The sequence below is a fragment of the Chionomys nivalis genome, chromosome 7, assembly GCF_950005125.1.
Source record: "Chionomys nivalis chromosome 7, mChiNiv1.1, whole genome shotgun sequence".
Taxonomy (NCBI): domain Eukaryota; kingdom Metazoa; phylum Chordata; class Mammalia; order Rodentia; family Cricetidae; genus Chionomys; species Chionomys nivalis.
In genome coordinates this window covers 84715575-84787663 of record NC_080092.1, presented here as the reverse complement: position 1 = coordinate 84787663, position 72089 = coordinate 84715575, and the positions used below count along the sequence as shown (strand labels likewise).

Sequence of the window (72089 nt, the reverse complement as noted above, 5' to 3'; positions counted from 1 at the left end):
CGACTCCAAGGGTTGGGGACTAGGGTGTGTTCCCCTCTCTCCAATCGTCCAGGTCTTAAAATGACAGAACTTCACCCCAAGACATTCGGAGCCAGAGCTTGCGGGGCCTGGTAAGATGCCCTAAGCTACAAGGTGGGTGTCCATCTGGGCAATGTTGCCTGTGTAGGGCAGCCTGAAGGTGGGACCCCGGCCTCCCTGTCAGACTTAAGGACACCATCCTTCCTTGTACTGACTGTTCTGTCCCGCACCTCACCTACTCTTCTCCCAGATGACCTCCAGCATGGACGAAACCAGAGAACCTTTGCCACCTACCTAACCTGTGGTTAGTAGTTGGTAGTAAAAGTGAGTGTGCAAAGTTTGATAAATACATCTCTCTGTCTTGGAGATTGATTTCAGAAGGGAGGCAGGAGGCTGGGAAGGGCAGGTGTGAAGAACCCACAGCTTAAATAAGTAGCCCAGTGCTGTCCAAGTAAAAGGGCAGTGCAGGAGGGAGATCTTGCCTAGCATCCTACCACGCACGAGGCCCTGCGCAGTGTCTGAAGAAAGGGCCCTTGTTTATAGACGCTCTCCCCGCCCCCAGTGGTTTGGAAAAGGGCTGCGCTTTCAGTGGCCTGCAGGTCACCTGCCCTTCATTACAGAGAGTAAACTAAGGATCCATCCCAGGCATCTCAGGAGTCACTACCTTACCTGCTAACTGGCCAGAGTGACAATGGGTCTCTGACAGTTAGGCCTCCACCATGTAACTCTTTGTGGGCCTCCCTACACTTCCAGAGCCTTGAACATCCATTTGTCTGCCCAAAGCGCGGTGGGTACCAGGGCACCTTCGAGCACAAGTGGGGCTTTTCTCATCATGCCTGGATGTAGAGGTGTGGCACAGAGTGGGACCAACCCAGTGGAAATCGCCACTTCATTCTTTGCAGGTCTGGGAAACCCAGGAAGCACACACTCCTTGACTCCCTGGCCAGATGTGTTGTTGGTAATGTGCATGTGTGTGAGATACATCAGGGAGAGAAGAGATGGCTGCCATCTGATTCCTTCTCTGCCGTCATCATGTGCACCTCCAGAGGCCACCTGGACACCCCCCCTCCCCCGGGGGACCATGAGACTACAGTGACCTTAGCAGTGTTCCAAAAGACCCGGCTCCTTGACTTTCTGGAACCTGAAAGCTAAGAGGTACAGCCCCTCACCAGCTGCCACCACCCCAGCACCTTCAGCAAAAAGCACCAAGGGCTTGGACGAGATCCCTTTGGAGACATGAAAGTAGAAGACAGACTTCTGGAGAAGGGGAGTAGGAACTCCGGTGGGGAGAGATGACCTGGCAGAGGAGGAGGCAGATGTCATCGAAGTGTGTTATCCAAGGGGCTGGAGAGATGGCCCGGTGACCAAAGACCATGCGCTGCTTTTACCCAGAGCAAAGCTCAGCGCCCAGCACTCGTGCCAGGTAGCTCACAACCAGCTTTACCTCCAGCCCCAGGGGGATGCGATGCCCTCCTGCGGCCCCTGTGGACACCTGCATCCACATGCACAAACCGTGCACAGCTGGTGCACATTGTCAGCAATATAATAAGGCAGAAAGTCATAACGAAGCCCATTCTTTCATACAATTGATTTACTGTAATAAACAAGGACACACTAACGTTAAATGCTAAAGAAATTAAAATAGTCTTTTTGGTTTGAAATGTTAATAATGGCTTCTAGTTACTTGTCTGAGGGAATGTGCCATGACAGGAAACACGTATTTGGTACCTGCTCCCCAGCTGCTGCCACAGAGCTCCTAAATCACCCGGACATTTTCACTGTGGTCAGGGCACCATTTGTTTGGATGAGGTCACTTTTGGTGGGCTTCTGGATGAAGGTTAGTCATCAGCAAGAACAAGCCACAACTGCGTGGCTGAGATCGTCAGCTTTAGTCATGTGTCCTGGTGTGAGGTAAGGAGGTGAACACAAACAGGCTAGGTATGGGGACACACGCTGGAACCCCTCCACTCTCAGAATGCTGAGGATGCAGGTTTACAAATTCTGGGCCAGCCTGGGCTAAAAGTCATACCATGTCTCAAAAGTCAATCAGGCTTGTATGATGAAGGGTTCCATAAAAATGCCCAAACATGGGAATCACAACGGTTCTGGGTTGATGAACACAGGGAAGGAATGTTCTGCCCCCAGCACCATGCTCCTGGAGCCTTCCCAGCTCACCTCACCTATGCACCTCTTCTCCTGGCTGTTCACTGCTCCCCCAGAATTCTTATTTTTTTTTTAAAATATTTGTTATGTATACAATATTCTATCTGTGTGTATGTCTGCAGGTCAGAAGAGGGCACCAGACCTCATTACAGATGGTTGTGAGCCACCATGTGGTTGCCGGGAATTGAACTCTGGACCTTTGGAAGAGCAGGCAATGCTCTTAACCACTGAGCCATCTCTCCAGCCCTCCCCCAGAATTCTTTGTCAGCAGTAGGAAGGGACTGTTTTACTGGGCTCCGAGTCATCCTAGCAAGGGATCACCTGAGGTGGCCGTCAGGCTGGTAGGATGCACTAGTGACAACCTGGACTGTGACTGCCATCTGAACAGGGACTGCGGGCGAGCCGAGCCCTTATCTGAGCAGTCTGGCACTAGCTAACTCCAGTAGAGCTAAGTCCAGCTGAGTCTAGGACCCACAGCTGGCGTCTCCAGAGAGCTAGGAAGTCGCTTGGTGCCCTCCAGCTGGCGTCAGAAGTCCTGAGAGTCAGTGAGGTGGCAGAAAAAAGGGTGCTTTTCCTGCACCCAGGCAGTTTAAAAATAGGCCCATAAATTCCTTGACTCTTTCAAGAGTCGGTGTCTAGTGTCCTCTTCCCTCAAATGTGAAAACTTCGGAACTGAGGGCAGTGACTCCGGCTCCTGCTTACAAGCAGTCGATGCTCCTAACCTCATGTGTAAAGGAGGGGTAACGCTCGCCATATCCTTTTGGGGGGTAGAAAATTACAACCGTTACTGAAAACCTGATTTGTAAAAAAAAAATGAGCAACATAGAGTCTAAGTGGCTTTTTGGAAAGCTGTCCATTGGATACGACATGTCAGCAACATCCTGAACTCTCAGCAGCTCTGAGAAGACCTGCACAAGAGCTGGGTGATGGTGGCACACGCCTTCAATCCCAGCCCTCGAGAAGCAGAGGCAGGTGAGTTCCAGGCCAGCCTGATCTACAGAGCGAGTTACGGGACAGACTCTAAAGCTACAGAGAATTCCTGTCTAGGAAACAAAACAAAACAAAACTAAGTCAGCTCATGAAACTACCTATCATGGAGCCAGAGAGGGGCCCACAAGGACTGCCCCTCCCTGAGGATTTACAGGCAGTTAACAGTTAGGGAGAAGGATACTTGAGTCCCTTGCCCTTACCCAGTGGCTTTAGAGGCAGTTAACAGTTCCAAGGGGGTGGGGCTTATGATGCCCCTCCCACTCCCTGTGGTTCTCTGTTGACAGTTAGCAGAAGCTGGTGTGAAGTAGTAGTACAGAAAGAGGTGTTGTTCTTCCTCTCAGCAGAAGATGGCCTGCAACATCCCTTACCCTTGGATGGGGGCTGGAATTGTTGATTGGCGTTTAACTGGTCACATGCTGACTCAGTAGTGATGCTGGGTGCTGTCTAGGGCGAGACCATAAAAAGATCCTCTTCTTTTTTCTCCACCTCTCTGGAACCAGCAGTCAAGTAGTCAAGTAGCTTGGGGGGAAAGACCCGCGTGGGCAGGAACTGAGGGGCCCTCGCAGTGACCAGCACCGCTTGTCAGCCATGTGGGGGGCTAAAACACCTTGCAGATGGATACTGCAGCCTCCCTTTTAGAGGGCCACAGCCCTGGCCCAGATCAAACAGTATCATCAAAAACTCGTAGCTGGAAATGCTAAAGCTACTTCTGAGCTCTTAACTAAACACATTGTGAGGAGCGGGTGCTTGCCGTTTTAAGTCAGTTTTGGGGGCGATGTTGACATCAGATGGAGGCCGTCTGAGCTTGGGGAATGGCTAGGGACTTTGGCCCCAGGTTCTGTCTCCCCTTCTATCACACAGTCCCCACTGATTGTCCTGAACACACATTCCCTTGTCTCCTGTCACATGAAGGGGACACTACTAACACATGCTGCAACTATAAGGTGACATTTTGGGGGAAGGAGGGACTTGCAGAATGATAATGGAGCATGCTCAATCCCTTTTCCTGCAGCCCCACCACCGAGGTTTTCCCTAGAGCCCGGGTAGAGACATGTCTAGCTTGGAGCCCAGACCCAACCGCTCAAGTTCAACTGTTTACACAGGCTCTCCCAGGCTGCCTCGCTCTGCCTCCTCCCAACTGCCACCTCTCCTGTGCCAGCCATAGGTCGCCTCGCTTCACCATCTCCTGAGAGTCATCTGATGTCCTTGCTCGGTCTTGGTGGCATCGGAACTGCCATTTCACGTATTGAAACACCTCCTCTTTTAGGGTGTGTGCCTGGGCTGAGGACAGACCCCTCATCGACAGGCTGGCTGGCCAGGCACCACTTGGCTCTCACAAACTGCTTCGTTTTCTCCCTCCTGGGTTGATATTTTCCTTGCATGTTCCCTCTGGGCTTTGTGTTGTTCCAACTTTACCATCTGTCCACCCACACCCCATGTTAAGGTCTGTGTAGGAAACGAAGTACCTGGGGTGAATGCCTCATTTAAAGAGTTATGCGTCAAGCTGTCTGGATGGGGAGAGCTCCATGTAGTTTACTGTGTGTATAACTTGGAAGTAAGACTCCATAATCTAGCCGGGCTGTTAGTGGCACACACTCCCAACACTTGGGAGGCAGAGGCAGACAGATCTATAGAGCTAGTTCCAGAGCAGCCAGGGCTACGCAGAGAAACTCTTCCTCAAAACGACAACAACAACAACAGATTCCATAAACTACAGCACACCAAATACAAAAAAGAAAAACACCAGCGAAAGCAGACAGTTAAGTGTGCGGAAAAAGCAGGGCCAGAGACTCAGGCAGAAAGGGCAGGCAATAAGACCTCATAAAGCCAGTACCCTACCCTCTGGCCCAGCAACCTCAACCCACACATCGGCAGCAGCTTGTCTAGAACAATGAAGTCTGCCACTGGGATCTGGAGTGGGATCTGTGCCACCATTTCCACCCCACCCCACCCCTCAGTCTTGGCCCTTGGACCTCTGCAGCCTCACACGAGCCCCCCAGCCGACTCATTCATTCCCTGTAGTGTCTGGCCAGTGTTGGAGGTCCATGGCTAGGAAAACCCAAAGTTCTCTTTAGAACCCAGTAGGCCATCATGTAAACTAAGGCTTTGAAAATCCAATGAAACCTCATTAGTCTAATGTAGGAAAGGACTTGACCTTACCGTAACATGGCACTGGACACACTCAAGAAAACGTTACATAATAGTAGCCACCCCTTTTGAAAAAAGAAAGGGATCCTGAGCCAGAGAGAGAAGACAAGAGTTAAACTTAGTGTTACTTAGCCACTGGCCCTGCAGCTGACAGCTAGACCCAGAAGCACAGGAAAGCCACCCAAGAAAACGACAAAGCCAGCTGAGGAGGGAGGACAGTGAAGAACCCCCTTCCCAGGAAGACAGAAGATAAGTCTGCAGGCTGCATCTCCCCAACAGGGACTGAAGGGGGAGCCTCCGGGATGTGCTTACCCACTCTCCTGGCATGTGGAAACCCGTTTTGTCCTCAGAGGAACTCTTTTTTTGGGGGGTTCCCTTTATAGTTGCCATGTGTAAATGGGAATTTTAGAGGGCACCCTTTGGAGCGCCACAAGTTACCAGGGAAACTGTGGTCCCCTCTTGAGTTCTTAGGCCAGCTAATGAAAGAATTTAAGAAGAAACTAAGAATACTCCAGAACAACTTTATTAGCAGTTAAAAGAAAAACCAACAGATTCAATGCAATGCCCATCAAAATCCCAGCAAAATTCTTCATAGACCTCGAAAGAACGATACCCAGTTTCATATGGAAAAGCAAAAAAAAAAAAAAAAAAAAAAAAAAAAAAAAAAAAAAAAAAAAACAGGCTAGCCAAAACAATCCTGTACAATAAAAGAATTTCTGGAGGCATCACAATCCCTGACTTCAAACTTTACTACAGAGCTACAGTACTGAAAGCAGCCTGGTATTGGCATAAGAACAGACAGGAGCACCAATGGAACCAAATAGAAGACCCGGATATTAATCCACACATCTTCGAACACCTGATTTTTGACAAAGAAGCAAAAAATGTCAAATGGAAAAAAGCATATTTTACAAATGGTTCTGGCATAACTGGATATCAACATGTAGAAGAACGAAAATAGATCCATATCTATCACCACACACAAAACTCAAGTCCAAATGGATCAAAGACCTCAACATAAAGCCATTCACACTGAACCTTATAGAAGAGAAAGTGGGAGGTACACTTGAACACATTGGTACAAAAGACCACTTCCTAAATATAACCCCAGCAGCACAGACACTGAGAGAAACAATTAATAAATGGGACCTCCTGAAACTGAAAACCTTCTGTAAAGCAAAGGACACGGTCAACAAGACAAAACGACAGCCTACAGAATAGGAAAAGATCTTCACTAACCCCACATCAGACAGAGGTCTGATCTCCAAAATATACAAAGAACTCAAGAAATTGGTCATCAAAAGAACACATAATCCAATGTACAGATCTAAACAGAGAACTCTCAGCAGAGGAATCTAAAATGACTGAAAGGCACTTAAGGAAACGCTCAACATCCTTAGTCATCAGAGAAATGCAAATCAAAACAACTCTGAGATTCCATCTTTCACCTGTAAGGATGGCCAAGATCAAAAATACTGATGACAACTTATGCTGGAGAGGTTGTGGGGAAAAGGGAACACTTCTGCATTGCTGGTGGGAATGCAAGCTGGCACAGCCCCTTAGGAAGTTAGTGTTGTGATTTCTCAGAAGATTAGGAAACAACCTTCCTCAAAACCAGTTTTGGGTACATATCCAAAGGATGCTCAATCGTGCCACAAGGACATGTGCTCAACTATGTTCATAGCAGCTTTGTTTGTCATAGCCAGAACCTGGAAACAACCTAAATGCCTCTTGCCCAAAGAATGGATAAGGAAAATGTGGTACATTTACACAATGGAGTACTACACAGCAGAAAAAAAATGACAGCTTGAATTTTGCAGGAAAATGGATGGAGCTAGAAAACATTATTTTGACTGAGGTAACCCAGACACAGAAAAACAATTGTCACATGTACTCACTCATAGGTGTTTTTTAAATATAAAGAAAAGGAAACCAGCCTACAAACCACAATTCCAGAGAATTTAGACAACAATGCGGACCCTAAGAGAGACTTACATAGATCTAATCTACATGGGAATTAGAAAAAGACAAGATCTCCTGAGTAAATTGGGAGCATGGGGACCTTGGGGGAGGGTTGAAAGAGGGAGGGTTGAAGGGGGAGGGTTGAAGGGGGGAGGGTTGAAGAGGGGAGAGTTGAAGGGGGGAGGGGAGAAGAGGGAGGGGAGCAGAGAAAAATATAGAGCTCAATAAAAATCAATTAAAAAAAGAAAAGAAAGAAAAACCAACCCCAGGGCAGACAAGCTATATATCTTGGTAGCTGCCTGGAGGAGGAGGATGGAGAAGAAGAGAGAACTGTGATGCTTGTGTTACCACCACCACGGAGCCCAGCCATGTGGTGGAATAAGAAGCACCATGCATGCTAGGGAGAGGGCTTCAAAAAAAAATGTCCAGCATTAAAAAAGGAGGACTATCTAGGAATAACTTAGGTGTGGGGTACTTTGAAATGCTAGGCTTCTGCTCAGAGGTAGATTTCATTTTTTATTTTTTATTTTTATTTTTATTTTTTTGAGAGGAAAGAACGGCTTTCCCTTCATGGGCTTTCGATGCTGTGATTGTCATCTCCTTCCCAGGTTCGCAGCTTCCACCTGGAGTTCTGGAGTCTTCGGGGTCCTTGCCCTGAGCTCTGGGACTCTTTACCCTGAGTAGGAGCTGACTTCTTCTCTGGGTCAGCACTGTCCCAAGTTGTGGGACTCCAAGCTTGTGTGTCGTTGGCCTGGGAAGGCTCTGACCTCTGACCTTTTCCCTGGGTTGGCAGCATGCAAATGTCAGAAGTTTCTAGAAAATGTACTCTTGAGTTTTTCTACTCCATTTGGGTTCTGAAAGGATGGCTAATGTTCGGGTGCTGGTTAAGTCATTGACAGCTTTTTTTTTTGATAGGGTCTCATACTTAACACTCAAGCTGGTCTGTACCTCGTTGTGTAGGCTGATGGTATAAGCTGATCTTTAACTCAAGACAATCCTCTGGCCTCTGCCTCCCCAATGCTGGGGTTATAAGGCCTCAGCCACCATGCCCAGGCAGTCAAGCCCTTTAAACTGTTCTTACAACTCCCCACCAGAGGCAGGCTGCAGGGTGAAACCCCGTGAGTCTGTGAGCTGTGCTGTGGACTTGGGCTTTGCATTTGGAGCATAAAGCAGCTAGGCAAGCAGGAGCAGGCCCTCCCTCACCTCAGGGAGTCTGCCTGAGAGAGCTGATCTGCAGCTGATTTGCTGATCTGCAAAGGGCTCCTGCCCAGGATGGCTTCTTCAGAGGGAGAAGTTGGTTCAGTGGAATAAGTGGGGTTACTGCCATGCTGGTGCCTCTGCTTTAGGACGAGTCACAGGCAAAGATCTCCCTAGGGGCATTGTGGGACCCTTAGAACAGACTTGGAAAACCTAGAAGTTTTACTTTGCTTTCTAGGAAGTCTGTTTCTGTAAGGCGGCCACTGCGGCTTCGGGATGTGCACAGATTCCTGAGTGCCCTGGGCCAGGAGGACTTGGCTCAGGGTCTGGAGGGCAAGGACTCCTCTGATAAGGATGGGGTTTGCAATGATGCATGGAAGCAGCACCTGGGCGATTTGTTTCAGTGCATAAACCAGTGGGTTCATCATGGCACCACTGCCCTTCCCTCCTATGCTGGTCCCCTTCCTCCCCCATCAGGTTGTCCATTTCCTTCGATCTCACATGTATGCATGTGTATATTATATAGATCTACATAGACATATAGACACATACATATATGTGTTTAAACCTAGATACCACATATGAGAGAAGACATGCTGTCTTTTCCCCATTATTCCCTGTCATTCTTCATCTGTTTAAGTCCTTTCTCACCACCCATAGTCCATTTTCTACTTTTATGTTACATATAAATCTAAGGGTTAACTGAGTTGTAGAGTATGTGCCTAGCAAGTGCTAGGTCATGGACTTGGTTCCATGATGGAGGAAGGTCATTGGTTAAAAATAAAGAAACTGCTTGACGTCATTAGCTTCTCTTCTACATGTGAGAGATATATGTGATATTTGTCTTTCTGAGTCTAGCTTATTTCTTTCCAGTGAAGTGTTAATCATATATGTTAAAAGCAGCAAGGGAGGTCGTACAATTTCAAACATGAAGGCTTTACATGCTTCAATAAAAAAGTTCAAATGTTCTTGGCAACTTATTCAAGAACAAAATAGAGGTGTGAGCAGATTGCAAAGAGCAACAATATTCAAAGCAAATCACAGACCCAGAAAGAAATACACTCTCAAGAGTTATATAGCAGCCTGCAGGCATCACAGAGAGAGAGAGAGAAGAAGAAGCATGGTAGAGGCTTCAACCTCGGCCTGGAAGTGTCAGAGAAGGAGTGTGATGGTGGCTGTGGTGGCCCGGAAGCACCAACAGCAACAGCTTTCAGAAATTATGTTAAGAAGTCCCTCTGGGGGCCGGAGAGATGACTCAGTGGTTAAGAGCATTGCCTGCTCTTCCAAAGGTCCTGAGTTCAATTTCCAGCAACCTCATGGTGGCTCACAACCATCTGTAATGAGGTCTGGTGCCCTCTTCTGGCCTGCAGGCACACACACAAACGGAATATTGTATACATAATAAGTAAATAAATAAATATTTTTTTAAAAAAGAATTTCCTCTGGGAAAGAGCACCTGCACCCCAGGCAACATCCAGTGCCATCCTCTGTACAAGATACCCCACCACATCAGCGGCCACCAGAGCCACAGACCCTCCTGCACATAAAGGAGGGATCAGCAGAGCCCTGGCCCCGCCTGCACCTGGAGGAGTGACCATCTGAGGCTCTGCCCTGCCTGTTTTGGAGTCGCAGCCACCAACTGCACCAACTGGAGGAAGAGAGATCCCCTGAAGCACAGGCTCCACTGGTACCGAGTGGAGGAAGAGAAGGGTAGACAATAGCGCAGAAATACATTCAACAACATAAAGAGCAATACAGAACCCAAAAACTAGTGGTTCCATAATAGACGTCTGAACATCCCAATGCAAATAAGCAGAAGAAAACAACCTTTAAATAACTTTATGAAGATGATTGAGGCCCTTAAAAAGGAAATGAAAAATTCTCTTAGAGAAATGGAGGAAGGGCTGGAGAGATGGCTCAATGGTTAAGAGCACTGGCTGTTCTTCCAGAGGTTCTGAGTTCAATTCCCAGCAACCATATGGTGGCTCATGGCCATTTGTGATGAAATCTGGTGCCCTCTTCTGACATGCAGGCAGAACACTATATACATAATAAATAAATCTTTTTTTAAAAACAAAGAAATGGAGGAAAAGACAAGCAAACAATTATAATTGGAAGAAATCAACAAATCCCTTAAAGAAAACCAACAAAAACCAATCAATCAAACAGGTAAAGGAAATGGTTCAAATTTTAAAAACAAAAATGGTCTATGCCAAGGAGACAGCAACACAGCTCCACTCTGTCACCCACACAAGCCTGAGAACCCAAGTTCTGTTCCCAGCACCCATGTCAGGTGGCTCCCAGCCACATGTGACCCCAGCTCCAGGGGCCCTAAGATCAGATACCTCTGGTCTCCATGGGCACCTGCACCCATATGGATATAAGTAATTAAAAATATTTTTAAAATAAGGACCTTTTGGAATTTAGACTAGCAACGAAACGGGTTTAAAGCCTGGCACGGATGGCCTTGTCAGCCTTCTCTCCCAGAGGTCTCTTGGGAATCCAAACGAGGCTTAACTTTGTTTACAGGGAAGCAATCCCACCGACCTCCATTCCTGAGAGCTAGACTTTTACCTTATCAATTGGAATCCTCTCAAATGCCCAGCTCCTCCTCTGGAACCACCCTGAGATCTGATTTCTGTCCCATACCCACCTTTAAAGACACTTCAAACCCCGCCAAAGTGACGGTCTCTATAGTATATGTGACTCCTATAAGGGCAGTGAAGCCCTGCTCGCTCCCCTGCCACCCATGCTCTTGAATGTGCCTTTTGTTCTGAGATCTCTTTTAACTCTCTTAAGCATATAGTAAAATATCTTCTATAAACCCCCAACTCTTCTTTGGATGGGGTCACCCTGATACTTTTTTCTGCATGGAAGCCACAAGTACTTGTTTAGCCTGAACCAAGTTTCTAAGACAATTAGGAGATGCCTCAAGCGCCCAATGGTGGCAGAAGGGCGCTTCCTTTTCTGTCGCAGTAATAGGTTTTCTATATCACGATATCAGGTTCCTCCGTCCACACAGTAAGCCAGGTTAAGCTGAATTGAAAAAGTGAAAGAACAGGTTGAGTAAAGCAACTCCCCAGGTGAGTTCTCCAGTCCCAGAGACAGAGGCAGGAGAAGTCACACCCCTGCTGGGATTAAAGCAGGGAGCTTATATAGGTTGTAGGCAAGGGGTAATGACATGCCTGCCTAATGACATGTCTGTCACAAGCTGGGTTTGTGCCCAAGTATGATCAAAAGCTGAGTGTTTTAGGCAGGAACTTGGCGGCTGGCACTTCAGGGGAGAAGCTGCTGTAGCCACCAGAAATGTGGAACTGGGTTTTTGGTGCCTTCCCTCTGTTGGAGATTCTCTGAGAGGGAGGACTTTGGAGAGAGACAGGAGAGAGAGGAATGGGGCTTTCCGGATCTAGTATGTGTGAACTGGAGTTTCCAACTGAGCACAAAGCTTGTTTGGAAGTTTGAGAGGAGGACTCTTAGGGTCATTTTGCAAAGAAGCCATGCAAAGAACCCGCATCTTGTCCATTAGGGGAAAAAGTAGTTCAGCAATGGTAACAATGTTCTTAGTCTGGTTGCTAAAATAATTTCAGAAGGATCTTGGGAGGAAGCTGAAGGGTCATTTTACTGTAGCTTGCAAGAAAAACAGGCCGGACAAGTTGTAAATTCTTGAGGCTGCTGAGGCAGATGACAGGGGCGTGGGAGGAAGATGTCTTTAAGTCAGTAGTGGGGGTCTGTAAGGAGCCGTAGGATCTTCAGGGAAAACAAATCTCCATGTGCCATGACAAGCATGCTTCTGGTTTTGTTCAGCATCTAAGGAAGGCATAGAAAGGGGAAAAGAAAAGGATTCGGTTTAGAATTAGAAAATGAGAGAAGAGGGTGGGCTTAGCAGTGAGGGTCTGAAGTGGCATCTGGGGCGTGTAAGTCCATCACTTCACTAAGGGGATAATTATTCCTCCCATCCCCTTAGCAAGCCTTCAGCTAAATCAGCTTCCCTGAGGGGTGGTCTCCTCACCAGGTGACTGGCAGGACCACTTTGAGGGGGCAATAGTATGTAATCTCTAATCCTGGAAGCAGATTAGACTGTTATATGTAGTTAGCATCTGAGGGAGAAGTTAAGATTCTATTCTTTTAACCAAGAGAAAATAGCTGTCCTTTAGAGGATCCCAAGAAAGTCCCCTGTTCCTCCATCCTTTTAGATGGTAAACTGGAGCTGGAATCTAAAGCGGATGATGAGACTATCCTCAGCGGCCTCCAAGCCTGCTACTACCTGTCTAGCCACCTGACATCCTCCCCAGGAGTTGAGGCCAGAGCTGTTGAGATGGCACAGAGGACAGGAGCCAAGCCCAATGCCTCAAGTTCAGTCCCACGTGGTGGAAGGAACTGACCCCCCACATGTCCATTCCAAATTTTGCTGTGGCATGCACGTCTATACACGTGCACACACACATATGATGAAATAAATAAGGGAAATAGAAAAAGAATTGAGACATTAAACTTGTAAGGAGATGAGCTGCTATGCACCATCCGTCTGGCTCCTCAGAGCTGAAATGGGCCGTGGAAGTGTTGCTGGAGATTGTTGCCCGGATCAACATTTCTGGACTCTTGGCATCTTGTTTAAAGAATCCAGGCAACACAGATTACAAAGTGGCAAGGAAACCGTGTTCAGAAACAATACAATAATACAGTGAGCAGTGGACTCCATGATTGTCGTGCTGTGTAGTGTTCAGTATCTGCAGCCTCCTTTTAAGGGTTTGAGGAACAGCAGAGTTAGTTGTTAATAATGGGTTATGGGCAGTCTTTCTGTTTTGACTGGTTGGCTTGGATTATGTAAATCTTTGCTTGGTTCGAACATTCTTTACCATGATCCATCTGATTTGAATCATATGTGTCCCAATTATGTATAGACATACTACAGTAAATATAAGATTTTTCCCTAAAACCTTGGAGGACAGAGTTTCTCTTGCTGGGCCTGTACCCAGAACCCCTGCTTCTCATAGTTAAGTATGTTCTAGAATATGCTTGAATGAAAGCTGGCCACAAGAGTTATGAAGGTGAAATCAGGAAAGAGTAACACTCCACTCTTGCGGTGTGTATGCAACTTAATGCAGGTGAGGGTCCTATGCTACGAGACTAGCGAGTGTGTCTTCATAGCCCAAGCCAGGCCGAGTCCTAGGTTGCTAAGCTATTCCTGTGCCTGTTGGCCACTGAGGGATTTGGTCTTCTTGCAGCTGCTGGGTAGGGGCCCAGAACTGAGTTGGGCAGATACAGTCTCTCCTACGCTTTCCTAAGGTTTTGATGTCTCCATTGGGAACAGTCTATGAAATCCCTCAGACAAAGGCATCGCCGTTGTCAATGGTTACTGAAGTGGTCTTCTTTGCTGAAGCCGTGGGTAATCAGGTTTGTTGGATTCTGGAAGAGAAAAACTGTATATGCTCATTGAGAAGTGGGAAGGCAAGGCTAAGCAACAGAAGCGGAAACAGCACACGCATCCCAAAGAAAGGAACTCTGGTACAATCAGGATCGAGGTTTCGGAGTTGAGAGGTTTTGGTCAGGCTTTCATTGAGTCTTCTTGGAGGACATTTTTGATATTGTGTTGGAACTTTCCAGATATTTCATCTGGAAATGACGTTTGAATAATAGCCCAAAAGCAACTTAAGGAAGAATGGGTTCATTCTGATTCTAGAAGCTTAGTCTGTGAAGGTGGGGAGGGCATGCAGCAGGAACAGGAAGCTGGGAGATCATGTCTCAACCACGCGTGGAAAGTAGGGAATGCAAGCAGGAAGTGGGGCAAGGCTATAAACCCTTTAGTCCACACCCAGTGATGTAATTCCTCCAGTGAGGCTGTACCTCCAGAAGGCTCCATACCGCTCCTCGATCCCACCCCTGCCAAGCAGCACCTACAATTGGGGACCATGTGTCTAAAACCATTTGGGAGGACATTTCTCATTCAAAACACAACATCCACATTAGAAGATGGTGGCACTCACAGGAATGTCAGGTGACAGGCAGAGGGGGGCACGGAACACCTCTTAAAGGGGCACAGATAGTCTGAGGCATTTTCTGGTTCCCATCTTGTAACACTTTAGCATTTCACAGTCAGCCAATCTACTGTGTAGCTGATTTAACACAGGCGCATCTTTTTCCCATGGAAACTTCTGCTTGCCATTGTCCCTGTTAGCCAAGCATCACATTTTGTGCCTGCAGAGACCACGTGTTGCCTAACATCCACACTGAATGGAAGGCTCACTCCTAGGATCTGGTATCAGTAAGGTTGAGCAATCAGGAAAGTAGGCTTCAAGAAAGAGAAATAATTGCTAAGGCGTTAAGGCATAAAGTCCTGGATCATATCAGGTCTGCTAGACAGCTGACAACTTTATGCTGTCCTTTGTGTCTGATACGACATTTACATGTAATACGCAATAGGAAGTTGTGGGGTTGTTTTTTTTTTTTTTTTAAATTTGGGCAATGAGGACTAGTCCTGGCAGGAGTAATCCTTTACCAGGCTTTATGGAAGTGGAGGATTGAAGAATGAAGCGGGGCCTGGTGCTCACAGTCATCCCATGCAGCCACATCCATTCATGGCGCCTAAGCATATGCACTGCTAGCCGAATGCAGTTCCGAAATCTGGGTCTTCCGTCTGGAGCACTTGGCAGACCTGGTGTTGTGCCAGGAGAGGTGGAGTGGCAGAGCTGCTTGGTGGTTGCTCCTGCTTTGGAGGAAGGAAATCCTGTTGCTAAGTCAACCCGGACTCGGTAAGAGAGTAAGAGGATGGATCTTTAGTTTCTCTTCTCTCTTCTCATTCTTCAACATCTGGCCAGCCAGTTAGTCTCTCACGGCTTTGACAAGCTCGTGCTGCTGACTGAGCAGGCACTAGAGAGCTTGCACTGGGGCAGATCCCCTTTGTCGCCGCTGACAGCGCACCCTCGAATAAAGTCCTTCCACCTGCTCCAAGAGTGGAGATCCTCAGCAGCCCTCAGTTGGGCTGCTGCCTCCCCGTTCCTGGACGGGGTCCAAGTCAACCCCGTCCTCTCTCCAAGATAACTTCCTCATATTGCTCTCTGTCAATCAAGTTCCCGTAGTCAAGCCTCTTGGCAGGTTTCTCACACTTGGAGAGGATTTGCTCTTTCCTGGCCTTGCAGCTCTCTGGCTGTTGTGCCTGTTTGGAGCGCTCATGAAAAGAACTGGCCTAGGAGACTGAACGGTGGTCTTGTGAGGATGGGTTGTCACAAGTGTTTTCCTAAATTTATTGACCCTGGGATTGAAGTACCTGTAAAAAAAGTTGAAGAAGGGTGGTCTCTGAGGGAGCTGGCGCTGGCGAGCCCTGTGCATCCTGCTCCGTACATCCTGCTCCGTGGCTCCAAGGCTTCCTCTTGTCTGGCTGCTTCTTGTTCTGACATTCCTCATTTCCTTTTGCTTTCTGTTCTTAAGTCTTTGCCTACAATGACTTTACTGAAGAGACAATATACTGGTTGCTTTCTTTTATTCCAAGCTGGTGCCAGAAATCAGCATAACCACTCGATTCCACGGATGTGGAAGGCTGTCCAGGTTCAGAATGTTTCTCTTAGGCTTGTAGAAGAGCAAGCTTGAGTACAGTCTTTAGGTTTCTTTTTTTATCTAAGTCTCTGTCATTTTATCAACAAAGACTTAGGAGCCAGATGGGGTAAAAACTTGCAAGCTCAGAGAGGCAGAGAAAGCACCCAGCTGCTTCCTATGTCATCTTCACAGAAAGAGAGCTTTCTGCTACTCTGCCGGGAGACAAAAAACACTCCAACCCCCCTCTATTTCTTGTGCGCTTCTCTCTCCATCCTCTTGGCTTTCACTCAGTCTATGACTTTTTCACGGAAGTTGGTTGCTTGCTTGCTCTCAACCTATGGTTGATTTGATTTAATCCTGTTTATAATATTCAAGCAGAAAGCTCTTGGATTAACTTTGTGTACTAGGGCTGAGCTATCCCATGGCACACATACCACGAGTTGGCTTTCCTAGCATAACAGCTTGGTGCTGACTTTGTGCTTCTTCCGTTGCCTTTGGCCATTCCATCCCCCTAACAGGAAACTGTGCTTTAACCAAATGTTGTGTCACTCGGTCAGTCCCCAGAGTCCAATGGGTGCTCTTCGGGGGGAGGGGTGAACAAGCTTAGGGATGGGAATTATGGACAACTGAGCTATTTCCTCAGTGCAAGAAGGCAAGACCCCTTTGCTACCACATCCTGGTCACAAAGAATCAGACAGGTACCAGTTCCACTGTTACACTTTGGCTTCCAGGGCTAAGCCTGCAAAGGACTCTGTCTTCAAACAGAGCCAGTCCACCATTGTATGGGGCACTCTTAGGACTGATCCTAGGGTGGCTGGCGGTGACTGAATAGAAGGTATTCCATGCCTTGTAGGATGTCCAGATTTGTTTCTCAAAGAAGGAATATTTATTCTATGTAAGTGGAAAGCATTTGCAAAAGAAGCCAACAGGCAAATGTTGGTAGACTCCTTTTTGCTTCATGAAGAGTTCCCAGTTGCCAAGTCACCAATAAACATGATATCCATAATTAGGGTATCTGGCTCAATATTGGCCAGGGTTGCATGCACAGACAAGAGTTTACTGGCAGTCGCAAAAGCTGCTCTTTGTTCTTGCCCACATTGGAAATTAGTTCCCTTCTAAGTAAGCCTGTAGAAGGTTTTTATAATAACCTGTTGTATAGTTTGTGATTTCTCTAGTATGCAAACCTACCAATTAGGAACTGTATTTGAGTTGTCCCTGCGTGGTGGGATTAAGGGTGCATGCCACCACCATCTTGTTCCCTATTACTCTAGAATTTAGACAAGAATTTACAGAGATCCACCTATCTCTGTTGGGATAAAAGTCATGGGCTACCACTGCCCTACTCAAACCTTTTAGCTTCAAATCACTCCAACTCTTAGAGATTTAGAAAACAAGTTTGAGCAATAATAACCCTTTGAATTTATCTAAAACATTTAAAATATTTTAACTATGTTTTTAATACCAAACAACAAAAATTTTTATTTAAGAGAAAACTGAAAAGCTGATGTCCAGGATGGCGTGGGCCACATGACAATCTACAGTCCAAATTCTAATATGGAGTTAAGACAGGTGGTTTATTTAAGAAAGTCCATTTTCGTTTCATGCCAGTAAGGCAAGTGTGTCTTTGATAAATTATCATTTCAAAATATTATTTTTGATTTTTTTCATGCCTAATCAAAGGCATTTGTTAGTCTTATGAGTTAGTTTGAACTGAATGACTGAACTTTCTGAACTATAGTCTCTCCTCATTGAGGAAGCCTCTCCTGTTTGAATCTAATCTTTCTTGATGGTATCTACACCTTTTCTTCTCCAGTGGAAACAAAGGCAAACATCTTCCCCAATATAACATGTATCCCAGTTTCCATTCTGAAGTCAATGGAATTTTTAAAATAAATTATTGTAATTGAATAAGAAAAAACTAAACAAATGAAAGACCTCAATGAGGTCTTTAAAATATACAGGCTGATTTAATTCAGTAGCTTTTCTATTCAATATCTCTCTGCAGAGGTTGTTCTTTTTCTCATTAGCATTTAAACAATTTAACGTTAATAAAACACTGCTATCTCTGAGGTCTTTACTGCCCCTTTCTGTTTATTAAACATGATCTAAAGTGAGATTAGATCTTTCTATAAATCCTTATCCCGTGGGATTGTCATGTACCTATAATATGCTATATGTTGTAATATGCATACAAGAAACTGTTTCATTTTATTAGAAACACATGATAGATCATTGTCAGTCTTCATTTGAACAAGTATTCCTATAATAGCCATAACTTTAATAAATGTGTAATTACAGAATTAGCCTTTCCAGAACTTAAAGTAGTTGCTTACTGAAATTCTGAGTATATATCTATGATATTGTACACATACTTCTCAGTTTTCCAAAGTCTGAAAAATTAAACACATCTGTTTGCCAAATTTTATTTCTTTGGATGTCTTTTGGGTTACTTCTTGCAAATAATGGAGTTCATTTATACAAAGAACAAGTAGATGTTTTCCATAATTTTCTTGGCCCAGGGATAGAAATATCTTTCTTTTTAAACCTTTGTTGCTAACATAGTATTTCTTATGAAATTCTGAGGTGTCTATCACATTCCTACTAGCTGATCAATTTCACCTTCACCTTGTGCTAGAGGTTTTATACAATGGATGATTTCTATTTCTGATTACACGTAATTAAAGAAACAGCAAAGTTAATTCTGAATCATCCAGAATTAGTTCATCAGTTTCAATATGTAAAACAACTCTTTTGGCATTCTGGGAGTCAGTAACTATATTAAGAGGTTCAGGAAAATCTAATAACACTGTAAGAATGGCATACATTCTTTCTTTATTTCTTTTTTTTTTTACTGAATCATAAGGGCTTTGAAGCACTTTATTTCTTTTTCCTGATTATAAAGGACCTATTCTGATTTATTTGCATCAGTCTAGAATAAAGGGACTCCAGAAGTTGGTGTCCCTTTTACTATATGAGGGAGAATCTAATTAGTTCTTTTCATAAATTGAAGTCTCTTGCTTTTAACAGGTTGAGTATTATAAGTAGGCACTGTGAAGGCAAATTTTTGTTAATAATAAATTTTGTTATTCCAAAGGTACAGTAAAAAAGCAGACATTTAAATGAATTGCTCTAATAGAGCATTCTTTAGGTAATAAAGGAGGCCAGGGAATTCCAGGCTGTAAAGATCCCACTGGCTGAGTCACCCATTTATAGCTCTCAGATCTGTTGTATTACCCATTTTCCAGATTTTTTAAAATAACAAATATAGGAGAATCCCGAGGACTGGTCAGTTCTTTCTTCAGTATGTTGAGCTCTTAGCTGCTTCTGTACTAGCTGTTGTAGTTCCCATAATTTTTTTGATGTCAGAGGCCATTATTCCACCCACACAGGTTTGTCAGTTAACTACTTTGGTGGTAGGGGAGCTGGTACCTTTAGAAGACCATCAGCTGTTGTCTCTTGCTTGTGTACAACCTGAACAGTCTGTGACTGTTCTTGATAATATCTGTTACTGTTTTTCTCAAAAACATTCTTTATGGTTTGTTTCTGAGATATGAAGAATGTTAATCTGTGTTCTATCGCTGCAGCAAATGATGTCCCCCAATTCATGGCTATATTTGTCACATATGGCTTTAATTTTCTGCTTCTGGCCCTATACACTTGACCGACCTATTTTGTACTTTATTTTACCTTAGGTAAGTTCCAGTCCCTAGAAAGTGAATATTTACCTCCTGAAAAGGCTAATTTGGATGCCAAGATTTTGGTGAAATTATTGTTACAACTGTTTCTGTGTCTAATAATGCTTCAATTTCAATGTCATTTATTTGTAGTTCTAGCTTTGGTCTCTTGATCATTTATAGCAAGTATATTTGCCAAAATACTTGTTTTCTGGTCTCTTTTGAGTTTTTTGCTTTATTTCCCGAAGCTGTTCTATCCTTGATTATGTTCAGAACAGTGTTGTTTTAACAATAGGTATTAAATATTTTAATTGCTCTATGAATGGGTTTCTCCAATGATAACAGGTAATGATTATATCAAATTTGATATCAGGTTCTTGTAGGAAGTCCCTTAGGTCATTTCCTGATGGCAATGTTACCTTGTCTGTCCCTTGTTGATCTGCATTCATTAGTACAATGCTGGTCTTTGCCACACCTCTGCATACTCCTGGGCCTTCTTTAAAGATTAGCTCTAGAAAAAAAAATACTGTTTCCTTGCCTACAATCCCTTTTCAAATGACGTTGCTTTTCATAATTAGAGCAACTTATATTTTTATTTTTCTTAAAATTTTAGAAATATCTTTTACTATTGAGTAGCATCATAAACATGAGATCCAATAGCAATTTGTAATTCATTCATCTGTTGGTGCTGATCTTGCCTTTAAAGCTGTAATCACCCTATTGCATTCTGAGTTAGTATTTTCAAAAGCCATAGATTCCACTAATTTTGTCTGACTTCTGGATACACTGTTCTATTTTTTTTTTTTGGCTTTTCGAGACATATACTATTCTATTTATATCTGTTAATCTTTGCAAATATCAGTGTAGGCTTCTTTGGGGCCTTGTATAATTTTAGTAAAGGACTCAGACTTCTTTCCTGATTCTTCAACCTTGTCCCAAGCATTTAAAGTTGCTAAACGACATAGCACCAAGGTATGATCATCAAATTTAAGCTGCCTTTGTGATTCAGCATATTGACCTTCACCCAGAAATCAATCTTTGGAAATATTAATGCCTCTAACCCTATTTCATTGTTCTATGCTCTTCACTTCCTCTCTCCACCATGTTTGTCATTGTAACTGAGGACCAGTTTCCCATATTGCTGTTGCCCAGTCTTTCTAGTCCTGGGAGATAATTCTGTTCTGAGTTTAATATGATGTTAATATCTACTTCATGTAGGATGGATGCTTACCATATGAAACAACCATTTCCTTAAATCTCTTCCAATCTAGTATTTCTATAGAGTTCTATTAACTTCTTGAAAACTTTGAGGATGTCTATAGTCTCCTTATAGTTCTTGTATACGAACTGGATAAACTAAAGTTGCATCCTAACATCCTAACAACCTTGGGCTGCTCCTCTTCAATTTCATCGTGCAGTGATGTAATAGGTTCTTGTCTAAATTCCTCTGTTTGTAGTTTTCTTATTTTCATTTTTATGTCTTTCTAAGGATTTCTGCTTATCAATCCACTTTTCGTATTTGGCACAGGAAAAACACTGCGACTATTAAGGATAAAATATGATTTACCAGACAGATAGTAATTATAACAATTGATATTATGTCAATCTCAGATAAGTCATTTATCTTTTCATTTCCTGCTTCTAATTTCAGTCTTTCTGTATCACTCTACAGGATTCTAATTCCTGAATTATGATATTTCTCATCCTTAACCTGAGAAATGTTCCCCTTTTAATATGATTTAACTCTTTGAGGACATTCTAGGTGTCTTAACAAACCTGATGTCTTTCCTATTTGTCTGCAGCTGGCATGATTTCCCTGTCACACATTGGAGCACCAAATGTTGCTTTTTGACTAAATCTCAATTATTCAATTTAACAATAAAGACTGGAGAGCCAGATGCTGAAGTGAACACCTGCAAATGAGAGAGAGAGAGAGAGAGAGAGAGAGAGAGAGAGAGAGAGAGAGAGAGAGAACCTACGTGACCCTCCTCAGCTGACATCCCAGCAAGAGTGTATTCTCCTATGCCATCTCAAAGGAAAATCTTCCAACTGGATGTCCCTCCTTTCTGTTTCCTGTGTGTCTCTCCCTCCACGGACTTCCTCTTATTCCCTATGACTTTTTCCTGTCAACTGGTTGCTTGTTCTGCCTCTTGACCTGTGATTGGTTTTATTTAATCATGATTAGAATATTCAAACAAAAAACCTGGATATAAGGTGTGTGCTAGGGCTGAGCCACAGCACAATTCATGGCTTTCCAGTAAATAGCACAATCTCAGGGTTCACAGTGTCATCAAATGTCCTGCAACATTAGGTCAATCTTTATCTTCAGAGTCTTTGTTTCCACCTGTGCATCTATCTTTGGCCTATAGGCCTAGAATATCTGATAGACGTTTCTGTGAAGCAGGATTTTTGAAGGAGCATCCTGCCTTGTCTTGGCAAACTTCAGCAGTCACTTTCTTTTGTGTCCTGCTTGTCCATTTGGGCATTAACTGCCAGCAATTGAAACAAGGGCAGTTTCTTGCCCAGTGATTAATTGTTGCCACAAAGAAAGTAAACTCCATATGGAATTTCTTTGATGCCCATCATTTTCTCTGAAGTATTGATCATGTCAAGAGCAGACATGTGTCATTGCCATAAAAAAAGAACCTTATGTTATTAAAATATATTAAATGCCACATTCTGTAGATCTCTGAAGTATTTAAAGACCACCTGTCTATTTAAAAATATCGTTTTTTGACCTTAAAAACATATCAACATGACACGTTTGATTGTAATAGGTGACTAACTACTAACCTGCATTTTATTATTCTAAATAGTTTGTAATAATAACTTTCAAAGACTAGAAATTTACAGTACATTGTTAAATGAATTGAATAGGAACAATAACTTAAACAAGAGCAGAAACATATGTACTGTATGTTTTAACAAAAGAATCCTTATATTTGTATCAATATACAAAAATATCTTGAGTAGAAACATATGCAGTATGATAAAAAAAATAACCCCAAATTTGTATCAATAAACAAAAATTCATACCATATAAAATCTTTAAAACTATGGAGGCAGAGGCAGCTGGAACTCTGTGAGTTTGAGGTCAGCCTGGTCTACAGAGTGAGTTCCAGGATAGGCTCCAAAGCTACACAGGGAAACCCTGTCTCAAAAAACACAAATAAGAATAGTAGTGGCTTTTTTGGTTTAAAAGTAGATCCAATAATCTACCCTATTATCCTCTCATTCTCTATATTCCCCTTTTTCTTTTCAGAACAAGTTTCTTGAATCTCATCTCCTTTTTTCCAGCTTTTTCCCCTCACCATTAACCAATAACAACTTGTAACCACCCCCCAAACAATGGCCAATATTCATAATCCACTGAATGACCAAAAACTGCCCACACGACCTCTTGAGAATGTGGGCATCATGTTCTTAAAAATTACTTCCTGTGGTCTGGGGGCAATGACATCTTTGGCGGAACCTGGAAAGAAAAAATTTGGAAGACAATTGTAAAGTCCTGGGACATCCAGTTGTGTCACTTGCTGTCCAGTCTGTCTGACGGGAAAGTACAGGGCTTATGTCAAAACCTGGCTAGAGTAGTCTGTGAAGCTGGGCCATCTTAGCTAGCCACCTTGAAACTGTCCTGAGCAGTTTGTAGTCCAAAACCGATCTTTGGGTGGCGTTTGTCAACCTAGGGGTGTTGCCCTAGTCCCGGTTGAATTGTCATTGTGGGGCTCCATCCTCCTCTTGGAGACTCCAAAGTTCACTGTTAGGAATGACCATGGTTCACTGCAGAGAATGTAAATATATATTTGGTTTTTTAATACAGGATTTCTCTGTGTATCCCTGGCTGTCTTGGAACTTACTCTGTAGAACAGGCTGCCCTTGAACTCAGAGTCTGCCTGCCCCTGCCTTCTGAGTGCTGGGTTTACAGGTATGTGCCACCACACCTGGCCTAACTTAATTTTAAATATCATATCCAGCATATCTCAAATGAACTAAAGAGCTATGATTTATTAAGCACATCCAAAATACAAAAACTTAATTCCTAGTTACCTAAAAGAGACACAAACCTGAAATCATTTACAAGAAGCTAGAGGAAGCCTTTTTCTAGGATTAGTTAGTGCTCTATATGACCATTAATACTGGACAAAAGTTTAATATAGCCGTTTGTGGTGGCGCACGCCAGTAGGATTTGCTGAAGGAGGCAGAGGAAGGAGGATCACGAGTTCGAGGCCAGCCTGGGCTACACATTTAGGGCTGGAGAGATGGCTCAGTGGTTAAGAGCATTGCCTGCCCTTCCAAAGGTCCTGAGTTCAATTCCCAGCAATCTCAAGGTGGCTCACAACCATTTGCAATGAGGTCTGGTGCCCTCTTCTGGCCTGCAGGCATACACACAGACAGAACATTGTATACATAATGAATAAATAAATATTTAAAAAAGTTTAATATATATGTATATTAATTTTTAAAACTTTGAGAAAATATTTAAGCCTTAATCTTTAAAGAATACAGGTTTACTTAAATTCAGCTGTTTTTTAAAATTATCCAATGTCTGCAGCTGTTGTTCCTTTCTCATTAGCATTTAAAAATTTTAAAGTTAATAAAGCACTGTGCAATCTATCACTTGGGGTCTTTATTACCCCTTTCTGTTTATTAAGCATATCTATTTTAGAGTTCAATTAGATCTTTCTACAACTGCTTGCCATGTAGGATTATGTGGTCTTCCTGTAATAAGCTTTATGTTGTAATATGCAAAAAACTGTTTCATTTTAGTAAGACATATGCTGGAGAATTGTCAGTCTTAATTTGTACAGGTATCCCCTTGATGGCCATAACTTCTAACTAATGTATGATTACAGAATCAGGCTTTTCAGAACTCAAAGCAGTTGCTCATTGAAATCCTCCATATCTATTTATAGTATGGCATACATATTTTAATTTTCCAAACTCTGCAAAATGGAACATGTGCATTTGTTAAATTTCATTTCTTTGAGTACCCTTTGGGTTACTTCCTTCAGGTAGTGAAGTTTGGTTCTACAAAAAACAAGTATGGCATTTTCTTATAATTGTCTTTATTGCCAAGTAAAGGAAAAATCTTTTCTTTCAAATCCTTGCTATTGGCATGCTTTTCAAGAAATTCTGAGACTTCTAGGACATTTCTTATCAATAGTTGATCAATTTCATAGTTACCTTTTGCCAGAGAGTCTGGTAGGCGCATATAGGATCTAATATGTGTTATATATAAGGAATGATTTGTTTTTGATTATTTCTTGTAACTGAATAAATTATAAAGTCAATCATTTGGAATAAATTCAGCAGTTTCAATATGTAAAACATATTCTGCATATTAAGAGTCAGTAATTGCCGAGCAATGGTGATGCATGCCTTTAATCCTAGCACTTGGGACGAGGAGGCAGGCGGATCTCTGTGAGTTCGAGACCAGTCTGTCCTACCAGAGCTAGCTCCAGGACAGGCTCAAAGCCACAGAGAAACCCTGAAAAAGAGTCAGTAACTATATTAAGAGGTTATAGCAAATCTAATAATACCCTGAGAATAGTATATAATTCTGACTTTTGAACAGAATCATAAGGGCTTTGAGCCACTTTATTCAAATTTCCTGTTCTAAAACTGGTCTTCCTGATTTGTTCACATCAGTATAGAATGTAGGAGCTCCAGAAATTGGTGTTCCCCACACAGAGTGAGGAAGGATCCTGTCAGTTCTCTATGAACTGAATTCTTTTGCTTTTGGGCTATTTGTTGTTAATCTCTCCCTCCACCCCCAAATTAATTACTACAAGTTCTTTGCCAGGGTTCACTTTCTGCCCATAAGAAGGAAATTTTAGCATTAGTAAAAGGTACTACAATTTCTGCTGGGTCTGTTCTTGCTAATGTACGAAATCTCATTTCCCTTTTAAAATCCACTCAGAAACATTTTCTACATAGGTCTTTAAATTCTATTCTGTTTGTATGCTAAACATATTATTCTAAGGTATTATCTTCTCTCTCCATTAAAATTCCTGTAGGTGAAGGTATAGAAGGTAAAACAAGCAGAATACAATTCAGTTCTGGATTCTAACAATCCACACGTGCATTCTGCAAAACGCACTTTTTTCCTACAAAGGCCAATTATCTTTTAACTTCAGCTGATAATTTTCTTGCACTACTTAACAAGTTCTTATCACCTTGTAATGTTTGGAATAAGTTGCTTAGTTCTTGAATTGTCAGTCCAATTGTGGGCCATAGCCAGTTAATGTCTCCCAGAAATTTTTGAAAGTCATTGAGTCCACAATTGATCTCTCCTGATTTGTACCTTTTGGGGTTGAATTTTTTTGTAAACCTATTGTGTATCCTAGATAATTAATAGAATCTCCTCTTTGTAGTTTTTCAGGAGCAATTGTAATCCCCAACAAAGCAAAATTTTCTTTACTTTTCCAAACATTTCCTATAAAGGATCTATATTGGAATCAACTAGTAAGATCTCATCCATATAATGGTAAATTATAGATTGAGGATACTATACATGAATCATTTCCTACATCTGTTGTACAAAATATTGGCACAGGGTTGGGTTGTTTAACATCCCTTGTTGGAGAGTCTTCCATTGATATCTCTTAACAGACTGAGAATTCTTATAAGTAGGTACTGTCCTTATCCTTTTCTTGTAAAGGTATAGTGAAGAAACAGTCTTTTAAATCAATAACTATAAAAGACCATCCTTTAGGTAATAGATAAGGCGAAGGAATTCCAGGCTGTAGGAAGTCCATCAGCTGAATTACTTTATTTACGGACCTCAAATCTGTTAACACTCTCCATTTTCCAGATTTCTTTTTAATAACAAATACAGGAACATTCCAAGGGCTGGTTCATTCTTTAATATGTTGAATATTTAGCTGCTCCTGTATCATCCATTCTAAGGCCTGTAGTTTAAAGGCCATTGATCCATCAAGACAAGCTTTTCAGTTAACCATTTTAAAGGTAGGGCTTTGTTACCTTTGAAAGATCAGCAGCTATTGTGCCCTGTTTTTTGTATAACCTGAATAATTGGTGACTCTTCTTTATAAATGTTTTTTAATACTTTTTCCAGAAACCTACGTTAGATTATGGTTTGTTCCTGAGATTGAAGGAATGTTAATCCAAGTATTTCATTGCTGTAACAAATCATGTACCCATAAATTCATTGCTATATTAGCCACATATATTTTTAATTTTTGTTTCTGGCCTTCTGGCCTTATACATTTGACCCATCTTGTAATTTTTTTTTTTGACTGAGATAAAGTTCTTGTCCCTAAAAGCTGAACATTTACCTCATGAAGAGGCCAATTTGGATGCCAAGATTCTGGTGCAATTATTGTTACATCGTCCCCTGTGTCTACAAACCTTCAATTACAATGTTGTCTATTCACATTTTTAGCTTTGGTCTTTGTTCATTTATAGAAGCTTGCCAAAATATTTGCTTTATAGTTTCTCCTGAAATTTGTTTTATCTCCTAAAGCTGTTCTATAATCCAGGGCAGTATGTTTTCTTTACAATAGACATTAGGTTCTTTAATTGTTCTGGGGAGTTTACCCCATGGTGACAGGGAATGATTGAACTAACTTGACACAGGGGCCTGTGATGTGCTCCCCCAGGGAGCCTGATGACAAAGGGTCACCTTGTCTGTCCCTTGTTCATCAGCATTTATGTTCATTGGTCCAATGTTGACCTTTGCCACAGCTGCATACTCTAGAAGGCAAGGGCCTTCTGTTTGGATTATTCCTAGAAAACATTGTTTCTAGGAATTTCCTGTCCACAGTCCCTTTGTAGTTGATTTTGTTTGCCACAATTAAAACACCTAAAATTTTCATTTTTCTTCAAGTCTCTGGAAATCACCTCTCCTATCCAATCATCATCATGGTTATGAGATTCAATATTAACTGTATCTCAGAACTCTACTTCTGTTGGTGCTGATCTTGCCTTTAAAGGCCCAATTACTTCTTTGCATTGTGAATTAGCATTTTCAAAAAACCAAAGATACAATTATTATTTGTCTAGCTTTTGAATTTGGTATCATTCTATTTATAGTTAAAGTCAATCTTTGTAAAAAATTAGTGAAGATTTCTTTTGGACCCTATATAACTTTAGTTATATGACTCAGTTCTCTTTCCAACTTCTTCAGTTCTGTTCCAAACATTAAAGTTGCTGCACAGCATAGAGTCAAGGTATAGTCGTCATATAGAAACTGTTTGTACATCAGCATAATCCCCTTCTCCAAGAAGTTGGTCTTGGGAAATTTCAATACCTCTAGCCTGACTTCATTGTTCAGTGGTCCTTGCCTCATTTACCCACCAGGTCCCCCACTACAATTGAGGATCAGGTTTCAATACTGCTGTAACCAAATCTTTGCAGTCTTGTGGGACAATTCTGTTACTAGTTGACTATGAATTTAACACCTGCTTCATAAAAGGTGAGCACATACCATATAAGACTATCACTTCCTTAAATCTCCTCAAATCTAACATTTCCATAGAGAAATCCAGTCAACTCTTACATAGCCTTGGAGATTCCTGTCACTTGGTAGGTGCTCCTGGAAGGCAACTTGATTGAAGACCTTGGACTGTTCCTCTCTAATTTTATGATTTAATGGTGAGGTTGGTTCTCCTTTATATTCTTCTGTCTTTGTTTGAATATCTCTATTATCTGTTTTAGTAAGTTTTTCTAAGGGTTGTAACTACTTATCAGCCAAAACAGCAATATTTCTCTTGTAACATTCTAAGGCCTGTATCTTGTCACTCATCAACCAACTTTTTTAGGGATAAAACAAGAATTACCAAACTGATGATAATAATTAACATTATGTAAAACACAGCTATGTTAATTATCCCCTCACTTAATTGTTCCATTTTTTAAACCATCCATTGTGAATCATACAAAGACATAACTCCATCGTAATAGTGTTTCCTAATTTTTAATGTGGGGAAAAAACTTTTTTTTTTAAAAACTAATTCCTCCCTTTAAGAATTCCCAACTGTCCCACCAAATTTGATGACGATGATAGTGAAGTGTGAGGCTAGCTGCCACTTCAGAGACCATCTGAGCAGAGAATACAGGTGGTGCACAGCCTGGCCAAGGACAGCTGCAGCTGCTAGCATGCAGCTGTGAGCTGAGAGCATGTGGAAGTCACAACAGTAGAAGCCCAAGTAGGTGTCAAGGCAGCAACCTAGTGTGGCAGTAGCCTGAGGAGGGGGTCCAGAGGAAGAGTAGGCTGGCTGTCTGAAAAGCACACAGGGAATCAAGTGGGAGAAGCACGCACTGCAGGAATTCAGGCCAGTGGTGAGGGGTAACTCTGGCGGCATTTGAGTCCAAGTGCCTGTGGAGATTACTGCAGAGAGGCTGCAACAGAAAAACCCCAGACTCACTCAGAGGGCTTGGGGAAGAAAAGCAAAAACAAGGAAAACCAAGCTGACGGTGAGGTGACCCTGGTGGATGCAGTTTCTGTGTGCAGCTCTGGTCAATGCCTGCAAGCAACTGGTAAGGAGCGGGCCCAGGAAAGCTTTGAAGAAAAAGGTGCTATGTCAGGCAAATGTAAAACAGAAATAAAGGTGAGTCTTACAAGTTAGCAAAAGTGTCGTTGTAGGAGTCGGGCTTTGGCACAGGCACTTGGTGGAGTCTCCGCTCTGGGCTGAGATGAACACACAGCAGTGTCTCATTTTCACACAAGCAGAACTCACATAGGTTGATGTACATGTAGGCATTTTGTTCCATAGTTAAATCTTTTTCTGTAGTGGAATTTTCAGAATATGGAGTTATGGTAAGTTCCATTTTCGAAAACTGATCTGTAGGTGGAAGTGTAATTTCAGGGCACTTTGGAGTAGGAGCTGTAGTTGTTGGGACTGTAGAATGTGCAGCTTCTGGAGAAGCAGCTGTAGTTGTTGAGACTCCATACTGTGCAGCCTCTGTAGAAGCAGCTGCAGTCTCTAGGACTTGAGAAGGTTTAGTCTCTATAATTGATGAATCTGAACGCTGAGCTTCAACATGAACTAAAGTTAGAGCTGCTGTCTCATAATGTTCTAGAAATTGAGCCTCGGTCTCCATAGGTATCTTAGAAGTGTGAGCTGGGGAGTCCTTCATAGGGGCACAACCTTTAACCATTGTATTAGGTTGTCGAGTTATTGAAAATTCTGAGTGTAAATACTGAGCTGTGACTTGAGTTAGGTTTGAATTTTGAACCTGAATCTTCTCATCAAGTGGGAGTACCTCTTCAGGGTTATTTAGAGGAAGGGTAGTAATATTCCCTGGGGCTTCCAAAGGTTCACTCTCTATCTTAGATAGCTCAGTTAAAGCATGCTCCACATCAAGATGGTAAACTTGGACCTCAGGTGACACTGTATGCTGAGTTTGATAACTTGGCATTGCAGCTTTACTATCATGGAACCCTGGAGCTTTGGTAACAAGCCCCTCATGCGGCTGTGGAGGCTGAGAGGTCTTTTGCACAGGTTCAAAGAGTCCTCCCTCAGTAGTAGGTTGATGAGTTATGGTAACTTCCAAATCTGGAGGATGAACCGTGATTTCAGTTGTGTTTGGAGGCTGAATGTGAACCTGTTCTAGAGGTGTCACTTGAGAATGCACTGGACGATCTGTAGTCTCACTGAGAGCTGTGGGATGAGGACCCTCTGTAGTAGGCTCTGCAGTTACAGTGAGTTCCATGTCTAAGGGATGATATGGTTTTGTTAGATACTCAGCTTTACTCTGAATTAGACCTTGAACCATGCCCTCCTCATATCCTCGAGTTTGAACTACAAACACACTAGGTGGTTTTCTAACTTCAGCAGTGGTCCTCTGCAAATTTTCAGGACTGTTTTCTAGAGTAGATGAGTTATGATCAAGGTTAACTACGGTTTTAGTTGGAGTTCTTGTACGAGGAGCGAAAACTCCTGGGTTCAGGATCACACTGTGATCTGAATGATGAACACTAGTCTGCTGTGGAGTTGGACGAAAGTGAGTTCCTGTAGGAGGCTGAGAAGGCTGAGATGAGATCCTGGGTGGAGCTGGAATCTCAGCTTGACCCTGAATTGGTATAGGAACTGTCACCTCTTGAACTACACCCTCTTTAGGTGGTGCTGTAATCTGAGTTGTGCTCTCGTACATACTTTGTGAAAGCTCTCCCTCATTAATAGGTTGATAAGTTACAGTAAGTTCTGGATCCAAATGCTGAACGGTGACTTCAGGTATCTGAGTTGTGTGCTTACTGTGAACAGGCTCTGGATATATCACCAGAGGGTACTCTGGAGGAGGAACTGTAGTCTCCCTTGGAGTTGTAGGATGGTGAGGCTCTCTAGTAGGCTCTGAACTTTCGGTGAGTTCTAGATCCAAAGGCCTAAATGATACAACAGCTTGATCCTCAGTTGGTATTGGAACAGTCACCTCCTGATATACTGGGGTTAGAGCTACAGCCTCTTTAGGTGGTTCTGTAATCTGGGTTGTGGTCTCTTGAATGCTCTGAGAAAATTCTCCCTCAGTAGTAAGCTGTGGAGCTATGGTAAGTTCAGCTGTGGCTTCAGTTGGGTTTGGATGTTGAGAGTAAATACGTTCTGGATATATCACCAGAGGGGTGCTTTGGAGTTGTAGAATGTTTAGCCTCTCTTGTAGGCTCTGAAGTTATGGTGAGTTCCAGATCCAAAGGCTGAAATGATACAACATGTGTTGTTGGATACTCAATTTGATCCTGACCTGGTGTTGGAACTTTCGTCTCCTGATATACTGGGGCTGATATAATTGGACTTGTGGTCTCTGGAATAGTTTGAGAATGTTCTCCCTCAGCAGTAGTTTTATGAGTTATGGTGAGTTCCAGATCCAAAGGCTGAACTGTGGCTTCAGAAGGGTTTGGCTGATGCGGGTGCTGTGGAACTGTAGGATGCTGAGGCTCTCTGGTAGGCTCTGAAGTTATGGTGCGTTCCAGATCCAAAGGTTGAGATGAAGGAACTACTTGGTGCTGAGTTTCTGTTGGAACTGTCGCCTCTTGATATTCCTGCTCTTGAGCTACAACCTCCTTAGGTGGTTCTGTAATTAGACTTTTGGTCTCAAACTTGAGAATGTTCTCTTCTCCCTCAGCAGTAGTTTTATGAGTTATGATGAGTTCCAGATCCAAAGGCTGAACTGTGACTTCGGTTGTGTTTGGATGCAGAGGGTGCTGTGGAATTGTATCCTCTTGCTCACCTAGATGACTGGTTTCTTCGGGAAGCTTTATAGGCAGAGCTGGAGCTCTTAGCTGGCTACCAGAATTTCCAAGGTTTTCAGCAAGCTCTAAAATCTGAGCTGGGGCCTCTTGTTGGGTTGATGAAGGTTCCAACAACTCAGAACTCTCTGCAAACTGGGCTAGGGTCTGCTGCTGGCCCAGAGTAGCTTGTACCTCCTTATCTGCCTCTGAAGCCACAGGATTCACTGTCACATTTGGCAGTTTTGAGTGCTGAGCTTCATTTCTATTTGGAGGTGGACCACGTATTTCAGGATGAACTGATGGTTCCTCAGAAGGAAGCTGATGGTGAACTGAGTCTTCTTTTTGTATTAAAGGTTCATGAACTTCCTGTGGGAAATAATCTGGAGCTTCCTGATGGAGATTATCTGTATTTTGAACTTGTGTCTCCAACTGGTCAGGTTCATCCTGCTCTAGGAACTCTGGAGCTTCATCTGCATTTTCGTGGTATTGCAGAGGAAGGCTGTAAGAATAAGCTTCATTTGTATTCAGGTCACCATAATCATCATCCTATGTTTGTTTGTGAAACTGAGGTTTTCCATCAACCACCTTAGCAAGTTTCCTGTGCTGAGTTAAATCTTTCTTCAATTCCTTGGGTGAAACCATGAAGGTTGTTGCTTTTGAACTCTGGCTGTCTAGTGGCAGAACAAGTATTGCATCCAACTGATGATCTGCAGCCTCAGTTAGACTGGCAGTACATTTGAACTGTGAAGGCAGGATGGGAGCCTGAATTTGATCCAAATTTGATGTTAAAATGTTCTATGGCACCTCCAAAATTGTTCTGCTGAAGCCACTGGGCCTTGATAAGAAAGCTCTTGACATTGTCATAGCCAACCCACTCATTCCCTTGGTAGGCATAGGGCACTTCCTGAGAGCCTTCCCAGATCTGAGTGGCTCCTTTTGTGAGGAAGGTACAAACCTCATGGTTCAGTGGCTCTTTCTGTAACCAGGGCAAGTTCCCTCTGACCTCTACAGTAAAGGAAGCCCTCAAGGTGACCAGTGCAAGTTGCATGGTCTCTGCTCCAGACCTTCATCTGGTAAATGGTCCACTAGACAGTGGGAGTGGAAATCAGAAGAACACAACTGAGCCAGTGGATTCTCTGCCTTCTGTGCCAAGAGAATAATAATGATGCCTTCCTATGTGGCCTGAATGCAATCTAATCCCTGTACAAATCCCAAGTGGACCTTGTCCTCAATCCACCCGTGAAGAGGGAACATGGCATGAGCTTGACCTTTCAGCTCTTCTCATTACTCTGAACAGAATGTTATCCTGTGCTCTTTGCAAAGCTCCCTTGCTCTTCCCTAAATTACTAAAATAAAATCAGCATTCAAAAAAAATGTTTCTATGGCTTATCAGCTTGTTGGTCAGATGCTGATGGGAAACACCAAGTTCCGTAGGCTCTGGGTTCGACTCCCGAGAAGTGCTGGGGTCCTGGAATAGAAATAAACTGTCAGTCAACTCAAGTGGGGCCAACATCTCTTTGGGAGCAGGGGGCCCCAGATACTCAGTGCTCCCTTTGTCTGTCTCGGGTGCTCGAGTATGTGGGGATTTAGGTGGATGATCAGAGGGGTGCCAAGACCAGAGTTTGGTTAGCACCCAGGGCTCTGATGTCAACTGGCATGGGTTCCTAGTGAACTCTGGAATGGGAAAAGCCAGGACCAGTTGTCACATGAAGAAAAGCCTTAGTGTGATGGAGGTGGGTCTTGTATTAATCTGTTGCTTTCATTGGTTAATTAATAAAGAAACTGCCTAGGCCCATTTGATAGGCCAACCCTTAGGTGGGTGGAGTAAACAGAACAGAATGCTGGGAGAAAGAAGCCGAGTCAGTGAGTCGCCATGATTCTCCCACTCCAGACAGACGCAGGTTAAGATCTTTCCTGGTAAGCCAGCTCGTGGTGCTACACAGAATATTAGAATTGGGTTAGATCAATATGTAAGAGCTAGCCAATAAGAGGCTGGAGCTAATGGGCCAGGCCCCGCCGCTCTTATTACAACAGAGTGGCACCCAACATGCTAATGAACTCCACGTAAAACCTGAGAGGGCTTAAAAAGGACACAGAGACAGAATTTAAGACAGCTTTTTGCTGTTTGTGGGTTGCGTGCCGCAAAGAAATTGTCCTGACTCAGCAGCAGGAAAAAAAACTGGCTGTTTTAAAATGCCGGCTTTCTGGGCTGTGCCGCCATTGCGATCTCTGTCTGGCTCCTGTGGGAGACAGAGTCTTTGAATGGAGCATTTGGAGTAAAGTGCTACGGCTTGCTTGATGGCAATGTGGACTACTGTGTGCCTGAACTGTGTGTGGCTCAGGGGCACCAAATGGCTCTGAGGCTGGAGGGCTCAGCTCCGCCATACTGAACTGTGCTGGTCTCAGGCAGGAACTACCGTAATTACTGTAATAACAGCGCAATTAAAGTTTAGACTAGGCAGGACACGTGTGGTACCGTATTACCTGTACATGGTGCAACTTAAGTTTTTAAGAACTGCTTAACATTTTAAGAAATGCTCCTGGATAGTAAAAAAATTACAGATTCACAATAGAACTGATTCAGACACTGTTGGATGAATGTACGTAGGCTTGAAAGAGAGAAAAAATATATATAAAGAATAAAGTTAATGTCTTAAAAAAAGGGTAAAGTCTTTAAAGAGACAGAGTACAGATAGTTATAGATTAAAAGAAATAAAGAAAAATAAGCCACGTAAAAATGGAAAATTCACAGAGAGTCTGGATTCTTTGTATTGTGTTTTCTTTAAAATTTTTGACTGTGAAGGAGCTAAGTACAGAGAGACATTTCATTATATGGGCTGCCAAGCTAAACCAGAATGGATATAAGGGTATTATGATTTCAGAATATGGGTCTAAGGATATGATGCTTTGGAGAGGGTCTTCTTTTGTTTTCACAGAGGATGAGACTCTGTGGATTGCGTCTATCCCAATATGGTATGATAGACCACACCCTCCTTAAAGGTTGTTGTGAACACCTTCAGAAAATTACTTCACTCAACTGCCGACTGAGATGATCCTGACACACAAGTTACACCATGAAAGATCTGAATACAGCGCCCCCATTCAGCAGGAAGCAGTTTGGAGAGAAAAACTGCGCCCATGTTCCCAAATATGGTTTATAAATGTTCTTTTACATTTAAAGGGGGATATGATATAGATGATATAGATATAAATAATTTGCATTGGTATGGATTATAAGGTCAATTTTGGTATGTGTATATGTATTTCTGATCTTGATTAAGGTATTGTGATTGTGTAGTTCATTTTAAAAGTATAATGCATAATTAGGAAATATAGGTTGCTAATGGATAATCATCAATAATAGTCAAATTTGTAGTCATGTTAGATTTTCTAGATATATATATATATATTTCAATTAGATAGGCATTCTTCATATCTTTCAAAGACTACAGAACATGGCATTTAAAATATTTTAATAACTTAGGGCTTTTCATGACAATGAGACACGTCTGCTCCTGGCAGTACCAATCTACTTCAAGAAGAAGATGGGCATTGAAGAGGCTCCTTATGGAGTTTGATAGCCATTTGGGCAAGAAACTGCTCTTGCCTGGACTGTTGCATAAACTGGACACAGAGAACCCACAGAAAGAGGACTGCTGCACTTGCCTAAAGGTGAGATGGTTTTTTGGGGTTCCTGATTCATAAAAGAGTCTGCGAGACATTCTGCAGGACACAGCAGAAAGTGACTGAACTGTCTTTGGAATTTCCTGCTTCATGAAAATGTCTGCTGGATACTATGGGCCTGTAGGCCGAAGATGGATGCCCCAACGGTACAAAAGAACTTTGGGTGACTGTCCAGGCAGCAAGATGTCTCTGTCATTTCTAGAGTTTGAAGTTTCTTATTTCTTGTTTACTTAGGTAATATTATATCCTTCTGGAGTCTTTGATGGAGTTGAAGAATGGTTAGTTATAGTTATAGTTTTCCTTAGTTATGATAAAAGATAAAATAGATATAAATATTGTAACTGTAATTCTTGCTTGATAACTGTTTTGCTATATGTAATCTTACTATGTTAAAGTGAAAGCCTTTCTTTTTTGTTTAAACAGAAAAAGGGGAAATGATGGAGGTGGGTCTTGTATTAATCTGTTGCTTTCATTGGTTAATTAATAAAGAAACTGCCTAGGCCCATTTGATAGGCCAACCCTTAGGTGGGTGGAGTAAACAGAACAGAATGCTGGGAGAAAGAAGCCGAGTCAGTGAGTTGCCATGATTCTCCCACTCCAGACAGACGCAGGTTAAGATCTTTCCTGGTAAGCCAGCTCGTGGTGCTACACAGAATATTAGAAATGGGTTAGATCAATATGTAAGAGCTAGCCAATAAGAGGCTGGAGCTAATGGGCCAGGCCCCGCCGCTCCTAATACTACATTAGTGCACCAAAGTGCAGTAAAGACATGACATAAAAGTAGAAACAAACAAACAAAAAAGTAAAGACAAAGTGCAGTAGGGACTAGATCCACAATGCTGCCCACACTGGTTGTAAACTGAATGAAAACTCAGAACCTGGGCAAGGAGGCCTGTCCCGCCCTTTATGTATGACAGCTGACCTTTGTTACAAAACCATTACTAGGCAGGGTCCCAGTTGGATTCTGCTTTCTCTCATGTCTGTGAGCTTTTCCCCTTTTGGACTCTCAAGTTTGTTGGATGTGGGCCCATATTTCGATTTGGCACAGAAGCCATTAGCCCGGTCTGAGCTGGTCACATAGCTCTGCAGACAAGCTGTCTCTGCCTTAACAAAAGCCAGGATGTGTTGCTCCGAGCTTTCTTTTGTTAGAATGTAGAGTACCTGAGAAGAGATGTTGACCAAAGCTGATGACTTAATAGTTTAGAGGTTTGGTGCTTCCCTTCCTTTGTAATTTGGAGGATGTCTTATAGAGATGCTAATTCATGGCCTATCTGACTGCTAGATGTGGACATGACTTAAGCCAAGGCACCTGGTTGCCTAGGAGACAGCCTAATGTGTTTTCCCCCACTCAATTCAGGGGGGTTATAAGATGTTTGGAGAATAAAAAAGTGGTTCTGGCTTTTTCCATGATGACGGTGTAAGCTGTGTCAGTTTTATTCCTCGCGACTCCGTTCCTGCCGGGTTAGGGGATCTGTGTTGGGCCCACATGGGCTCCGACAGTTGTAGAAAACTCCAAAAGCCAAATTCAAAAGTTATCTTGGATTATTTATATCTTGTTTCTTGCTTCTGTAGCTTCTTCCTAATGTCCAGAGTAGACTGATCGATGAAATAAGCATCAAATGATGTCTGCTGTTAGAACTTTAAAAATAATCTTTAATTATAATGAAGTCATACATTTTATTACTATTGTATGGTCATGTGGTACATGCCTCAACATGCAGGCAGAAGTCAAAGGACAGCATATGGAGTTAGTTCTCTCCTTCCACCTTCAAGAGGCTTCCAGGCATGGAACTCTGGTCACCTGGCTTGCATCGTGAGGTGGCAAGTACCTTTATCCACTACGCATCTGTAGAACATAAATATAAACTTAGTAATACAATACCATCTTTCCTCAAGTTTTACCTCTCATAGACCTTTTTAACTTAGACCTTCTATAATGTGCTTAACCTTTCCATGTCCTCAATTTTGATGTACATTTTGGAACACTGCTTACTTTAGGACAAAACTACCACCTACAGTTCTTTCGCATCTGTGTAGCTGGAACGGCGGGCTGCTTCCAGCCACCCGGCTAGCTTTACCCAAAATAACAACACACAAATTGTATTCTTTTAAACACTGCCTGGCCCGTTATCTGTAGCCTCCTATAGGCTAACTCTCACATCTTGCTTAACCCATTTCTAATAATCTGTGTAGCACCACGAGGTGCTGGCTTACCAGGAAGGATTCTAGCCTACATCTGTCTCAGTTCCAAGAATCATGGCGACTGCCTGATCGGCTTCTGTAGAGAGCCACGTGGATTCACACCTGATGGCTATGTGTAGAGAGCTAAATGGAGTTGCACCTGATGGTGTTGGCTTCCGCCCTCCGCGATCCCGAAAGCGAGTGCTCTCTGTGATAATCAACTCCTAATATCAACTAGGCCTGACTTATGCTATTATCACACAATGATTGTCAGCTGCTTGCATATGTGTGGACCTATGGGTAGTGCCCACCTGGCAATCTGGGGTTGGCGGCCCAGGCCTACTTAAGGGCTGGGAGAGGTTTGCCCAGAGAAAGAGAGAGAGAGAGAGAGAGAGAGAGAGAGAGAGAGAGAGAGAGAGAGAGAGAGCTGTGAATAAAGTCCTGAAATAAACTGCTTAGCAAGAAGAGCTCTGGTGTTGCGTCTTCCTTGCTGGCCGAGGGGAACCGCGACAGGCTTCTTTCTCCCAGCATTCTGTTCTGTTTACTCCGCCTACCTAATTTTCTGTCCTATTAAAGGGCCAAGGCAGTTTCTTTCTTTCTTTTTTTTTTTTTTGGTTTTTCGAGACAGGGTTTCTCTGTGGTTTTGGAGCCTGTCCTGGAACTAGCTCTTGTAGACCAGGCTGGTGTGGAACTCACAGAGATCTGCCTGCCTCTGCCTCCTGAGTGCTGGGATTAAAGGAGTGAGCCACCACCACCCGGCCAAAATTCATTCTTGAGCTGTGATTGGTAACTCATGTATATAATCTGGCAATTGGAAGGTTAAGATAGGAGGACTGCCATGAGCTTGGTATCAACTTCGGCCACAAAGTGAGCAGGCTATTTTGGGCTATACAGTGATATTCTGACTCAAAGAACCAAGGTCTCAGGATGTACTTCTGTGGTTGAACCCTTTGTTTAGCTTGTACTAGGTGCTGGGTTTGATCTACATGGAACAACAAAACAATATTTCTTTTTTTTTAAAAAACCCTAAAAACATTCTTCCAGGTGAGTAGCTTTCTCATTTATAAAAGATCATACTGAATCCAATATGTTACATGCTTTATTGTAGTACATTTTATTATATTCTGTGTTTTAAGTCTGCTTCCGTGTCTTAAATTTAGAAACGCAGTAGAAGTTAGGTGTGGTAGCAAACACATTTAAACGCAGCACTGGGAGGCAGAGACAGGTGGATCTCTGTGAGTTTCGGGCCAATTTGGTTTGCATGAGAATTCTGGGAATCCAGGGCTACACAGTGAGACCCTGTCTCAAAAACAAAACAAAACAAAACAAACTAGTACATATAAAAATACAGTGGGAGCCGGGCAGTGGTGGTGCACGCCTTTAATGCCAGTACTTGGGAGGCAGAGGCAGGTGGATCTCTATGAGTTCGAGACCAGCCTGGTCCACAGGAACTAGTTCCAGGACATGCTCCAAAACCACAGAGAAACCCTGTCTCGAAAAACCAAAAAAAAAAATACAGTGGGAATCATTGTCTTGGCTAGACTAGAGTTATGCGGACAATACAAGATCTGAAGTAGGAGGCCCTGGTCTTTCTGCTTAAGTGACTGAAAGGGTACGCAGGACCCATGTTCCAGCACCGTCCTCACCTGACTTTGTTCCAGACCCTTCTGTTCACCTTGGGTTTCTGTGCTCTCATTGACGATGTTGTCAGTTTTCCACTGGTCCATATCCCATTCGGCCCTGGACAACTTGAATTCTTGTTGCTCACTGAGATGCTTCATCAGGAGGCCGGTTCTGAAGATGAGTTTGGCACAGAACAGTTGTACACGGGGATCAGAGCAATCCATCTTCAAAGTCCTGATAACGTGAGAAATAAGCTTTCTCATGTTGTTGTTGGGGATGCGGGGCCGCAACTGCTGGTTTAGCTGAGATTCAAAGCGTTCACCTGGTGACATCAGTAATGGGTAAGCAAATTCTTTGAAATGGTCATGGGAGTCAGACCCCAAGTTGAAGTCTAACCGTGGCTCGCTTGTTTGCTGAGCAGTTGTAATTAAATCAGATGTAGGCCCATTAGACTCTACAGTAGGATTCTCAGGGGGAATATTTTCTAATGCAGCTTCTTTAGGCCCAGTGAGGGCTGGTTTGAGGATGTTTTCTTCAGTATCATCTATTGCTGCCTGATTTTCTTCAAGAAGTTTTTCTGTAGGAGGTTCTAAGGGAGCATCTAATTGTGCAAAAGGCTTTTCTGCATAACTCAGGTCTCCTAAAGATGAAAAGACCCCTCCTGCAGGGGAATTTACCAGGCTCCTCACTGCAGAGGATGCTGGACTCTTTGCAATCAACCGGAAATGATAGTTTTTCTTCCTAAGGTTTCTGTGTCTCTTTTCAGACAGTAAACTAGGGCTAGACCCCTTTGTTCTTTTCACATTGGCGTTTGCACTTTCTAAAATGAAAATGGTGTAAGACAAGTCTTTTCGTCTGTCTATGAACTCAGGCAGCGATTTTGTAGTGGGAGTCTTGTCCACCAGCGACTGTTCTTGGGAAGAAGACACTGCCTCCCCATGCTCCTTTGGGAGCAAGGGCTCTGGGTGGAAGGAATTTCCCACTAACGTCCTGGGCTTCTGAACCAGACCGAGCTGCTGCAACTCCGCTGTGGGTGGGCTCCCGAGCTGCCCGTCTTTGGTGATGCTCTCCACAGGTGTCTGGACACTCTGCTTATTCCACAGGCTCTTGTCACTCACTTCCCTGAAGCGCCTTTTCTGTCTGCTTCCTGTCCTCTTGAGCACTCTGTTCAGGCTGTGGAGTCTTTTCTCTGCCTTCTCAATCTCTGCGAGACTGTTTTCCTCTGCCTGGGCAGGTGCCCATCTCTTTCCAAATATTAGTCGTTTAAATTTGGGACTCAAGTGGCCAGACTGCTGCATAAGCATGGCAGTTTTCTCTTTCTTTCTAACCTCACCAATCTCTGTATCTAACAAATTCTCTAGAAAATAAAGTTTATTCAGTTTATTTTTGTAAGCCATCTTACTTGTTTTTGGTACAGGGTTAAGAGCAAGCCTCCTTGAATCATTTTTGTAGGATTCCAGTGAACCATCTGCATTTTGTACATTAGAAAACAGCAGTTTTATAAATGGTAGCAATGTCGACACTACATCTTCCAGATTTCCCTCTGAGAAATATGGCAGTATGTAATTCAGGGCACTAATCACATCACTTTCATCGTTAAAGTCGAGCTGCTCGTCCATGAAGCCTGAAGAGCTAAGATCATCTTTTTCTGGATAGCCCATCTCTGGTTCAATAGTGACCTCAGTGCTGGTGTTCTCCTTCCGGGCCTGCAACACCTTCATGAATGCTCCTTCGGGGTTCCCTATAGATGCTCCAACTGTCAGAGATGGAGAGATTGCTTTGGGTCAGAAAATGCTGGCAGCCCTTTTTCAGTCCACAGTCATTCAACCCAACCAAGTAAATTAGGGGCCAGCAAATACCAGAGGAAGTGAAGAGAAAAATCAATTCAAATTTAAACCTATGAATTGGCAATGACAACCAGAGAGGACAGAACTACCAAACTAGCTGCTTAGAACACACAAGCGTGCACACAGGGCGCTGACGGAGAGTTGCGAGAGTTGCGCATGTTCCTGCCTCAGCAAAAGGGCGTGGTTGGAATCCAGGGTCTCACTAAATTGCCTATATGGCTTTGGATGGCTCCTTTTGCCTCAGCCTCCTAAGTAGGTGGCATTAACACCATGTACCACCACACTCAGTTTAGAAAAACACTTTGAAAATCATTTGCTACCCGACATGGTGGCATACACCTGTGATCCTGGCAAAACACTTCCAGAGTCAGAAACAGGCATATCTGTATGAGTTCAAGGCCAGCCTGGAGTATCCAGGGAATCTCAGGCCAGTCAAGCCTATATAATAAAATCCTGCCTCAAGAAACAAGCAAACAGTTAATTAAAATCACACAACTGATCTGTGGATAGAAAAAAACTTGAGGCTGAGCACAAATACAGAGCTGGCCAATCTAGGCATGTTCCATTAGGAGAGGCTGGCAGCATTTACTGTTTCTAGAACGAGAAGTTCTTGGATTCAAAATAAAAGTGCATCATAGTTTTAATAAAAAAACTGCAAAAGAAAACCAAACAAAACCATCTACACCTGCCCTATAGGTCAGGGGTGCTTGAGACCATGTACACAAAGCCAGCTTTAGACCGCAGTGCAGTATATAAGAGACCAAGGTGCCAAGCACAGTGCACATACAGTTCACATATTACCCCTCCCATTCCAGTCCCTCTCTGCTCTTTTCACGTATGGAACATTGTTTTATATGTATATGCTTCTTTTGCTTTTTTGAGACAGGGTTTTACTGTGTGGTCCTGACTGTTCTGGAACTCATTCTGTAGACCAGGTTGGCCTTGAACACACAGAGATCCACCTGCCTCTGCCTCCCAAGTGCTTGGATTAAAGACGTGCACCCTTGCAGCAGCCACCACCACCTGGCTAATAGGTATGTACTTTTAAAGGATTCATTTTACGTATATGACTGTTTTGCCTGCATTTGCGTGTGTGTACTTCATGTGTGCCTGGCCTGCAGAGGTCAGGCCAGGCATAGGATCCCCTGAAACTGGAGTTATGGATGATTGTGAGCCACAGTGTGGATGCTGGGAACTGAACCTTGGTTTTCTGCAAGAGCAGCAAGTACTTTAAACCACTAAACTATCTCTCTAGTTTTGTGTTTGTGTATGTATGCACATACATACATACATACATACATACATACATACATACATACGTACGTTGTGTCTGTATGTGCATGATGTATATGTGTGATGGTTTGAGTGTGGAGATCAGAGGGCAGCCATGTGGAGTTTTTTCTTTTCTTCTACCTTTATGGGGTTCCAGGGATTGATTGTGATCACTAGATGTGTGTGGCAAGCATCTTGACCCTGAGTTATCTCGTTTGCCCACTGAACAGTCATATTTTTAAATAATGCATTAATATTTGAGAGCTCAATTTTCACAAGGGAGAAATTTAGAAGCTAGGGAGTTTTGTTACAAATGAAGGAATAGAAATAAACAATTGTTAGTTTAAATTTTAGGAACATCACAGAAGGGGGCATGGTGGTAGAAAGCTTGTAAGAGCCAGAGGACCAGGAAGTCAGATGTGAGATTCTGTTGTCTAGGAGTGACAAGAAAGTTATGTTTATGATACCTCAAAATATGGTTGCCTACACACACCCAGAAAAAGCACAACACTGGTATCCATGTTAAAGGTCACAAGGTCCCACTCCTCGACAAAGAGTTGCAGACAACTGAGGGCCGCTGAGCGAGGCAGAGTCTATCCCTCCCAGGGATGAGCTTCCTAACTGGCTATCCAATAAAAGTGGTCAGCCATGAATCATATACACACAAGCAACATAAAAAACTCAGCAAGTTCTATTATAGATTTATGTGTTTATATATCTGTATATATAGCAATAATAATCAAGAAAAAGTCAATTTGAGAGGGAGGAGATATGGGAGAGGTTGGAAGGAGGGAAAGGAAGGCACGAAGGGAAGTGATATAATTAATTTTAATTAAAATAAAAAGTAATTTAAAAAGAAATTATCTTTACCAGTTAAAAATTATATGTCAAAATTAAACATCAGGCAAGAGACTCACGACAATGTGTGGTGTTTGTCAGACATCCAGTATGGCAATGCAGTTTGACTGTCTTGCAGACAACCTCAATATCAGTTTTATATTTGCAGAGGCAGCAGGCCATATGTCTAGGTAAGATTCTGTAAATAGAAAAACAGAGAATTGGTTTACTGGAAAAGCCTTACTGAGGTACAGAAAAGGCAGGCCAAGGCCACCACAGGGTCACAGAGGACAGAGTTTTTGGGGCATGTACTCAATGGCAAATTGCTGCTCTCTGATACTGAAAGTAATCATGGAGGAGGACAGAGGTGTTCAACAGAAGAGCAAGTGTCGGGTGTGTGTGTGTGTGTGTGTGTGTGTGTGCGACACTGATGGTAGACGTCTCTCTCCTCAGCTCAAGTCTCACTCTGGGTTGGTCACGCTCAGGAAGAATGGCCTGGGCAAGCCTCCAACCTAGGGATAATTTATTTCTGTTTAAGTGGAAGATACTAGAAGTCACCTTAAACCTAAAACCTCCTCCTTTAAGTTATGCCATGTAGTTCAATGGCATCAAGGATCACAATTGACCAAGCCTCATAATGTGCAGTTGAAAGAATAAAGGCTGGGAATGCAGCTCTTTGGTATGGTACTCCTGTATCAGTGCAAGGTCCTGGGCTTGATCTTAGAATTACACACACACACACACACACACTCGCCTCACAAGCATACCACACAACTATACACACATACCACATACACACATACCATATGCACTCATACACACATACGACACATGCACACACACACGTATACAACACACAATACACATACACACACACACACATAGACCACAGTAAGTAAAATGTAATTGTAAAGAGAATCCATGAATTGATAACAGTACTCAAAAACAAAAGCTGGGTAATTCTCCAAAAGAACACCAGTTAATAAATGTGTCAGTTTAGATCACCAAGTAACAATTGCTTCAGACAAGTTTATCATTAGGCACATCCACGTGAAAGATGCTTGGGAGGACACGTGGTACGGCAGCAGTGAAGGCCCATTGAGGGGGACGCATGGTGCAGTGAAGGCCCTTTGAGGGGGACGCGTGGTGCAGTGAAGGCCCAAGGGGGACGCGTGGTGCAGTGAAGGCCCATTGAGGAGGAAGCGTGGTACAGGGAAGGCCCATTGAGGGGGACGTGTGGTACAGCAGCAGTGAAGGCCCATTGAAGAAAACCTTTCCTTCTGGTCAAGAGGATGGGACTCAGATCTGGGACATTAGTGACATCATTCCAGTTGGGCAAGTCAGCCACCCCTTGAAGGGAACACTCCACAAGACGGGAGACCCAACTTAAGCCATGCTGATGAGGTGAGAACGGTTTTCTCTTAGATGAGACAATCTGTTCTCCTTCCCAGAATTCCTGGCCTCCCTGCGGTTGCTGTGGAGTCGCCACGCCCTCCTGAGTCCTTACTCTGAGAGCTCCTATTTTCACTTTCCTTCTCTTCGATCCCGTTCTAGATGCTGGCCACATCCTGATGCGCTTTTTCTAGTCCTTTGGGCCTGTTTCTCCCCCTCCATGATGCTCTCTGCTCCCCTTTAACTACGTAGCTGTTGGAGTGGCGTGGTCTCCCCTTTCCTCCTGTTTGTCTGATACTTCCAGGCAGCAGCTGAGCCCACAGCTTGCTTTGTCTGTTTGTTTACTCTAACTGGTTTCGAGGTCCTTTTGAGTCCATTCCTAACCTTAATTTCCCTGGTAACATGTGGTATCTGTAGTGGGGCTTCCCCAAATTCCCATAGATTATTTACCTTATAAGTACCTCTCATCCTCTGCTGGTGAGATACGCTAAAGATCATGCTCAGTGAGAGAAGATGGCCAAAAGGCCACTGTGGGATGTCATTTATGAGATGTTCTGGGGAAAGAAAAGCTATAGGGCTAGAAATAAGATTGGCTCATCACAGGGGCTGGTGGTGGGAAGGGTACAAACATTCAGGAGGGATCCTTAGGAGGGGACAAATGGTCTGTGTCAGTTCTGTAATAGTGGTTAGGGAACTAACTATGAAAGCTTCACTAAACTGTGCATTTGAATTAATTGCATGAACATTACATCTCAATACCTCAGACTCAAGAATAAGGCAAATCTCAAAAGAATTTCAAATACAAAAAATTATAAAGAAAGCTAGGGCTGACAAGAAGGCTCAGCAGAAAGTCCCCTGTCATGCAAACAACTTTGATCCCTGGAACCCACAGTGTAAGAAGAGAGTCATCTCAGCCGGGCGGTGGTGGTGCACCCCTTTAATCCCAGCACTCGGGAGGCAGAGGCAGGCGGATCTCTGTGAGTTCGAGACCAGCCTGGTCCACAAGAGCTAGTTCTGGGACAGGCTCCAAAACCACAGAGAAACCCTGTCTCGAAAAACCAAAAAAAAAAAAAAAAAAGAAGAAGAGAGCCATCTCAGAAAGCTGTCCTCTGACTTCCATACTCACACTCATGCCTGCACACACACACGCACACACACGCACGCACTCACTCATGCACAAACACATCTGCACACGCATATGTCTGCACACACATACACACATGCATGCACACAGACACGCATATCTGCACACACACACATGTCTGCACACACATGCGTTCACACACATACGCATTAACATTTTTAAACCTAAGTAAACTCATCCTAAGAAAGTAAACCTTACAGATGCTCCAGCTCCAGGCTCATCATGAGGATGTTCTCAAGCGCTGCTAGCGGCACACGTGTTGTCCCCAGGTCTCTGAAGGAGAGAGATTTCATGAGGAGCCATTTTCATCACAAGCGGTCACTTATGCTCTGGCTTTCCTATAAAAGTATCTGGTTTAGGAATTTATTGTTGGGTTTGGAGAGATGGTTCAGAGGATCTGAATTCATTCTCCAGCACCCACGTTGGGCAGCTCAGAGTCACATGGAACTCCATTTCCAGAGCCGCTGCCACCCTCTTTTGGCCTCTCCCACACATGTGGTCATATTAGCACACACACACACACACACACATACATACAGTTAAACATAACTAAATGTAAAATCTATTGCTGTAGAAGATTATTTCATAGAGCTCTTTTCGAAAAAAAGAGCAGGTTTAATATTTGCTTAAATCAATAATCTTGGCATAGAACAGAGTCTGTCTCCATCACTGTCTGACTCCATAGAACAGAGTCCGTCTCCATCACTGTCTGACTCCATAGAACAGAGTCCGTCTCCATCACTGTCTGACTCCATAGAACAGAGTCCGTCTCCATCACTGTCTGACTCCATAGAACAGAGTCCGTCTCCATCACTGTCTGACTCCATAGAACAGAGTCCGTCTCCATCACTGTCTGACTCCATAGAACAGAGTCCGTCTCCATCACTGTCTGACTCCATAGAACAGAGTCCGTCTCCATCACTGTCTGACTCCATAGAACAGAGTCCGTCTCCATCACTGTCTGACTCCATAGAACAGAGTCCGTCTCCATCACTGTCTGACTCCATAGAACAGAGTCCGTCTCCATCACTGTCTGACTCCATAGAACAGAGTCCGTCTCCATCACTGTCTGACTCCATAGAACAGAGTCCGTCTCCATCACTGTCTGACTCCATAGAACAGAGTCCGTCTCCATCACTGTCTGACTCTCATTTTCATCTTGCACACACGCTACCGCAGCTGTCACTCAAGTTTCTTTTCACTCAATTTCTAAACACCCAATTCCCATTTATTTAAAGTCCTGTCAGTCAGTATATACATCTATATTAAAAACACAGGAAGCTGGCTATTTTAATTTTTGAGACAGGGTTTCTTTGTTAGCCCTGCCTGGCCTGAACTCACTATGTAGACCAGGCTGGCCTCAAATTCTGAGCAACCTGCCAGCTTCTGCCTCCCGAGTTGGATCTAAAGGCACACCACCATACAGAGCTCCCTTCTCACTTCTTTTTTTTTTAAACAAAATATTTACTTATTATTTATGTGTATGTGTTCAGGTGCCTGTTGAGGCCAGAAGGACCGAGTTCCAGGTGGTTGTGAGCCACCTGGTGTGTGCTGAGAGCTGAGCCTGGGTCTTCTGTAAGAGTAGTAAGTCCTCTTAACCACTTGGCCATCTCTCCAAACCCCTTTCCTTCTAAAAAAAAAACTGATTTTTTTAAAGTGTGTGTGCATGTGCACAGACGTCAGAGGTGTCAGATTCCCTGGAGCTGGAGTTACAGGCAATTGTGAACATCCCAGTGTGGTTGCTGGAAATCAAACATAGCTCCTCTTTGTAAAAGTAGTATACACTGGGGCTCTTAAGTCATTAAGAATTTTGCTCTTCAGGAGGATTGGGGTTCCATTTCCACATCCACATGTGGCTCACAATCGTCTGTAACTCCAGTCATCTGGCGCCCTCTGCTGGCACATGTGGGCACTGCATATACAGGTTGCCTAGACATTCACAAGGAAAAGAGCCACAGTTGAAATATTTTTTAATTTAAAAGGTAGGGTGGATCTGGGGGAAGAAAGGAAGTGGGGAGGAAAGACTGGGGAAGAGAGCTGGGGTTGGGATGAAATATATAAGAGAAGAATAAAAAGAAAGAAAAATAGTATACACTTATGACTGTGCTTTCTGAGAAGATATTCCTACATTGTTTACATATACATCTCTATGTTCTTCAACACACTTTCCTCCTCAGCTGAATGTCTTGCCCATTGTATCCTTTCTTTACCTTTTTCATTTGTGTGTGTGTGTGTGTGTACATGTGCCACAATGTGATGGAGGAGGGTTATCTGTCTATGTGTTACTTTCATTGGTTAATAAATAAAGAAAACTGCTTGGCCTGATAGGTCAGAAGATAGGTAGGCGGGGAAGACAGAACAGAATGCTGGGGGAAGAAGGCAGTGAGTCAGACACCATAGCTCTCCTCTCCGAGATGGACGCCGGTTAGACTCGTCCCGGTAAGCCACAGTCAAATGGCAATACACATTAATAGAAATAGGTTGAATCAATATGTAAGAGCTAGCCAATAAGAGATTAGAGGTAATGGGCCAGGCAGTTTTCTTTATTTATTAGCCAATGAAAGTAACACATAGACAGATAACCCTCCTCCATCAACAATGTATTTGTGGAGGTCAGAGAACAAATAACACGAGCTAGTCCTTGAACTCAGGTCCTCAGACTTGCTGGAAACCCTCTATTTGTCAGGCCCTACTCTTATTTCTTTTATTTCATTTTCTTTTAAGACACAGTGTCTCCCAATGTACACACGTGGGTGATCTGTAACTCTCAGAGATCTGCCTGTGTCTGCCTTCCAAGTGTTGGAATTAAAAGCAGTCACTGCCTTCCCTGGGCAGTCAATGGTTTTTTTTTAAACATTCAGTTAAAACTAAAATTGGGATTTTAAAAAAATTTTTAAGACAAAATGCTCTCCTGATGGAAATAAAGATGAGTTCCTTAGAACTCATCTAAGGAACCATGAGACAGCTACAATACTCACAAATATTTTAATGCTGGCAACTTATAAAGGTAGGGATCTTCAACAACTGTCAGAGGGTTCTGGCTGAGGATTCTGAAAAATGTGATAGAATTTATGTTACAAACAATGCAGCATCTTGAAACTACCTCAAAAGTTTGTATTAATTTCTTTGGCATAGACATCTATATTTTTAAAAAATCATTATGTTTTTTACCTATAACATCCTTTATAGGTATATATTACTATATATTATTATTATTGTATAATATACTTAGAATCCATGAATTTCCTTCCCTTGGATACCATCCGCGAGTATAGGAAAAAATAAAGTAAAATGGAGGAAAGAAGGGATATAAAGGAAAAGATGCCGAAGAGCTTTTAGGTTAAAAAAATCCAACAAACAAGTAAAAGGGTAATAAAGCCCTTAACCTATAGGAAAAGCTTTTTGCTTTTGTTTTGTTTTGGGTTTTTTTTTTCAAGACAGGGTTTCTCTGTGCAACAGTCCTGGCTGTCCTGGAACTTGCTCTGTAGACCAGGCTGGCCTTGAACTCACAGAGATCTGCCTGCCTCTGTCTCTGCCTCCTGAGTGCTGGGATTAAAGGTGTGCGCCACCACTATGCAGCAAGGAAAGTGAGCATTGCATTATAAGAATTGAAAGGAACACCCTAAGGTTTTCAGACAACCAACCTTAATATATCCAATAACCTTACAGGCTCTATTACAGCTAATTGGACTCCTGTGCCAATGTTAAATTTAAGGATATTCAAGGAAGCAAATAGTCTCATATGGCATGCATTCACCTTTTGTGAAGCAAATGTTAAACTTGTGGTCAGGCTTTAGAACAGCTGGTGCAGGAGCAACTAGATACTCAGCATATTGAAGAATCAACCAGCCCTTGGAATTCTCCTGTATTTGTTGTTAAAAAGAAATCTGGAAAATGGAGAATGGTAACAGATCTAAGAGCTGTTAATAAGGTGATCCAACCAATGGGCTCTCTATAGTCTGGCATTCCTTTGCCTTCTCTATCTCCTAAAGGATGGCCTCTTACAGCTATTGATTTAAAAGATTGTTTCTTCACAATGCCTTTAAAGAAGGTATACTTCACAAGACAGAGAAAAATTTGCCTACGCATTGTCAACTTATAATAATTCTCAACCTGCTAAATGATATCAATGGAAGATTCTCCCACAGAGAATGTTAAATAGCCCCCCCCCCCGTGCCAATGTTTTGTAAGTCAATTTCCTGAATCTATAGTTTATTATTATATGGACAACATTTTACTGTCTGATTCAAATTGGATACTTTAGAAAGAATTTTTAAAGAAGTAAATAAAATTTTGCTCTTTTAGGGATTACAGATTGATCCTAAAAAAATCCAAAGAGGAGACTCTATTAATTATTTAGGCTACAAAATAGGTTTACAAAAACTGAGACCTCAAAAGGTGCAAACTAGGAGAGATTGATTGCAGACTCTTAATGAATTCCAAAGATGGCTAGAAGACATTTCCAATCTCTGGCCTACTATTGGAATAGGTCCTGATGTTAATTTAGACAAAACCTTAGATAGTGACAAGGACTTAAATAGTCCCAGGGAATTATCAGCTGAAGCTGAGAGAATTGACTTTTAGTGAAGAGAAATTACAGAAGGAAATTCAGAAGATTCGCACGGATCTGAATCTTAATGCATTCTGGTCATACTACCCTCCACACATTCCCCTACAGGAATTTTAATGCAAAGGGAAGACATTATTTTAGAATGGACCTTTTTTACTACATAAGCTGAGTGAAAAATTAAAAACTTATTTGGAAAAGGTCTCTGAGTTAATTCTAAAAGAAAAATTGAGACTTTGTTGTTGAATGAGTTTTCTGTCCTGCCCAGTTCCTGCAGTCATTAACTCCCCCCAAAAAAAATCACACAAAGGTCTACATTAGTTATGAACCAATTGGCCTAGTATCCCAGACTTCTTATTAACTCATACTTATATTAGCCCATTATTCTTGTCCATGTTAGCCACATGGCTCAGTACCTTATTCAATGAGGCAGTTACATCTTATTACTTCTGTGGCTGGGTCACAACTGCAGACTAGGACTTCCTTCTTCCCAGAATTCTCCTGTTCTCATTGACCTGCCTCTACTTCCTGTCTGGTTGTCCTGCCTATACTTTCTGCCTGGCTAGTAGTCAATCAGTATTTTATTAAACTACAATGGACAGGATATAAACCATTGTCCCACAACACTCCTCCCCATCTTTTTTTTAAAGGAACAAGAATTCTGAATCTAATACCCTTTGTTTAGCTTTTTTCTTGACCATTAGCCATAACAACTTGTAACCAACATTGTAAACAAATGAAAATTTCCATAGTCCATTTGTTGGGAATGTGGATGTAGTTTTCCAGGTTACTTCCTGCTGTTTGGGGGCACTGATAATCTTATGGGGACCTAAAGAAAATTTAGAATTATCACCAAGTCATGACTGGAGTATCCTGTGAGGCTTGATAATCTCAGGCAGCAGTCTTGAATTTGTTTTTGATGATAACTCAGACATCTGGGCCGTCTGTTCCTACCAGATATTTCTCAGGTGGTCTTCCTTGATCAAACCTAATTTTTCTCAGCTCAGAATAAATCCACAGCCTCTCATTTCCTGTGGAAACAAAAGCAAAACCTCTTCCTCAAAGTAACATACCTTTTGACTTGAATTTTGAAGTAAAGGTATTTTCAAAATATTTATGTTTTATTAATCCAGCAGCATTTATAAACAAATACCTTCTAGTAGCTGTTGCTCCTTCCTCAGCGTAGCTGTTGCTCCTTCCTCAGCTGTCAAGCAATTCAAAGACAACATAATAATATATAGTATCCCGATTTTCTGTATATTTTTCATCTTTATGTGGCTTTATTTTAACCTCTTTTATTTTTAATTTTTGGCTTTTTGAGACAGGTTCTCTGTGTATCTTTGGAGGTCCTGGAACTCCTTCTGTAGATCAGGCTGTCCCTGAACTTACAGAGATACACCTGCCTCTGTCTCCCAAGTGCCACCACACCTTGAACTCACAGAGATCTGTCTACCTCTGCCTCCCAAGTGTTGGGATTAAAGGTGTATGCCACCACACCCAACTACTAACTTTTTTTCTTTTTTTTCTCTCAAGCCTACATATATTTTTAAACACAGTAAACCATTTAGAGGTTTTTTTGTTTTTGAATCTATCTTCACAGTATATATCTCTCTTTTTCTGACCACATGAGTCTGTAATTTGCTAAGCAATATGGAGAGGATTAAAGCTGTGGCTTTGAAGGCTGGATCCAGCCCATTTCTTATTTCTGAGATTCCAGGCTCATGGTGGAGGTACCAGCTGGAGCCATGTTTATTGCCACAACTCTATGGCATTTCAAGGCCCCTGCCAGCAAGCAAGCTGCAACAGTGTGCTTACAAACCACACTCAAATGCTCTGTAGTTGGACCTTCTGCCTGAAAGAGTCAGAGTTTGCACTGGCAGGATGGCCTAGAAAGCTGACATTTTAAAATGGCAGTGCTTTTTTCCTGCTAAGACTGAAAACCAAAGAGCATGCAGTCAGCTTTTCATCAACACTATTTAAGTGTTTCGTGGCAGGATCTCTTAAAAGAGCTGCAAGGTTTTGCAGCTAAAGCTGAGTCAGGAAGCCTCTCTTAAATGAGACACATTTGCCTCTAGCGAGCAGAGCCCACCTGAGAAAGTGCTGCTATCAATAAGCCATGCTTTACTCTATTCTTTTCTGTCTAGAATTACTTCCCAAGCTCTCTCAGGCTTTATGTGGATTCAGTTGTCCATGTGGGTGCCATTTGTTGTTGGGGTGCTGCAGCTTGCTTGCTGGCAGGGACCTTAAAATGTCATAGAGTTGTGCCAATAAACATGACTACAGCTGGTACCTCCACCATGAGGCTAGAATCTGAGAAATCTAAGGAATGGGCTGGATCCAGCCATCAAAGCCACGGCTTTAATCCTTTCCATATTGTTTAACAAGTTAAATACTCACATGGTCAGAAAAAGAGAGATATACAATAAAAAGAGATTTAAAGATGAAGAGAACCTCTAAGTGTTTTACGTGTGTTAAAAATATATGCAGGCTTGGGAGAGAAAATAAAAAGGTTAAAGTCCTTAAAATAAAAAAAAAAGAGAGAGTAGCTGGAATGGTGGCACATACCTTTAATCCCAACACTTGGAAGATAGAGGCAGGCAGACCTCTGTGAGTTCAAGGCATGGTGGCACACACCTTTAATCTCAATGCTTGGGAGACAGTCAGACAGATCTCTGTGAGTTCAAGGTGTGGTGACACACACCTTTAATCTCAATGTTTGGGAGACAGTCAGACAGATCTCTGTGAGTTCAAGGTGTGGTGACACACACCTTTAATCTCAATGCTTTGAAGACAGAGTCAGACAGATCTCTGTGAACTCAAGGTGTGGTGACACACACCTTTAATCCCAGTACTTGGGAGGCAGAGGAAGGCAGATTTCTGTGAGTTTAATGACAGCCTGGTCTATAGAGGGAGTTCCAGAACAGCGAAAGATACATAGAGAACCTGTCTCAAAAAGCCAAAAATTAAAAGTAAAAATAAAAAAATAGAGGTTAAAATAAAGCCACATAAAGATGAAATATACACAGAGAGTCTGGATACTGTATATTATTATGTTCTCTTTGAATTGTTTGACTGCTGAGTAAGGAGCAATAGCTGCTAGAAGGTATTTGTTTATAAACGCTGCTGGATTAATAAAACATAAATATTTTGAAAATACCTTTACTTCAAAATTCAAGCCAAAAGGTATGTTACTTTGGAGAAGAGGTTTTGCTTTTGTTTCCATAGAAAATGAGAGGCTATGAATTTATTCTGAGTTAAGAAAAATCAGGTTTGATCAAGGAAGACCACCTGAGAAATATCTGGTAGGAACAGATGGCCCAGATGTCTGAGTTCTCATTAAAAACAAATTCTAGACTGCTGCCTGAGATGATCAAGCCTCACAGGATACTCCAGTCATGACTTGGTGATAATTCTAAATTTTCTTTAGGTCCCCATAAGATTATCAGTGTCCCCAAACAGCAGGAAGTAGCCTGGAAACTACAGCCATTCCCCCCAAAATGGACTATGGATATTTTCATTTGTTTACAATGTTGGTTACAAGTTGTTATGGCTAATGGTCAGGAGAAAAGCTAAGCAAAGGGTATTAGATTCAGAGTTCTTGGTTCCTTTAAAAAAAGATGGGTAGGGGAGTGCTTTGGGACAATGGTCTGTATTCTGTCAATTATATTTTAAGTTAATGCTGATTGGCCAGTAGTTAGACAGGAAGTATAGGCAGGACAACCAGGCTGGAAGTAGAACTGGGGCAATGAGAATTCTGGGGAGAGTGAAGTGCATTCTGTAGTTGTGACCCAGCCACAGAGCAAGCAAGATGTGACTGCCAAATAAGGTACTGAGCCACGTGGCTAACACAGACAAGAACAATACGCTAATATAAGTTATTAAAAGTTAATAAGAAGCCTGAGCTAATGGGACAATCAATATAGACCTCTGGATGTTTCTTTGGGACTTAATAATTGCAGGAACTGGGCAGGACATAGACCTCATGACAACACTTCGTCCATTAACAGGAATAGACCCAGCAAAAACTATAGTACCTTTTAATACTAATGAAATTGACAAATTATTTGAAGAAAGTGAACCCTGGCAAAGAACTTGTAGTATTTTTTGGAGAGATTAGCAACAACTATCACGAAAGTAAGAGAATTCAACTTTTCAAGAGAACTAGCTGGATCCTTTCTCACATTGTATGGGGCACACCAATAACTGGAGCCCCTACATTCTATGCTGATGCAAATAAATCAGGAAAGGCAGGTTGGAAATCAGAAAATTTAAGTAAATTGGACCAAAGCCCTTATGATTTGATCCAAAAATCAAAACTATATGCTATTCTCATGGTACTAAGGAATTTTAAAGAACCTCACAACATAGTTACCAATTTGCAATATGCAGAAAGAGTTGTTTTGCATATTAAAACAGCTGAATTTATACCAGATGATACAGAATTGATTTCATTATTTTTTCAGTTACTAAGATATAGTCAGGGATGGGCAGTAAAAAAGACTTTTCCATCATGTGCCAACAAGTCAAGGAAAGTATAAGGAAATAACCTACTTGTTCTTTATACAACCAAACACCACTACCTGCAGGAATTAACCCAAAGAGTACTCAAAGGAATTAAATCTGGCAGATGGATGTATTTCATTGTGTAGAATTTGGAAAACTAAAATATGTACATCACACCATTGATACCTATTCAGGTCTTCAATGGGACTCTGCCTTGAGTTCAGAAAAGACTGATTCAATAATCACACATTTACTGGAAGTTATGGCCATCATGGGTATACCTGCACAAATAAAGACAGACAATACTCCAGCATATGTCTCTAAGAAAATGGAACAGTTTTTTGCTTATTATAATATAAAGCATATTACAGGCATGCAACACAATTCTCCAGGACAGGCAGTTATAGAAAGGTCAAATCTAACTCTAAAGGATATGTTAAATAAACAGAAAGGGATGATAAATAACCCCAGAAATAGATGGAATGATGCTTTATTAACTTTGAATCTTCCAAATGTTAATGAGAAAGGAATAGCAGCTGCAGAGAGACACTGGAAAAAAACTACAGAATTAAATCAGCTGATATACTTTAAAGATGTTGACATCAGAATGGAAACCAGGACATGTGTTACACTGGGGAAGGAGTTTTGCTTTATTTCAACAGGAGAAGAAAAGATATGATCAAAATTGATAAAGATTCACTTTGAACAACAGACATCTCTTAATTAGAAGAGATGATAATTCATCAAACAGCATGGCCATTTAATCAGAACCAACCTATAAAACTGTCAAATGCTTTTCATTTAATCAGCTTGAACTTGCCAAAAGGGAATCTCTCCAAAATTAGAGTTGCAGAAGGGTTTTGTTCCTGTCTTTTCAGTAAAATAAAGGTATCCAGGTAAGAAATCTGAAGACCACTGGACAAATGAGACATCTGAAGAAACAAAGACAAATCATCCAGAAAAAAAAGTCTCAAAAAAAAGTAAATTGACCTATTGGTATATCACATTTCCAACATGATAAAATTTTATGAATCTTCCCAAATATTTATTTCTGTTATTCTATATAGAAATATAATGAAAATAGTCTTTTGATAACCTCAGACTAATTAAAGTTTAAAGTTGGCTTTGGAGTTGGACTGTGTCTCTCCTTCCCTAAACCCAAGCTGCTTTTTAAAGTGAAATCCAAACTCTCTGTTTCATATCAGAAGAGCCACCTGATATGGGACAGAACTTAATTAGGTGGGGAAAACTAAACTGAACGCTGGAAGAAAGGAGGCAGAGTCAGAGAGAAGCCATGGAGCCTTGCCAGAGACAGATGCCAAAACTTTACCCAGTAAGCCACTGCCACATGGTGATACACAGATTAATAGAAATGGGTTAAAATTAATATGTAAGAGTTAGCCAATAAGAAGCTAGAGCTAATAGGCCAAGCAGTTATTTAATTAATACAGTTTCTGTGTGATTATTTGGGGCTAAGTGGCCAGGAACCAACAAGGCACCTGTTGTTACAGTTGATGTATTTATTGCCTGTACATATTGCATATAATCATTGTACTTACTGTATATAGTTTTTCTTATATTAATTATAGCCTTTTTATTTTAGAAAAAAAGGGGTAACATAGTGATATTTCCTTTGTATTTAAATAAATAAAGCTTGCCTGAAGATCAAAGAGTAAAACAGCCACACTGGTCAGCCTTACAGACCAGGCAGTGGTGACACACACCTTTAATCCCCATAGCTACACTAGTTAGCCATAGAAGCCGGGCAGTAGTAGTGCACACCTTTAATCCCAGCCCTAGAGAGGAATATAAGATGGGAGGAGACAGGTCTCAGGCTCAGGCTCATTCTGAGGATTCCCAGAGGCAGGACCACCATTTCATGCTGAGGTCGAGCTAAGAGCCAGTGGCTAGCTGATTTGCTTTTCTAATCTTCAGGTTGAACCCCAATATCTCTCTGTGTTTTTATTATTCATACTATAAGGAAAGGCTATTTTTAATGTCACCCATAATTCAAGGTATTTGTCAATTTTTAGAAATATAAAATGTTTTGTAGTTAGTTCACTAAGAAAAATAATAGGAAAATTTCCCTGGACTTGGAGGAGAAACAGAAGACTGCTGGAGGAGCCGCAGCCAGCCCCCATCACATGCTGTGACTTGTGCTCTTGATCAGCATAGACTGAGCAAGCCTATGCATGTGTCAGTCTGTTTTCTCCTTCTGCTGGGTTCCAGGATCCAAACTTAAGTCGTCCACTTGTGAAGCAAGAGTTTTTACCTGCTGAGCCATCTCCACACCTAACCATAGCCTTTCCCCTTTATTTATTTTTGACAGTGGTGGTGATTGAACGCGGGACTTCATGCACAGGTGGTGTGTGTTATTCGTGAGCTATGGCCACTACTCTAGCTCATACAACATATTTTGACCATATTCTTTTTTGTTTTGTTTTTCAAGGCAGGGTTTCTCTGTGTAGCTCTGGCTGCCTGGAACTCCCACTGTAGACTAGGCTGACCTCGAATTTACAGAGATCCGCCTTTCTCTGCCTCCAAAGTGCTGGAATTAAAAGTGTGCACCACCACATGCCATTTGATTACGTTCTTTCTGGAGAACTTTTAAAAACATAATTTTCTGGACTGGCCAGTTGGTGCAAATGGCAGTTAGCAGGTAGGGGACTTACTGCCAACTTGACAACCATATTTCAGTCACTGAATCTAGTTGTCTTCCACTTACACCATGGCATATGCAAATAAGCAAGCAAAGGTTAAACAGTTGAAATATAAATTATAAGAATGACTAAATAGTACTAAATATTGGACTCACTATAAAGCTCAGGATGTCCTTTTAACTCTGATCTCCTGACCTTACCTACCATGTGCTGGGATTAGTAATGTAAGCATTACCATGGCTGGCTTAGAAGTTAACTGTGTAAACCTTGTGCTCATTTGTGAATGCTTCTAGAAGAGTTATAGTTTCCTTGTTTTCCTTTTCCCTAATCATATCCCAAGATTAACATTTAATTAGCCATTGTCACTGAGACTTTAGAGATTAAAAACTATGACAACATGTTGACCTTAATGAAAACAGTTGAGTAAGGACATCAGAGTCCATCCCTCCATAAGACAATGAATTATCAAACTGTGACAATTTAACCAAAGGCTTATTTATCACACTCCAGAATCATTAATTAAAAAAAAAACCCAAATGAATTTCTGTAAGAACACTAAGATTTGTATCATTTTTAACTTGCCCTATATCATTCCTCATCTGAACTCCATGGCAACCTTGAAAAACAGCCCACTGCCCCACTACTAGCAGGAGCAGAATGGAGCTGCAGTTCCTGCAAAGCCTTGACCCCAGGAATTGGTGGCTCCTAGTGAGACTAGATTTGTCTGTATTTGACCTGACTGAGCATTCGCTAGTTCTAGAAACTTCCCCAGAAGATACTTCTGGAAAACGATTGCAGGCAAGTGTTTTAATTGAGATAGTTACATGAGGACAGTAGGGATAACAAAGAGCCTAAGCAATAGAACTGATGGGAAAGCAGAGGAACACAATGTCCAAAGGAACTTTGAGATGCTCGTATGAGAGTTTGGGAAACAGAAGGCCCCAAGCACTCTCCTGGGAATTTGGAGAGTCGGGCACATGTATGTATGCTCAAGCCTCCGTAGAAAACAACCCAAGAATATGGGAGGAAGTTCACCCCTGGCTAATCTTGGAGTTCTGCACATGTAGAAGGAGAAACTAAGGCTGCCTCCAAAAGCACCATTATTAGAATCCCAAAGGCATGCAGGCATGCAGGCAGGAAGGAAAGTAGGTTCCTTAGAAGATGGTCAGAGAAAATAAACAGAGGGACCCAGACCCTGATCCAGCATGCATGAAGTATGTGAAAAAAGAAAAAAATCCTTTCTTTTCTTCATCTACAAGGCCCATGAGCTTGAGAACATGCCTCCCCATATGAAATTCCTCAGTGTGGGATTCTGTGTTATACAAGTAGATTCCAAGAAATCAGGAATGTTGAGCTGGAATCTTAATCACAGTGCTGAGAGTCACGATGCTTAAACTTGCCATGAGGAAGATGGCCGTGAAGAACAGGCAAAGGTGGCCTGAGCCAGCAGGATCTGGGTTCAAACTCTGGGTCTGTAAGTTTCTAGTGAAGAGAGGTCAATCAGATGAGCCTGAAATCTGAATTCTTTAGTAGCATTTTCCTTACCAAGTAGAGCAGGATTCAAAGACATCTAGAAGGGGCCTAGACAGAGCAGGTAACTCAGCACTAGTGACTTTGTATCTACAACGGGCCAGAGGTAGGAACCCTGGGGATGACAGATACTAGTATGCCCAGGAGCTCTACAAGTACGCAAATTTATTTTTTTAAAAAAATTATTTATTTATTTATTATGTATACAATATTTTTTCTATGTGTATGCCTGCAGGCCAGAAGAGGGCACCAGACCCCATTGCAGATGGTTGTGAGCCACCATGTGGTTGCAGGAATTGAACTCAGGACCTTTGGGAGAGCAGGCAATGCTCTTAACCTCTGAGCCATCTCTCCAGCCCCCACAAATTTCTTAGAAAGAAACACAGCTCTCTGCTTCATAGATCCAGTCTTAGTTAGGGTTTCTGTCACTATGAAGAGACACCAGGACCATGACAGCTCTAACAAAGGAAAACTAATTGGGTGGTTTACAATTTTTCAGTTTAGTCCAAGATCATCATGGTGGGAGTTGGCGGTGTGCAGGCAGACATGGTGCTAGAGAAGGAGCTGAGGGCTCTACATCTTGATCTCCAGGCAACAGGAAGTGAACTATCTCATTGGGCATGGCTTGAGCAGACATGAGACCTCAAAGCCTGCCTCCACAGTGACACACTTTCTCTAACAAGACCACACCTGCTCCAACAAAGCCACCCCTCCTAATAGTGCCACTCCCTTTGGTGGGCATTTTCTTCAAACCACCACAGGTCCGATTAGAAGTAGAAGTCAACTTCATGATAAAAAAAACAATGCACAACAAGCTGAGTGAAGCTGCCCAGAAGACACAGTCTCTTAGTGGTCCTCCTGCTTGTTAATGGTTTCACTGCAAGAGTTTTGGGAAGAGTGAAAATAAAGTAACAAGCTTGAATATGTACCACATGCCCAATTCTTTTGGCACTACTTCATTCGTTTCAGTTTTTTATATAGTGCCTAGAACAAAACAAATATCTCATGAATGTAGGCATCAAAAATTTGTTATAGGCAGAGGGAGAATTACTAGGATTGCAAGAGAGGGTGCCTTCCCACACCAGTGGGAAGAATAGGATGCCACAGAGCGAGGAAAGCTATCACAATGTTTGATGTGACCCTTTCAGAACTGCTGCATGGTTACAAATTAAACAACTTGCCTAAATCATCCCAAAGGACAGGCTTGAGTTGCTCTTTTCATCTTTAATGTTTTTGCATTTGCAGCTGCCAGGATACTGTGAAAACCAAAGGGAGGATTGTGTCCTGAAAGGAGCAACTTTTTTAAAAAACATATTCAATTTTTTAGACTTACTAGTTTATGTGTTTGAGTATTATGTCTGCATGTATGTAGGTGCACTACATGCAGAAGTCAGAAGAGTGCATTGGGTCCCCTGGAACTGGAGTTTACAGACAGTTGTGAGCTAGGATGTGGGTATTGGGAATCAAACCCAGGTCCTCTGCAAGAGCAGCATGTGTTTTAAACCACCAAGCCATCTCTCCAGCCCCAGAAGCAAACTTTTGGACATGAATAGTTTCCCATAGGAAATCAATGCTAGAAGGCTAGAAAGAAGCACTAGAGTATTACTGGGTCCAATTTATGGCCATTTACTCCATGGATATTTTTAAGAGTGGGTAGACACTTCAGTAGGGATAAAACTTGAATTTTCCTTTCAGGGTTAAGCTATTGGAACAGCACTGATGGGCTGCAGACAAACTACCCAGTGATGTGGGATTTCCCTCTGTATGCTGTGAATGTCATTGGTTAATAAAAGAACTTCTTTGGGCCTATAGCAGAGCTACAGGGGAACAGAGCTAGGCAGGGAAAACTAAACTGAATAATGGGAGAAAGGAGGCAGAGTCTAGGAAAAGACATAGAGAGCCACTGCCAGAGTCAGAAATGCCAGAACTTTGCTGGTGAGCCACTGCCACATGGAGATACACAGATTAATGGAGATGGGTTAAATTAACATGTAAGAGTTAGCCAGTAAGAAACTAGAGCTAATGGGACAAGCAATGATTTAAATAATATTGTTTCTGTGTGATTATTTTTGGGGCTGAGCAGCTGGGAACCAAAAAATGGTCTTCCTACAACCACGTGAATATGCTCAGGCTGAATAATGTGTAGCTCTTCTGTCTAGTGGAATCCTTCAGGGAGTTTATTATTAATAGCAATGAAGTGACTAAAATAATGTTTGAAAACAAGTCACTGGTCTGGACCTGTGTAGGTAAATGAAGGAGAAGCACTTTAAAGTTGCGAGGGGGTGTACTTACCATATAGATTGTCAACCACTATTGGTTTTTTTTATACCTTTTTTCATATGAAAGAGGCATGATTCCTATTGTCAATAAAACAATGGCACTTAACTAGTGAGCTTTTGGTGTGTCTTTGACCTGGATTTTAGATTCAAGAGCATCTGACCCTGAAGGTAGTGCTAACATGTTTCATCAGGGCTTGTCAATAACATGGAGGCTGTATCCAAGTAGGTACCTGAAACCAGGGGTGAATATAGATCTTGAGAGGTCTGACCGTTATCTAATGGGAAATAAAAATAACATGCAGAGTTTATTAATATAGAAGCTGCTAGGACTTTGGCACTTGGGCTTAGGTTTCATTCAGCCCTAGACAAACCTACTTTGGCTGGGATCTTTGTACAGACTTTTGTAATGCAGGGAGGACAGAAGTTCAACTTAACAAACACCGCAGGAACTGTGTGATATATGTCACAGAATTCCTAGTTTCTCTCTTGGCAACTTGCCTTTGGAAAGATGCAAGAAGCTTGTGTCCTACTATGGGATATTTCCTGAAGAAAACTCCCTTATCTATCACAAAGAGTTGAGTGTTGGATCCAAACAAAGGAGTCAAACTCCCAGCACACACTAGGTGGGTTGTGCCCCTTGTATGATGTGGGATTCCCTTCTGTATGCTGTGAATGCCATTGGTTAGTAAAGAAGCTGCTTTGGGCCTATTGGTGCACAGAATAGGGCAAGCAGAGAAAGAGACAGTTGGCAGAATCAAAGAGACACCATGTAGCCATGGCAGGAGACAGATGCTGGATGGTGGATGGAACCTTACTGGTAGACCACAATCACATGACGATACAAATTAATAGAAATGGGTTAATTTAAGATATAAGACCTAGCTAGAAATATGCATAAGCAGTGTTTTTATTAATACAGTTTCTGAGTGGTTATTTTGGGTCTGGGCAGCCAGGAAATGAATAAGCAGCCTCTGCCAACAATTGTCAAGGTTTTTTTTTTTTTTTTTTTTTTTAATGAGTTCTCACTATCCTGCCCAGGTCAGTCTTGAACTCCTGGACTCAAGACATCCTCCCTCCTCAGCATCTGAGTAGCTGGGCTTACAAGCACACACTATGCTTGCCTCACTGAGCCAATCTGTTATGGTGACTGAATTCTGAGAGCTACCATTGTTCCGTTCAGATAACATGATGTGAATATCAATGTCCAATACTAGTTAGCTCTGCTCATCTCATCACAAGGAAGCAAACTCCTTCTGCCAAGATGAACACAAACTAGAGATAACAAGTCCATGCACCTGAATGAGTCTTTCTAACCCGCCAGACCCTCTGGTCCCTTTCCCCCAAGTTAGGAGTCAGCAAATTGTTCTGGAGAGGGGAGACTGCTACAAGGAACATCTACAGAACAGTTCATCCAGCCCCAGCACACCACAAACCCATCCTCCCATGGGAACCAACTGTGAATCTGGGTTTCTGACCTACCAGACAGGTTACAGCCGCCCAAACTCAGATCCAGAGCAGAAAATCCCTCTTGAGTTTATAATTTCCTCCTGGTCACTGAACGTCACACAAAGTGGGATTTTTTGCTTTGTTTTGTTTTTGACACGAGTCTACTGTTAGTCCAAGACTCCTTCCAACTTAAGAGCTCAGACCGTTGCTCCAAATTGAGTCTCTGTCTCTACCTCGATCCATCGCCAGATGAAGGTTCTAAGGTGATATGTAAGATATTTATCAGTATAGGATAGGGTCATTTCAGGTTCCCTCTCCTCAGTTGCCCAAGGTACCAGCTGGGGACATCTCCCTGGACACCTGTGAACCCCTCTAGAGTCAAGTTTCTTGCCAACCCTAAGATGGCTCCCTTGGTTAGGATATATACTTCGCTGCTCCCGTATCCTCCCTTCCTATATCCCAACCATCCCAATCCCCCGAGCTCCTCCCATCCTCCCCTTCTCATGTTTCTCATCTTAAGGTCCAAATGAGGAGCAGAAGGAGGGAGAACATAAGCAAGGAAATCAGGACCACGAGGGATGCACCCACCCACTGTGACAGTGGAACTGATTTATTGGGAGCCCACCAAGACCAGCTGGTCTGGGACTGAATAAGCATGGGTTGAAACTGGACTCTCTGAGCATGGTGGACAATGAAGGCTGATGAGAAGCCAAGGACAATGGCACTAGGTTTCGATCCTAATACATGAACTGGCTTTGTGGGTGCTTAGCCTGTTTAGACGCTCACCTTCCTGGACATAGATAGAAGACCTTCATCTTCCCGCAGGGCAGAGAATTTGGACTGCTCTCCAGTATCGAGAGGGAGGGGGAATGGTGTGGGGGGAGGAGAAGAGGAGTGGGGATAGGGGGAGGGGACTGGGGGAGGGGGCAATATTTGGGAGGAGGGGAGGGAAATGGGAAACGGGGAGCAGGTGGAAATTTTAATTAAAAAAGAATAAAAAAAATCATTGGTATAGGAAAAGAAAAAAAAAGACTCCTTCCAACTTACGATCCTCCTGCCTCTGTTTCCTGAGTGCAACTACTGGTATTTAAGCATATGCCACAATGCCTGACAAACACGGATTTTTAGATAAAAGCTAGTAAAATTCACTTTCTTCTTGAGGAAGAAAAGTATTCTATAGAGCCAGGATAGAGCAGCATATTTTCTTTATGGATATTTTCAACCATATAGCTTAATGCAGATGCAGATGCCCTCTTATCCAGGCTGCCAAGGTGCCTCTTACCCACAGATAATGCATGACTTCAGAGGCATATGCGTCCTGAGAAATAATGTTCTGGATAAGGAGGGGAGAAGTCCTCGGGTAAATTTTCAGCTTTCCATTTCTGGGAAAGCACCTCTACCTTTTGCTCCCTGGAGGAGTTGGTGTTAATCTTTGCTCTTTGCACCTCTATGTGGCATCCATTCAAGCAGCTGGGAACTGTACATGGAAGAGGGAATCAGAGTGAAACTCACAAGAGGGTTTCCAAAAACAACATCACACATCAGAGCCACAGCACGAGGGCGCCATGACGATACCTATCGGTGTTACTCGCGTGGTGTTACTTGTGGTGCCCGTGCTGAAGGTCAGGATGAGGAAAGCTCATCGTGTCCTGTAATTTACACAAGTCTCCTGCCCTCCTGTGCCTCAGTTTCCTCATTGGAAAAGAATGAATGGGACAAACTAGCCACAATTCATACAGGGTTCACAGTTGGGGAATCTGCATGGTTTTTAACACACAAATAAGTATTTACATTCTACTTCACTTACAATTTCTGTAAAAACTGCATTCCATGCCATGCTTGAAATGTTCCATAGCTCAGTTCAGTGAGTAAATTGCACCCAAGGTTCCTAAAATATTCAAAAAAAGAGACATAAGTCAATGAAAAATACTCTTTAGAACATTTGCATTTTTGGTGATTCTAATTTATATGTAATTAAACATAAATTCAATACTTCCTCCATTTGCTAAAGAAATCTGAGGATGATACTGGCTTATAATTTATTCTTTCATAATTACATATGGAATACGTTAGTACAGTAAATGTTCAGCATTTTTGTCAGTGATTTCTACTTCTCTAAGGGAGGGTTTTTAGCACCCCTGACATGCAGGTTTGTCCTATATGCTGGGGGATATTGAGGAACAGCCATGGTGTCTGGCACTTGACGGCAGTATCTTACCCACCATTGCCATGGCTGAACCTTTGCACTGAAAGAGAACTGGCGCTGTCACTATGCACTCTGACTCAGCAGAATTCTCATATTCGTCCTTATTACAGACTAAAAGGATTTGGCATAGAATTTTTATGACTTTTCACTTGCAGTAAAGTTTTAGTTATTGTACTAAATAATGGATTTCATCTTGACAATTTTATGTACATAACTGTCTCTCATTCTACTTTGCTCTTTTCTGTTCCCCTACTCTCCACTCCACTCTGCTGGTGTCCTCTCTCCCTCCTACATCAGCCTTACTTTCCTGTCTTTCTCTCTCTCTCTCTCTCTCTCTCTCTCTCTCTCTCTCTCTCTCTCTCTCTCTCTCACACACACACACACACACACACTTTAGATTGATCGCCCATCTTTGAGAAAAACATGATGTTTTAGCTTTCTTTATCCCATTATCCTCTTTGTTCTTCATCCTTCTAGACTCCCTTCTCACCCTGCATAGTGCTGCTTCTGTTTTTAGCACACACACACAAAATCTAGGAATGCAGGTCATTGGCAGAAACTTGCTTAACAGGCTTGTCCTATCACCAAAACAAACAAACAAATAAAAATGCAATATTTGTCTTTTTTTGAGTCTAGCTTATTGCCTACTAGTGAAGTTGCAAGTCAGATATCAAAACATCACAAAGGTGATTAAAATTCAAATATGAAAGGGTTAAATTTGTAACTTACATATACTTCAAAAAAGGTAACGACTCAAATGTCCTTCTTTCAATATAGCGTATTTTATTGCAGGATAAATCCCTAGGAAACATAAAAGGGAAATAATGCTTTGCTTAGCTATTAGGTTTCTAATATGACTATAATAGGATGGCTAGTAGGATTAGAGTTTAAAATACATTGTTTTTGTCTAAACTCTAAACTTTTGAATTTGAATATTTTAGAGCCACTTCCTTTGTCTATCCATCTCCTAAGAGTCTCACCCTTTATGATATTCATATATATATATATATAAAATAAAACTATGGATCCTGATAGATATTTTTGAGTTAGTCATTTTGAGAGATTATATGGCTTTTTTTTTTTTTTTTTTTTTTTTTTAATTTTCGAGACAGGGTTTCTCCGTAGTTTTTGGTTCCTGTCCTGGAACTAGCTCTTCTAGACCAGGCTGGCCTCGAACTCACAGAGACCTGCCTGCCTCTGCCTCCTGAGTGCTGGGATTAAAGGCGTGCACCACCACCGCCCGGCCTACATTCTTATTCCTAAAGAAGCAGAATTATTGTGAAGTATTTCTTCCTTGGTAACAAGATTGCTGAAATTTTTATTGTTTTGTTAGTGGGTTTCACTGTATAGTTCTGGTTGTCCTGGGACTAATTAGGAATACTTTTTAAGCATCATTTCTAATAATCTATTTCTGACATGGGCATAAAAATGCTTACATTGAAAGTCTTAATAGTAACCTCTTCTCCTAATAGGTTTATCATGTTGATGATATCATTTATGTAATTTGTGTGTTTAGCTAATTACTTAATATGGCAATGCTAAATTTAATTTGGATTAAATGTAAGAACATGTTGGGTATGGTAGGCACATGCCTATAATTCCAGCATTTGGGTTGTAAGACTAAAGTAGGAAGATTGGGGTAAGTTCAAGGTCAGCCTAGGCTATACAGGGAGACCCAGGTTCAAAAAAAAAAATAAGGGACATAGTACAGTTGGGCCCCAAGACTGCATAACCTGTGTGGTGGTGGATGCCAGTAATCCTAGCACTTGTGAGGTAGAGTCAAAAAAATCAGGTGTTCAAGGTCAACCTTGACTTTTTAGAGAATTTGAAGACAGTCTACGCTTATATTAGGCCATGCTTCAAAAAGAATAAAAACAAACCCCCAAAACCCGCAAACTGTTAAAATATTCTGGGTTGCCTGGAGGTGGTGGCCCATGCCTTTAGTCTCAGCACTTGGGAGGCAGAGACAAGTAGATCTCCGTGAGTTCAAGGCCAGCCTGGTCTACAGATTGAGTTCTAGGACAACCAGGGTTACACAGAAAAACCCTGTCTTGAAAAACAAAAACCCAAACAAACAAACAAACAAAAAACTAACAAAAATCAAAACAAAAAACCCAAAGCACTCTGGGTCAATGACTTCGAGTTAATGTAAATGGCTCTTTCTTCTCTTTGATGGGACAGCTTGAAGTTAGCATTAATTCCATCTATCCTACCATGTAATCATTGTTGTGAAGGTTATATTAGCAAATATTTTAGAGTTTGAAGGCCACACATAGTCTCTATTGTAATTCTTTATTGGTTATCTTTTTTTTTTCTTTTTTAGCCCTGTTAGTTGTTTGGATATGAAGTACCCTTCCCCCCCGCCCCCCCCCCCCCCCCCCCCCGGCAACCTGAAAGATAAGAAAAGGATCATATACTGAAGGTTTGGTTCTCAGTTAGGGGTCTCTTAGTCAGTAGGCACTAAGGTCGTCCACGGCTTAACTCACTGCTGAGTTCCTTCTGAATGTGCCACGAGGAGGTGGAGCCTAACGGGAGACAGGTAAATGGGGATGTGTCTTGTTACTGGAAATTTCTAACAGGAGACAGATGAATGGGGGTGTGTCTTCTTACCGGGAATTTCTAAAGGGAGAAGAAGGTGGATGGGGGTGTGTCTTGTTACCGGGAATTTCTAACAGGAGACAGGTGAATGGGGGCGTGTCTTGTTACCGGGAACAACTTCTTTCACCCTGTCTGAAGCTTTGCCCTACCTCAGTCTTCCATTACCATGCTCCGCCTCACCACAGGCCCAGAAACAATGGAACCAGCCACCAGGAGCCAAAAACCTCTGAGTGGTAGGGCCCAAATAAATCTTGCCTCCTTTCAGCTGTTCTCATCAGGCACCCTGTCCCCTCAACAAAAAGGGCACTGGCACAAGTCCTCTAAAGGTGTCAAACCACTCCTAACTCATGGGCTGCAGTAAACGAGAGCATGGATCAGACTTGATGGAGGTGTGGCCGACTAGATCCAAATACTAGCATATGTCTTACAAAACAAGGGTTGTGGGAGTTCCAGTAACTGCTCAGCCCTTACTAACGTTTCCCCCCTGCAAATGAAGTGCTTCTATCTGAAGCTTGTTCATATAAATAAGAAATTTAAAATGCAAGAAGGCATTTTCATGTTAGAGATGGGCTGACACCCCCCACCCAGACTGACTAATTGCAGATTTTGTTTTATTAAGTTTTTGTCTTTAGAGCCAGGGTCTTGCCAAGCAGTCCTGGAATTGGTATGAAACCCACTATGTAGACCATTCAGATCTTCAACTTTCAGCAATCCTCCTGCTTTCTACCTCCACAGTGCTGGAATTTTAGGCAAGCACTATCAAACCCATTAGACAGATGAAGATCTATCTAATTCAAATCCCTTGTTCATCCATAGATAACACATAACTGACAAATAGATATGTTTAACTAACTTACAAAACCTGGAGAGATAGCAGGCCTTCAAATGAGTCCTTACGTAATTCAGTCAGGAGATTTTCACTGAGAATTCTGAAAGATTAAAGGTTATCTAGATCAAAAGTTGTCAAACAGATGGAGAACATCCAGTGGTGACATGGGATGGAGAAATAAATGCCATCTTATGCTATTGCCCCAAGCATAAGTTGGCACCATTTGTTTTTAGGGCAACTAAAATTTCACCTAGCCAATGGTCTCCACCCTGGAGGTTCAATTTCTAGGTATCTACTTTACAGAAACTTATGCATGTTCAGAAAGAAGTATATAGGATGCTTATTTCAGCCATACATATATCAGAAAAACCAGATATTCTCTAAACATCAATGGGCTAATATTAAAATTTCACTAATGTGTACATACTATGACATATTATGTATGATTGGAGATACATAGAGTAACTATGTATGAAACTTCATGAAGTCCCTGCCCTGACTTCCCTTCATGAAGAATTACAACTGTAAGGGGACATAAACTCTCCTCTCCCAGGTGCTTTTGCTTATGGTCTCTGTCCCTCAAGCAAAATAAAACAAATCCATTACCTCAGAGGTGAAAAATTAGAGCACAAGGAAGGTCTCTCTATACCTGATATTTAATTTATATCCATTAAGAATGCAATTGTAGGCCAGGTGTGGTTGCACATCTTTAACCCAGCACTTAAGAAGGAAAAGCAGACAGATTTCTTTGAGCGTAAGGCCAGCCTGATCTACTTAGTGAGTTTCAGGTCAGTTGAGGTTACTTCCTTAGACTGTCTAAAAAAACACAACCAAAACATGTTATCGTAGATGATTTCTATATGGGAGACAAACTTAAATTGTCACTCTTTTCAAACAAAGTTCAGAAAATTTACTTTTAAAATCTGGGCAGCAAAATAATCCCAAGGGGAAGGGGACTTGTTGCCAAGACTGAAACTTGATCCAATCTCCGGGCAGAAGAAGATCAAGTTTTATAAGCTGTCATCTGACTTCCACGTGCATGCCCTGGCTTTGTGTGCTCATGGAAATACCAAATGAAATGTAAAATAATTTTTGACTGAATTGATAGTGTTTCAACCTATGGTCTCATGCATGCTAGACAACTATTCTCCCCCTGAACTACACCTTAGTCCCCACAAAATTTACCTGAGAAATTCAGTCGGTATAGGTTGATTTTGGTTGTGAAGAGGAAATACCTTTTCTCAGAGGTTTTTACCTCAAAATCTGGACCAAGGAGGATCTTACAGTGTAGTGTTTTGTTGCTGCTGTTATTTTTGTATTCATATTTGTAGAAAATATACTCACAGTTTCTCAGTCCAACGGTATGCCTTCCATACATTTTTGTCAACGTAAGAAATAGAATTTCCTTGGAAATTCCTGTGAAGAAACAGTTCATATACTTGAGTAAATAGGAAAAGACTAAACAGAAGCAGTAAAATCATCGCACCCTCAGGGAGGTGTTCAATGCAGAACAAAGAAAACCACCAATCATCTAATTCCCAGATCTGTCAGTTCCCGAGGGCTCCTGGTGCAAGCAGTGAGATGTCTCCTCGGAATTCGAACTTCTAATCTGTGGGTGTGCTTTCCACTTCCTTCTCTGTTGTATATCATACAGCCCAGCTCTAAATTTAACTCGTCACTAAATCCTGTCTTCTCTTCCTCATAGGCCACCATGGTGGAGGGCTTGGAGGCATATATATATTCTAAAATGATCTAAGATATGAGAATGGTGGAAAATGCCCATAAACCTAGGAAACTCCAGGTCAGATTATACTACTAGTTTGTCTTTATAAAAAAATTATCCTGTATTATTATTATTATTATTTGGCTTTTTTGAGACAGGGTTTCTCTGTGGTTTTTGGAGTCTGTCCTGGAACTAGCTCTTGTAGACCAGGCTGGTCTCAAACTCACAGTGATCCGCCTGCCTCTGCCTCCCGAGTGCTGGGATTAAAGGCGTACGCCACCACCGCCCGGCTTTCTATGTCTCCCTGTGTCACTTTCTAAATCTTATAGTTGATAGTATGTTTACCTATTTTTAATCTGACTAAATCCACATTATTCTCATAGCCATGCCTTTGCCTAGGCTGTACTCTCTGGTTTTTCTCTATTCAATAATAAGCATACTTTGAGCCACAGGTGAAGGTTTAATGCTCCCCTTTTCCTGATGTATCATTTTTTATGTTCTAGAGATAACACCATACATATGTGGCTCTCACAGTTCTTAACCTCAAGTTGTGCACAAAAGGTTATACGTCCTAGAACAAAGATGAGCTCTGAACAGAACAGAGATTGCATAGTATTAATAGCCAACATTCATGTATGTTAAGACTAAGATAAGTATTCCAGGTAATCAACTAACCGTCACAACAATCCTATGAAATAGTAGCCTCATACTCCACATTTCACAGGGGAGGGAATTACGTCACAGCTAAGCACTCTTCCTAGAGTTGCAGAACTACCATGTGAAAGACCTGCGGTCAAGCCCCAGGAGTCTGAATCTCCCTTGACCTCTTCATTGCATGCTTACTAAGGAGATGAGTTATAGAGAGGCTGGTGTGACAATGGAAGAAAAACAAGAGCTGAGTTAACATGTAAAGAATTTTAGTGTGTAATTATAGTAATCAGGGAAGCTGGGGATAAAGTCAGGGTCCTGATGAGTATAACAGAGGTTTTCTCACCTTAGATGATTGTTAGCTTGGGGGCAAGGTTCCCAGACAGACAATGACAACCAAAGTCACCACAGGCCAGTGGTTACTGAATCCTTTGTCTAGTAAATTCGGGGGATGAATTTCATGGGCAACAGGAAGATGGATTTATAGAAAAGACTTTACCATAGGTTCACCCTAATACACGTGCACACACAAAGAAACGAATACATGTGCACACACAGAGATGAATATACAAATGAATAAATCTTGAAAACTGAGAAAAACTACAGGAAGCAAGCTGAGCTCCTGCAAGAGCAGGTGCCAAAGATGGTTGGTTACCCAGAGTCCCTATCTAGAGGTTAGCAAAATTTTGCCAGATTGAGCATCAGCTGCTCAGTCCAGGTGTCCTACCCAGGAGATATTCATGTGCCTCTCCATTCAGACAGTTTGTGTCGAGACTGACATTTAGGTCATGCCCTTAGACATAGTTTCTAGGGAGTTATGCTCATTACTGTCTATAATGCCAGAAAAAATAACAAGAAACTGTAACCAGTGTTCCTAAGTAATTTTATCATTTCTGTTTCTGGCCAAATATAATATTCTGGCTTCTCAACTGTCTGATTGTTTATTTTTCTCCTGTTTCCATCAGCTTTTTGAAATAAGCGTATTATATAAGCCTTTTAAGATGGAAAACTAAGGATAACCCTGAATCGAGCTGGTAGCCACCCAACTAGAACTGTTAGTGTGTTCATGTTTGTGTTTATGGTTTATCTTTGTTTGCTCCTAAGTGTACCATTGTAATTCTCTTTAAAGATAATTAGACTGCCCTAACATTGTGCACTCCAAATGTTACTTCCTCACAAAAGATATTTGACATTGATCATTTAAGGGGTACATCTCTAAACAAGTACTTCATTTTCAAATGAGTTTCTTTA

The 72089-nt window shown here is 42.2% G+C and overlaps 1 protein-coding gene across 1 annotated transcript; it reads right to left on the bottom strand.

Moving 5' to 3' along the window:
- Nucleotides 1–37270: 37270 nt before the first annotated feature.
- Nucleotides 37271–70180, bottom strand: LOC130877085 (leucine-rich repeat-containing protein 37A3-like). The gene is made up of 10 exons (XM_057773991.1): nucleotides 70120–70180; nucleotides 69812–69905; nucleotides 68496–68567; nucleotides 65770–65841; nucleotides 64642–64722; nucleotides 48828–48899; nucleotides 46048–46122; nucleotides 43394–43512; nucleotides 39381–41113; nucleotides 37271–37399 (listed from the first exon to the last, which is right to left on the bottom strand). Exons 1-10 carry the CDS (start codon nucleotides 70178–70180, stop codon nucleotides 37385–37387), a joined length of 2394 nt encoding a protein of 797 aa, XP_057629974.1. The 3' UTR covers nucleotides 37271–37384.
- Nucleotides 70181–72089: the final 1909 nt, after the last annotated feature.

What these genes read in the sequence shown, in the direction of transcription:
- LOC130877085 (XM_057773991.1), bottom strand. Translation starts at nt 70,180, where the DNA reads ATGGTGGCCTATGAGGAAGAGAAGACAGGATTTAGTGACGAGTTAAAT. An exon ending in GTTAAATTTAGAGCTGGGCT is followed by an intron (nt 69,906 to 70,119) that starts GTATGATATACA and finishes TATTTACTCAAG; the next exon opens with TATATGAACTGTTTCTTCAC. An exon ending in ATGCAGTTTTTACAGAAATT is followed by an intron (nt 48,900 to 64,641) that starts GTAAGTGAAGTA and finishes CACATTTTTCAG; the next exon opens with AATCCTCAGCCAGAACCCTC.